Source organism: Pinus tabuliformis, chromosome 6, assembly GCF_031772625.1.
Source record: "Pinus tabuliformis cultivar Carrire ecotype Pingquan chromosome 6, CPIR1, whole genome shotgun sequence".
NCBI lineage: Eukaryota > Viridiplantae > Streptophyta > Pinopsida > Pinales > Pinaceae > Pinus > Pinus tabuliformis.
The window spans coordinates 125,796,795-125,868,883 of NC_142292.1; the positions used below are offsets into that span (position 1 = coordinate 125,796,795).

At 37.3% G+C, this 72,089-nt stretch overlaps 1 non-coding gene across 1 annotated transcript; it reads left to right on the forward strand.

Moving 5' to 3' along the window:
- The first annotated feature begins 35,262 nt into the window (after positions 1–35,262).
- TRNAL-CAA (transfer RNA leucine (anticodon CAA)) lies at positions 35,263–35,346 on the forward strand. The gene has a single exon. It is a non-coding gene; the product is annotated as a tRNA-Leu (tRNA).
- Positions 35,347–72,089: the final 36,743 nt, after the last annotated feature.

The window sequence follows — 72,089 nt, forward strand, 5'->3', positions numbered from 1 at the left end:
GATGCAGTTAGTGACTGGGATGCCTCATCATCAACTAAGAGCTGCTATCAAATTCGAATTTCCCTTATTTGTCACCATAAATCCATAGAAATAGTGCCAAATAGATTCATTAGTTTTGAATGTCCTTTATTTAAGTTCTATTAATGTAAACAGTTGGAGATATTTGTGAAACTAATCTTGATATTTTTTCTAGATATTTCAGTTTACAATTAGTATAAATATTTCTTCATTTGAAGTATTTTGGGCGGATTCAAAGACATTTCTATAGAAATTTTATTCTGGAATTGAAGTGCCATTGTACCAAGATTTGTATGGCTTGCTGGATCAAGGAATAAAGTAAAGATTGTTCATGGGATACTTGTGTCAAACAGAAATCAAATAAGTATTCTATATCTCTTGTTTATTATTGTTTTTCCTCTGTTTATTAATAATCATATGTGGTTTCATGAAATCTGAATGATAAATGAAATAATGATATCTCAGAATTTGCTTAGCTGCAATATGTTTTAAAAGGTTATCTTTCTTAATGCTTTCTTCTAGACTATCATAGTTAGGGAATTCTTGAATGCTCCCTTATTTCGTAGTTTATCCTTTTGGCTCAATTGAACAAAGAATTCTTAATTGCCCTTTGTTGATAGGCCTCTTCTATTCCTCATCTTGACCCCAGTTAAAGGATTCTTCATTGCCCTTTCTCCCTGGTTAAGACCATCTCATCCACCTGAACTTGACATTTGCCTTTTGTTTTACTATCTTGCCCTATGAGTTTTCCTTTAGTAAGTGATCTGATCCAGTTAAGCTAGTATTCGATTGACTCCATAGCTCAATGGCTTGAAGGCCTTGCTCTATCCATTTGTTCCCAGAATTCCACCATCCAACCAAAAATCCCCTACAAGCTTTCATAGCTAGCCTAATATCTCACAAAACAAAGCTAAATCATAAAGAAAGAGCCCTCTCTAAGTACAGATTGGCTAGATTATGTACTTAAAAGGTTGGTTTGTGGTTACCTCGGAGTGTCCCTTCTTTTGATAACTTCTAAGGGAAAATCTGAGTGATAACATGTGGGTTCGCTTTGGTAAAAGCAGGTATACACGCTGGTTCGTCTCATCAAAGTAGCGTATACATTATGAAATATGATATCTGAATTTACAGTTGGTTCTAGTGGTTGTTGTAGAGTTATGGGTTCTGCTCTGTGTTCTGGTGACTGTGTTTTGATGACAGGGCTTCAGTGATTCAGTTGTTGGGTGATTCAGGGATTGATGATAGAGTATTTAATGATTGGTTAATGCAATGGTTGTATTGCAGTGGTGATTGATTTTGAGCTTCAATGTTGTTGATGGGTCCAGTATGAAAATTGGATGAAACGTGGCCTTTAGTTTTTGGTGTTGTGTTGCAAGAGTATCCAGTCTGAAAATTTATGAAACATGGTCCTTGGAGGAAGAGAAAAGGTCATAGCCTTATGTAGGCCGGTGCCTACATACTGGTAAACATATCAGCCAGTACAAGAGCCAGGGGGTTGGAGCTCCCTTCCAGTAGTAGCTAGAAAACGAGTGAAGGTTGGAACCTTCAATAGCTCGACGCCTACGTACTAGTAAACAGATCAGCTAGTACAAGAGCTAGGGGGTTGTAGCTCCCTTCCAATAGAAGCTGGAGAACGAGGGAAGGTTGTAGCCTTCTGCAGGTGGGTGCCTGCATATTGGTATGAGTCTGCACTAGTACAAGATTGTAAACAAGTTTTTCTTATATTAAAAAGAAGACAGCAGCAGGTGGTTTTTGTCCCGCATTGGGTTTCCACCTTAAATATTGGTGTTCATGTGTGTTTCTTATTTGTGATGATCTATTCTGTTTTTACTGCACCTGGTCACTGTTTATATGGTTAATGAAGTTCTGATGCACTGATTAAAGATCAACATATGATGAATAAACTTAATCATAAGTTTTTTGGATATACACTAGTTGCCTTAAAGATAGTTGCGTGTACACGTGAGTTCCTTTAACTGAAGTAGTGTATATAAATATGATTATGGAAATGGAAAAATTATTGACTTGCTAATATTGATTCACCCCCCCTCTCAGTATTATTTCCAACAGACCCAACTAAGATTGAGGTAATTCTTAAACTCCCTACCCCTTGAATGTAGAGAGAGGTACATAGTTTCCTTGATTGTGCTAGTTATTATTGTCATTTTATAGAAAATTTTTCAAAAATTGCAGCACCATTGTATGTATTAACTAGGCATGTGGAATTTGAGTGGACTAATAAATGTGACATTGCTTTTGCAGATATGAAAAAGTTGGTCTCAACAACTCCTGTGTTGCGAGGACCAAATTGGAATCTACCATTCCATATATCCTCAGATGCATCAAATACGATGATAGGAGCAATCCTTGGACAAGAAGAGGATAAAAAGCCTTATGTGATTTATTACATAAGAAAAAACTTTACATTGACTAAGTTAAATTATACTGTGACGAAAAAAGAATTTTTGGTCGTTGTTTATGCCATAAATAAATTTCTCCATTATATAATGGGATATCCAGTTTTTTTATACATTGATCATTTTTCCATTCATTATTTAGCTAAAAAACATGTTACCAATGGTAGAATAACTCATTGGTTATTGTTATTGCAGGAGTTCGACATTACTATAAAGGATCGACTAGGAAAAGAGAACCTTGTTGCAGACTTCTTATCAAGAGTTTTAGCTGCAGTCGATTCATTCCCAGTTGAGGACCAATTCTCATATGAACATTTGTTTGCAGTAACAATCAAAATGACCTGATACACTGTTGTTGTGAATTATCTGGCAGCCAGGAAATTACCATTACACCTGTCATCCTGGGAAAAGAAGCTTATCATTCAGCACAACACACACTTTTCATGGATGGATGATTATATTTTTAATACAGGGGATGATCTTGAAATTCGAATATGTGTGAGAAAAGATGAAATTTATGATATCCTCAGGGCTTTTCATGATGAGCCTTATGGAGGTCATTTCCCTGATCAGAGAACTGGACACAAGGTATTACAGATGGGCTATTTTTTTCCCACAGTATTTAAAGATGAAAGAAAATATGTCCAAAGTTGTGATAGGTGCCAAAGGATTGGTCATCCCATTCAGGCTGACGAAATTCCCCTTCAACCACAAATTGTATTGGAAACGTTTGAAATATGGGAAATGGACTTTGTAGGCCCCTTTAATCCACCTTCAAATCAGAAAACATATATTCTATTTTGTACAAATTATGTGACTAAATGGGTGGAAGGCGTAGCACTCCCAAGGGCCACGGAAGAAGCAAACATCAATTTTCTATTTGATATGCTTGTTTGAAATGGGCTACCTCAGGAGTTTGTAACAAATGGGGGATCACAGTTCACTACTCATAAATTTCAACCACACTATAAAATTACCACATTACACACATAATCATTTCTCCCTACCATCTGCAAGCGAATGGGTAGGTAAAAAGCACCAATAAAGTCTTGCAGGAAATTTTAACTAAAACAATATCTTTAAATCACTGAGATTGGGTTGCCAAGCTTTTGAAAGCCTTATGGGCCTATCAGACAACCTGGCACAATACCATTGTCTATTCACCTTATCAGCTCGTTTTCGGTAAGGAACCCATTTTTCTGATTGAGTTCAAAGTTAAGATTCTCATAATTGCCAAGGAATCCAGATTGGATCTTACAGAAGCACAGAAACCACGCTTACAAAAACTCAATGAACTAGATGAAATGCGTCTTCTTTCTTTACAACATACTTCCATAATTCAACAACAAAGAGCTAAATGGCATGATCGATTGATTAAAAGTAAAATCTTTCAGAAAGGGGATTGGGCATTGTTATATGACTACAGATTCCAAGACTTCCCAAGTAAACTTTAAACAAGGTGGCTTGGCCCTTATGAAATTACCAAGGTTTATGACAATGGAATGGTATGCCTTACCACAATTGATAATTATGGTATTTCGCTCCTTTCTAATGAGCATCGACTCTGTATGTGCCATCAACCACTTACTCAAGAATGTTTCCTTCACGAAATTGATAATGATGCTAATTTACAGGTTGTAGCTGACCAAGGAAATTTCCTCACGGTCACAACTAGGTAATTTTTCTTTGAAATAATTTTTATTTTATTTTGTACAAATGTGATTTTTTTATTTTTTATTTTTTTTTATGATCAATATTGAAAAATTGCTGATATTTCAATCATAGTCATTGTTTTTTAGTCTCGATCATTGTTTCCTTGTAGTTTTTGTTTCCTTAGTCCCAGTCGTTGTTTCCTTATTTACAGTTGTTGTTTCCTTAGTTACAATTTTTTTTTCCTTAGTCTTAGTCGTTGTTTCCTTAGTTACAATTGTTGTTTCCTTAGTCTCAACAGTTGTTTCTGCAATCACAATTGTTGTTTCCTTATTTACAACCTCTATTTCCTTGATCACAGTTGTTATTTCCCTAGTCACAAATGTTATTTCCTATATCACAGTTGATGTTTCCTTCATCTCAGCTGTTGTTTCCTTAGTCACAGTGTTGTTTCCTTAACCACAACCATTATTTCTTCACATGTGATTATCATTTCCACTAGCTTATTAATATGTTTATTTCTTTAGGGTAAGGAACATTTTTTTTCAGCTTTCCTTTCATATGATGGTGGAAACCTAACTTGTTTGGTGGTTATCATTGGAGAATGTCTTATGAGAAATCATTATCAAAATTCTGAAATTTCCATGATTTTTAATCCCTTTTGGTACTGTATAAAATTCATAAAAATACTCATGATGCATTCCTCCCATCACCACTTAAGGAGCATTCTTTCACTCCAATCTCTAAAGATTAAATGATCATAAGTTTTGAGGATAAAATTAGGAAGCTAGAAAAGTAATTATTATAATACTTTTTACACCATCCCTAGCTCTTAAGGAGTTGAAACTCCACCTCATTTACTAAGTAATATACTAAGATCAATAAAAATCACAATTTAGCAGAGGAATATAGGAGGTCTCATCATGAGCTAGCCTACCATGATCATAGGATCTAGTGGAGTCACATTACCACTTCTGGTCACCATGCTAGTGTAATGGCCTTTGGCCTTTAGGTCAAAGGACAAAAGCTCTCATCATGAGCCAGTTTGTTCACCTCATTAGCTCTAGTGAATGGTATTGTTATTAACTAGTTACCACGCCAGAACAATGGCCTTCTATAAATGCTTTATATGTATAACCAAATTTTGAAATTTCCTTAGTAAATAAGACAATGGCATCTCAAAGGGTTAAAAAGGAAACCCTGTTGAGGCTATGGACGCCTGTTGGTAGCAGAGGACATTCCTGTGGTATTGAATTAAAATTGAAAATTACAATATAGCTTGGCTATTTGTTCCTTCAAAATTAATAAGGAAAGATCGTTAAATTTATTATGGGCATCTATAAAATCCTCTTAGAAAGCGCTAATGTTTGGTTGTCCATGAGTTTTTCATTATAATTCTACATACTACGAATACTTTTTTTCAGAAATTCAGCATTCTAAATTAATCTCCTTTATTTTATCTAATGATGTAGTTGATGCAACTATTGTTTCCATCCATCTACTCTTTTTAGAAATATTTGCATGCCTTTATTCTGTCCACACCCGTGGATCATAATAATTTGAGTTATCATTACATGGCACGAGTCATAAAAATCTCAATGCGTTGACAAGGTTAATCCTCTTTGTGGACAGAGACGCTCCCTCTAGTCTAATGAGTGGGTCTAGCAATTGAAGTGACAATCAACTAGACATCTTGCTAGGTTATAGTTGAAAAGTAGAACGAGAGAGATGACCTACCTCGTTTTGATACTATTCTGATTTCCTTTGTTGAAGGCCTTGAACCGCTTGTGTCATGGACTTGTTCCTGCTTCTCTCAGCGCTTATGTACCTGCACAAGTGATCAAAAGACAAAAAAGCATGTCAAAACCAATAGAAAATCCAATAACAACCTACTTAACTGATCAAGGAATGTCAAGCTAAATAAACACATGAACATGTATATTTTGGGAAGATGAACCAACAGTTGTATATTATTATGAAATAAAGGGAAGCTTACAACCAAAGCCTTGATGTTAAAAGGCTCTCCTTGAGTGGTAATCCAAGTCCAAGCCAAGAAACTCTCCAAGCACTCCTTCTCTAAGTCTAATGAATAACCTCTAGGCACAAACTTAGCATAAGGGTACAAATAGACATAGACCAACCATTTGGGAATCGGAGGAGGAATTTATAGGTCGGGAGAGGGAGTTAGGAATCCTATAAATATAGGATTAGGCCCACATCTCAAGGAGGTAGCTCATAGAGATAAGACAAAGAGGTCAAGTTAGGAGGATTTGACCTCATCTATGCGAAACCACCTCCAGCTCGCCGCTCTGGAAGCTTCTAGATCACGAAGCTTCTCATCCTCTTTGGGAAAATTACCTTTTTGGGATCATCGCGGGTATGCAAGGGAACAGATCAATGCCATAGCTGGCCATACATAGTGCAACATATGATCATTGTTGTTTTGAGCTTCATAAGAGCGATGACCCTCATTTTAGGGTTTTAAGAGCTATTTCTTCAGGGAAAGGTGAAGACATTTTCCAAACAAAGTTTAAGGAGGGATCTGAGTTGTATACATGGATGAGTATATAGTGTAATGGTCATGTTTCGGGCACTTTAGGGTATGTCACAGGGAAGTGCAGGAGGTTTGACAAAATACTGTGTAACAGATGGCCCCTAAAGCATGAAGGTAGAACGAGGAGTGATGGTTGAGATGCTTTACGATCTCTTGCAAGGAAGAGGACACGCACTATCAAGAGACCTGCAAATCAAGGACGCATATACATATACATATCTGAGATAAGGGCATGAATCCATGGCATGGACGCAACTATCTGGATGATGAAGACTATACGAAAAGATCCATGGTATGGGTGCATCCATCAGATAACAAGGATCATCATAAATATAAAGTCTCACGGTATGATCACAACCATCCATATAGTAGAAACATGTGTACAATCATGAATGACAAATAACCCCATGCAGCGAATAAATGTGTTGAAGTCGAACATGATAGAAAACCACCTGATTACCGACCAATGATGTGCACCATTAACCGGTACGAGAGAAACCGCCAATAATGACAATGGCTCTCAAGGTACAATAGTACAATCCGTGAATGTGATAATGAAGCTGAAGTCAAACACTCGTGGAATCACCCGATCAAAAGCCAATGATGAAGACTTGTCATCGGATGAGTAGAACTGGCCATTAGGGCATGCCAGCTCTAAGGTATTGAAAGGGATTTTCTAAGTCATCTTCTTAGATAATGAGCCGAAGTCGATAGGAAGCGACTCGTCAAAGGAGGGAAATGATGAATCCCTCATCATCGACACAAAACAAGGAATAGAATGGAATAATTTTCAAGACTGTAACAATGACTCAAACAATGTATAGGTAAATAACTACAGATTGGACTTCTCTTGAACATATTGGTGACGCGACTCTAGAGTGTGGCAGCATTTGACTCGACATAGGACTAAAGGTCATGATGACTGAATGGAATAGTCAAATGAGAGACAAAATGGATCACCCAAACCTGGGAATACAAGTGACTGAGTGAGGATATCCCAAACGCGACACGAGAGCAGAAGAATGTCATGTTCAAGAGAAACATGCTGCCTATACAAAGGATATCTGATATTCATTTTTCCCCCGCTATTTCTAGCTAGTACCCCAATTATTTTTATCACAAGCTTGAAGGGGATAGCATATGCTTGTCATGTAAGTTAATTCTTCGAATGAATCCATCCTAGTAAGTTTTACGAGCCCTAGGAAGGAGAAGCTCGGTCTCATCATGGTGACGAGTTCGACGTAAGAATAACTCGGTATCTTTTTCATATTTAGAGAGTTTGAAAAAGAAACGAAAAAGAAAACTCCATCATGTCCCTTTTCGTAATTTGTCCCTCGAACCCGAAAAGGTAGAAAACAATATCCGAGGGAACCTCTTGACCATGTCAACCAAGGTATACCTTTTTCATAAATAGTCAATCTCAGCCCAAAAAAGGGGTAAACGTATACTGAGGTGACGTTGATTGATTTACTTTAACGAGTTCAAAACAAAAAGTACTCGGCAATCTTTTCGGTTTTTGAGAGTCAGAAAAGAGCTTAAAGATGACTCCAGGGGGGTTCCTTTTTCGTTTATTTAATCTGTTCGAAAAAGAGATAAAATAAAGCTCGTAATAATGATCACTAAAGTAATGTCAATAATGATCACTGTTCACTTTGAAGGTACCTGTAACTGCACAAGAAACACGCCCATCATTGATATGGAGAGAAAATATTAAAATATTATGAAAATATTGACAAAAATGACTTTCAAAACTTATATATAGTCAAAAGTAATTTTATTTTTTACCATTTTATCAAAGTGAGCTCTGAAAGTGAATTTTTGTGCCCTAATTATCTTGATTTTTGAGTTGCTGTTATGGGAAATCTAATGTACTGTTTCATGAACCATTTGCAACAGATAAGAGGCCCATCCTTGATCTTGCATTTTATCACCTTTTTAGGCATTTTAAATGGTAAATATTATCCTATAAAGGATGATTTCAAATTTTTAGGGCACCGACGACCATCGCGGGTATGGTCATCGGACCCACGATGGTCATGCTTGAGCCCAAAGGCTCGCGTGATGCCAACGCACTATTTGTAAAAACATGCGCGATGGTGCCAGGGGCGGATTTTTAGGAAATAAAACTCTCTTTTGAATAAAAAAATTGATGATTTTGATCCATGAAAAAGGCATTATTAAGTGACAAATGATGTTTTGCAGGAGATCATGGTCTTGGAGTGGAAAGAAAGAGGCCATGAGGCTGAAGACTTCCAAGCAGAACAAGATCCTGAATGCATAAATGCTTTGAGGATTTGTGGGCTGTTAAAATTCTCCAGGACCACAGGGCTAAGGGCTCAGATGGAATTGCTGCCCTTTTTGATCAGTCTCTGGGATGTAGATTGAGAGATCTTCATCATAAAAGGCTAGGAACTATAACTATAGGAGATGGATATCTACTTCATCATGGGATTGTCCTGATGAGGGGAAGCGATCCAACTCTTTGGATCTCACCAAGGAGGTGAAAGTACAAGGACTCTAGTCCAAAGGCATTGTCCCGATGCTGAAATGACCAATGGAGGGAAGGTGAAGTTAGCGACAATCACCAACAACCTTGTCTTGAGAACGATTTTGTTCACTATGGCGCGTGTATACGGCACACAAGCCTTGCAAGAGGCTTCAAAGTCCTAGTTCCAATATGCTATCACATGCTTGACTCCCACCGTATTCAATTGGTGTGAAGGTCTTATGGCAAACATGAAACGACAATTGACCAAGGGTAAGCATGCACACCTGAAGAAATTTAGTTTCGGTTTGATATTGGTGACCTTTTTTTAGAGCGAGTACCCTTATTCTGGTATCAGTGGGTAGAGGGACCAGATCTTGTCCCCGAGATCCGAGACTCATGAGATGGAGTCAGCTCATACCTCGAGGAGGCATGAGTCAACATATGCATTATCTACCACAATTATTCGCTTGGATAGAACGCAAAATACTCGTGGTATGTGATTATGCTTATGCTGGCACGGACTTCAGGTGGGATCTATATCTTCTTCTACCACCAAGAGAACAACAGACTGATGCACATAACAACTTGTTTTTTAGATTTTTTCAAGTTTTATGATTTTTTGTAAAAGTGTAAACTGAGACTCAACTTGTGATAAATGTGCAGATGTGGGACTAGAGAGACCACCAGGTATGTCGCCAATAACACGTTGAGTTGCTCATCCAATAGTTGGTGTAGACTACGAAGAAGGGGCTGCCCCCTTAGCTGAGATGGACTGCAATCTGGAAGTGATAAATCGTGCAGTCCCAAAGTATGCCACTATTGATGATGTTCCATTGCGTTGGCAGAGATACACAGTGGGAGTCTCTGTGAGACTGCGTTGACTGTTAGGTTGAGTGATCAGAGCAGTCTCGTGCTATCATGAGCACCATGCAAGCTGATAGTTTATCTATCTATCTCTCTCACACATTTTGTAGGCTTTGAAAGCCAAGTGTCCCATAACACTCTATTTTTTGATATTTTGATGTAAACACTCCGACATACGCGATCGATATATATATATATATATATATATATATATATATATATATATATATATATATATATATATATATATATATATATATATATATATATATATATATATATATATGCTTGTTTTATTTTCTACTTATGCGTCCATAATATGATCAATTTTACAAATGACGCAAATGCCTATCAAGGAAAAAATTGCTAATGCATCTGTTAATGTATTTAAATTACGTGGAATATGTTGATATGTAATGAAATCAAAATTTCTTTCCAGCAACCTAACACGTAGATACATATGCAATATTTGTGGATTTCTCACTAAGTAATGATTGTTTAATTGTAACACAATGAGTTGTGAATCCAATTTGACAACTAAATCCCTAATTCCAAGAGCAACTGCTTCTGACAAGAGTTTAACAACTGTACTATATTCAACAATATTATTGGTTGTAAGTTAACCAGCTCGCCATTAGGGTCATAGTGTACCCATGCTGTGGAAGAAAGATTTTGTGTGCTACGACAAGCACCTCAACAAAACCAATGTAATGGATTGACAACATCTGCAAACCGATTGGAGCATAGGGTAAGCAGAAAAACACATGTCTGCAAAGAAAACAAACACCCCAAAAATAAAAAACGCATACTAATGAATTAACACACTAATGAACAAAAGGTATTACATGAATTTCACGCATAATACTTCTTCAGATAGAGTCCATTTCCGGACTCGGGAAATCAATCAACAAAGAATAAAACCAGAGTTTCACCATTGACATGACATGTAAGCATTGACTTGGCCAAATAATAGAGTAAACCTCATAAAAGGCTATGCCCCCATGCCCCTCAGGCGAGTGAGGGTTACGAGTCATAAGATGAAAACCCTGTTACGATAATGGGAAAACGGTAGAGACTCGGTGAAAAAATCTAGTGAAAGGATGCAAGAAAAACTTGAATTCATGGCGAGGAAAGGGTGACCCAGTTGAAAAATCTTGACCACTTTAGAATGAAACGAAATGTCAATAATCAGGGTTGTAGTGATGTTCCCCATATTACCCTTTGACAGGACTTCATGCACCAGGATAGGTGTTTGAAGTGGAGACATGCGACAATGAGAAAAAACGTTCCAAGACAAGAAGGAATCTCATCGAGGTTGGGAAGAAATGGAGAACGATGATGTAGACCGTTCCATGGAGTTTCGTCCAAAGACATGACCTCAACGATACTCTCGTCGGTGGGCAACGTCTCATTTGTAGGATTTGGAGAATCCCAAGAACCATGCCAAGGATATGGTACATAAGTGTCCAGGTTCATATTGAAAACAGTATGGCTTTCTGAAGCGGCCATCAAAGCCAAAACAATTTTTTGATAATTAAGCTCCAATGGACTTAAAGGCATATCATCACCAAATTAATCAATCTGATACGAGGTAGGGATAATCCAAGGATTTGTAGAGGCCGAGATCATATTGATTGAATGAACATTCGGATGTGGGAGAGTAAAAGTACCCATTAAAGCAGAGTCTTTGAAGAGACCTGCCCCCATGCTCTCGTAAGGAATCTCATTATTTCCCACATAAGGAACATTTCAATGAACCGGAAGAAAATAAGGACAGTTGATCAACAGTGACAATTTTTCCTTCATGAGGAAAGCGAAGCACGTGGAACAAAGAGGACACCACAGAAAACATGGTGTGATTCCAACTTCCCCCGAGAAGAAGGTTGTAGTTGAGATTTACATCTACAACTTCTACTTCAAATTCAACAGTCTTTCCTTCTAATGTAATCGACAAGTTTGTGAGAATTCCATATGGATGTGAACCTCTGCCATCAAAGGCTTCCAGGGTGTTCGGAGACTGGTTAAGAGTAGGAGAGCCAATGACCTTCCACCATGAAACAGACATGATGCAGGTAGAAGAACCTTCATCAATAACCATCCGATGAATCGTCTTTCCTTTTATAAGAACCTGTATCAGAAAAGCAATTTGATGAGGAAGATGAGGCACGTGGTTTTCAAGATCAAAGGTAATTAGACTCGAATTAGAAGGTTGAATAGCACCTATGGAAGACAACAGTGACTTCTACTATGTCGGACAAGATTGGATAACCTCCAAGGTAGACATCGCCAAAGGTGCCTAAGCTAAATCCTCAACAATATTATAGTGTTGTGCAGCTCTAACATTCAGATTAAAATATGACTTCGGAAGAACACCTTTTGGAAGTGTTCGGATAACGGACTCACTGTTAGGGCATTCAATATGGAGTGGACCAGAATTGGGTGGAGTGTTTGTAGAAGGAACATCGATATCTTATTTCTCCACCATCTGCTTAGGCATGGTTTGATATTCCTTAGTTCCAGTAGTGACCGAGATAGGTGAGGAACCTTGCATCATGAACACTTGGGAACCAGAGGAAGCAGAAGACTAAGGTTGGTCTACCAACTGCGTCTACTAAGATGGAAAGGGTTCTTTTAAGACAACCAGAGTCCCTTTCAACAAGCGATTAACTTCAAAATGTCGGGGACAATCCTTGGTGTAATGATCCTCCTCACAGATGAGGCAAGGATATTTCGGCTTTCTTTTAGAAGCATCATCAACAGATGATTTAGGAGGGTCCTGTTTTGGGGCGTCGGCTTTGGTTTTACCTTTTCCCTTCTTCTTACCTTTAGAGGCCTTATCTGCTGTGGTAGACTGAACAACATGTACCTCAGAGGTTTTACCAGGACTGGATGAATTCTTCGAAGGATTATTGGAACCAGTGTTCGAGACAGATTTCTGCTTCGAAGAAGCTTTCGTGGAAGTCTAAGACACAGAACCAATCACACCATCCATAGGTGGTACATCAGGAGACTTTGATGTTGTTAGATACAGTTATGGTCTTGGAGCATCAGACAACATCTCATACAATGTGTTAGATTGAAAATAGACTAAGTCTAGATACTGGATATGGGTGATAGCTTTCTCTTCAGTAACACATCCACCCATAGCGATATCCTTAGCAATCTTACTAACGAATGTTTTGTGAACCATTCTGTCAACAACTAATCAACAATTTCAAATTTGATGAGGCGACACTGCCATCTCCATTCATGGATATGATCAGATATTTGGGTCATGGTGTCTTGCTTAAGTGATGTAAGCAAATGAGTGTCAGTTTCATATCGAACCGACAATTGGAAATGAGTGAGGAAATCCATAGCGAGAGAGTTGAAGTCAGCGTAGGTACCTCGAGGCAACTCGATGTACCATTTAGCAGAAACACCTATGAGAGTTCTATGAAAGAGTCAAAGATGGATATAATCATCAACATACGAATTGGAGGAGCACCATAGGTGATATGTCATCACATGGGCTTGCGGGTCCTCCTTAGCTTTTCCCTCGAATTTGGGGCAATCGCTTAGAATTTTTGTTGGAACTGGAGGTGAGTAAGGTGAATGAAGAATGGGATCATTCATGAGCCTCAAGACATCGAGCAGCTCCAACATAGCCAAGAAAGGCAAATGCATGTTAAACGACACATAGGGCCTTTGAGGAGACCCAAATTGCGGATTCCATCCTTGCTGGTAAGGATTTTAGCCCCATATTGGAGGATTTTGTCCATATGGAACCTGATTTTGTCCCCACTGAGGGTTACCTTGACCATAAGGTGGATTTGGTCCAGGGTAGGCTTGATATTGCCCTACCATAGGCCGCTGATAAGCATTGTACGCGACATACAGGTTATAAGGTTGCTAAACTTGTTGACCCTGGACATAAGGAGATTGGCCCTGCTGTTGCAGGGGTTGACCTTGGACTTGCAAAGGCTGACCTTGTTGATACACATATTGAGCTTGCTGCTACCAAGGTTGACCTTGTTGCTGCAAAGGTTGACTTTTTTGCTGTAAAGGTTGACCTTGCTGCTGCAAAGGTCGGGCTTGCGAAGACAAAGGTTAGGTAGATTGTTGAACAAAATGAGTTTGCAGCTGTAAAGGCTTCTGTGACTACAAAAAATGTTGCCCCTGCTGTTGTAACATTTTCCCTTGCTATTGCAAAGATTTCCCTTGCTGCTACGAAGGTCGCCCTTGCTACTGTGAAGGTTTCCTTTGTTGCTGTAAAGGTTGTCCTTGTTGCTGCAAGGGTAGCTGGAAAATTGCTTGGGTTATGCCCTATGGTTATTGATAATTCCTGAATTGAATCTGACCATGTCCACCTGGAATATCAGATTGAACAAGTTGGACATAAGCTCTTACTTGAGGAATGTAAGACGGATTAACCAAGGCTTGTGAACCATATGGAACATAAGCCTATTGGAGTGGAACCTGAGCCATATAAGGCTACTGATATTGGATGTTACCTGACCTGGATGGACCAACATGATTAGGAATACTACCAAAATAAGGTTGATGAACTCAAACCATGTGAGTTTTTAATCCACTCACATTGGTTTCGCCTGACATAAGAGGAGTATTTGGATCTTGCTCCCCAGGTAGTGGCACATTCTGTCCACTTGATGGAGGGGTAGAAAAATAACCCAAAACTTGTCCTGAAACAGTCAGTTGAAACAATGAGACAGGCCATGAAAGAATCATAAGCTGAACAGGAACTGAAGTGACAACAGTTTGTACAGAAGTGCGAGAGGGTGTGTTTTGAATGAACGAACCTGATGTAGGCATGGAATTAGATGACCAAATAGGATTTGGGTATAATGATGAAGCACTGGGCGTTCCTAAAACCAATTGTGCTAAGGTGGTGTAACGTGGAAGCAAAGGTTCATTGGTTTCAGGGAACATGCGAGATGGGGTTCTTCCCACAAAAAGAAAACCTTCAGGAGGATATTCATATTCTTGCTCCTCATGGACTTGAGGAGTGTGAGTAGCGGAAACTTCCAGATGACCGTGAGGAGAGTTTTCTATCTCACCCTGTGACTCCATAGATTGAAACAACTAGTGACGAGGAATCCGAGATGTGCGAGGAGATAACTCCAAAGGAATGCAAGTTTGATTATATGGAGTGTAAGGATGTTAAGGAGATATCACAATATAATCGAATAATAGATTCGACAGATGAATAACTAGCCTCTGCGGACTCTCAGGAGTCTGTGAACTCTCAGGGGTTTGAATAGGATTATCAGGGGTATCAAGATCAAATTCTTGAGGAGACCAGGAATCTGATGGAGGTGGATGAGAAGACAGAGGTTGGATACTTGGAATAATCCCAAGTTCAAAACCTTGATCTTCTAGTGACTGAGGAAGTTCCGGATGAACTCCTTGGGAGGACCCTTCAGTATCAGACAATGAAGGGGAACTGTGAGATGGACTCCATGGTTCAACCATGATGACTTCCTCTCAAGTGCAGAAAAGGAAAGGAGTTTCATTAAGGGCTTATTAATCTTGAAATTAAAAAGGAATTACTCAATATTGGTCCAAGGAGCAACTGCTTGGGTTAGACATGTTGATCACGGGAAGTTATTTTTAGAAACAAAAACTTTTCCTTTTCATCTTTTAAGAGTCGAGAAAAGGACGAAAATGTGACTCTAGTCACTTTCAATAGTTTTCTGAGCTTGAAAGGAAAAGTTTCTCGATGATCTTTTCAAATTTAAATAGTTTGAAAATATCGAAATGACTACTCAGGTGAATCTAGGTAAAATGAGTACCAAGTAACCATGAACTACAATATACACCTCAACAAATAAATTTACCAAGGACTTGATGTACATGCAGGAAATATCGCTAAATGTTGTGTTCGGAGTATCATGTTTACAGGGCGGCAGACTCGGCTTCCTATGGATAAAGGTTTGCAACCTATGGGGGTCTCCCTTTATATACGTGATGGTACGGGGAGCACAAGTTCGTGCTAGCATTGTCTAATGCCAAAGCGAATGACAACTGCTAAGTTTTAAAGACGCTGGAACACATCTCTAGCCTAGACCACTAAATATGAACGTTAATGTTTCAAATGCTCCTTAGATTGATTGATAGATTTTAAAGTTGATCTTGGAATTATGTTTTGATTTCAAGGCCTTAACGATGTTACCTATTCCTAAAATGCAACTACATGACAAAATGAAATCCTTCAATTCAATGAAAGCTATCTATGTAAGGAAGAATATCACAGAAATCGTGCATCAAAAAAAATGCAAAAGTTCATCCATAACAATTTTCCAATGCTAAATGCTAAACATGAAATCTAATCTTTCATTTCACAACAAATGCAATGCCCAAAAATGATTTTAAAGTAATCTACCTTAAAATGCAATGATGATTTTATTTTTCACTTTAGTGCAATCAATGTAATCTAGTGCAAAAAGTAAAAGAGAATGCAAGCAAGCTGGCAAACATGAAAATCTCTTTCACATTAATGATTTGAATGCAACTCAAAATGCTTCAAAGACTATGAAAAGATAAACACTTTCACTTTCACTTTTCGAAACACGAAACTAAAAGCAAACACATCCTTTCGATTCAAATGAGACAACCAATTTGTAATCTATTGTTTGTCAAAAAGAACTTAAGAAACTTTCATAATATCTACTCAATCCGACATTAATGAAAACAACTTAAGACACAAGAACCAAAAGTGATCTACAAAGGATGTCTAAACACACAAAGACTCTTTAACATAGGTAATTGATCTCTGATCTCTGATGAGAATACCAATGAGTGGACGATGGTTGACCTAGAAGACCTAGAAACCCTAAAGGCTAATCAAACTTCAAGCATACTCAAACCAAGTTAAAAGGTGATTGCAATCAAACAATAAGAGAGTCAACGAAAATCACACTGGTAAATCGCTCGGAGAGGGCCAACAAAACTGAAAATAAGAAGACAAACCCTAAATTTCTTAATCTTCTGCAATCATCACACCTATTAAGAGGAAAGTAGCGGTCATCACAACTGTAATCCAGAAACCCACGACATCATCGCAACTGTCAGGGTCAAAAATGCGATGGTCAAGAAAAACAAAAAAGAAACTAAAAATCTTCAAGAACAACTCAAATCAACAACCTTCAAGCATCTACCAGACACTGATACTGACTACAGACAAGCAATGAAGTCTAAAAATGAATGGTTGATCAAACTCGTCAAAAGACAAGGTGAAGAAAGGGAAGGAAAGGGTCATAGGTTCTCTAGTGGAGTCACCATTTTGTTGAAAGGGTTAATCCTCTCTGCGGATAGAGATGATCTCTCTAGCCCAATGAGTGGGTCTAGAAACTGAAGTGACAATCAACTAGACATCTTCCTAGGTTATAATTGAAAAGTAGAACGAGAGAGATGACCTACCTCATTTTGATGCTATTCTGATTTCCTTTGTTGAAGGCTTCAAACTGCTTGTGTCATAGACATGTTCCTGCTTCTCTCAGCTCTTATGTACCTACACAAGTGATAAAAAGACAAGAAAGCATGCCAAAACCAATAAAAAATCGAATAACAACCTACTTAACTGATCAAGGAATGTTAAGCTAAATAAACACATGAACAAGTATATTTTGGGAAGATGAACCAACAGTTGTATATTATTATGAAATAAAGGGAAGCTTACAACGAAAGCCATGATGGTGAAAGGCTCTCCTTGAGTGGTAATCCAATCCAAGCCAAGAAACTCTCCAAGCAATCCTTCTCCAAGTCTAATGAATAGCCTCTAGGCACAAACTTAGCATAAGGGTGCAAATAGACATAGACCAACCATTTTGGAATGGGAGAAGAGGAGTTTATAGGTTGAGAGAGGGAGTTATGACTCCTCCAAAGATAGTATTAGGCCCACATCTCAAGGAGGTAACTCATAGAGATAAGAAAAATAGGTTAAGTTAGGAGGATTCAACCTCATATATGCAAAACCACCTCAAGCTCGCCGCTTTGGAAGCTTCTAGAGCACGAAGCTTCTCATCCTCTTTGGGAAAATTTCCTTTTTTGGATCATTGCGGGTATGCAAGGGAACATAGAAATGCCATCACTGGCCATACACATTGCAACAGGAAATCATCGTTGTTTTGAGCTTCATAAGAGCGATGACCCTCATTTTAGGGTTTTAAGAGCTATTTCTTCAGGGAAAGCTCAAGACTTTTTCCAAACAAATTTTAAGGAGGGATATGAGTTGTATACATGGATGAGTATACTGTATAATGGTCATGTTTCGGGCACTTCGGGGTATGTCACAAGGAATTGCAAGAGGCATGACAAAATACTGAGTAACACAATGATTTCCTCACATGTCACAGATACACTTTACTTTCAATTTTTTCCTTTTGATGGTTACTCTGTTGCACTGCATTAATACACCCTTATCCTCTAATCGTGCCAAACCTGCCATCCTATTAAAACCTAATTAATGGTCGCAGAAGACCTTTACTTTTATTGGGGGAGTGAGTTGGCACTGACAAATGACTTGTTATCTGAATTTTCAAATACCATTGCATGTCATGATCACTGAGCCTCTATACTCTGTGTAGAATTACTATTATCATATATTTTGAATTATGTTGTTTCCAGTTGCAAACTTGCATCTTGCTGAAAAATAACAATGGGTGGCCATTAGGTTCGATATGAACCTATTCAGTTACAAGATTCAGAGTAGGTGTGCAACATCTTGATTCAAGCTAGATGGATGGAGTATTTTGAACGGTTACAGGGTTTTGACAATGAGGTAGCATTATAATTCACAAATAATTTGGACAATGGCACAACAATAGTGAGAAATATATAGATACAAGTAAGTGAAGGTGTAATAGCGGATGTAACATGTCTTTTTACCGAAGGAGAAAAGTGGTACGAGATACACACTTCTCTCCAGAACACAACCCTCTTATTTCTAAACACTGATGAAGAATTGATTAGAAAAGGAAAGGGGTATAACCCCAATTCATTATCGAAACCATGGAAAGAAGTAGCAAAGATTGTCCAGTGATACATTACATGTGACGAAAGGTACGATGTGGTGAGGGGACATCATCTCAAACTAATGGCATCCCTGAGGTGAAAGGTAACTCTAAACCTTCCCTACTTTCTCAATTCATTGTTGCATGAGACCGCTACTAGGTTAAGAAGGTCCAAGGACCAAGTCTCGGTCGTAAGTCACCATGGACTTATCAAGTTATTAATCATAAGGAGTCTTAATCAAGTTCAACAGACTTGGGAAGGGTTCCTTGGAAACCCTGACCCTGGTCAAGACATTCCTTTAGGGGATGAAACAATCACTGGAACATCTGGGAACGTTTCAGTTAGTGATGAGAAGCTAGAAAAAGCAATGAGGAAGATTTAAACGAAATTATAGTGACAAAATATTTCGTACAGGGAATTGCACAAATAGTAAAACCTCAAAAACTTAGTAGAGTAGAGAAAAGAATTGCATTGGTTCTATCTTCTCTACCTAAGAAAAGGAGCTTAGCTAGACTTGTTAAGCAAGGTCAAAGTTCTTTGAACCCTCTTGAGTAGCTACTAGAAGAAAACTTGACTCAAGGTTTTGTCAATATAGAAGAGATGTACCACGAAACCTTTGGAGAAAAATCAGTTCAAAATTTACCATATTCGGAATAGATAGAGAATGAAACAAAAATAACTCAAGCATTAGAAGGGTTAGAGAGTTTACTAGAAACTGCGAATTTCAGAGAAGCCATGACCACTTCAGTAGAAGAACTGGTAGCTCATTTTGAATATCCTCTTGACCAGGGGACTTCACCTAATTCACTAGTTGCAACCTCTCCTATTAATTTTTCAGCTACTATTATTCTGGAACCAGATAATGACCCTGAATTCTTTCCTTCTCAATAGTATTCTAGAGACTTCGTTGCTACTATAATGGAGCCCTCCTATTTGGAGGGAACACCTCCACAGTATTTTGAAGATTTGATTGATGAAGGATGAGATGACGACACTATATTTTCAGCTAAACCTCAAACTAATTGTTGAAAATGCAACAAGATGATGGAGCTTAGTGAAAAGAAGTCGCCTTCACTAAGTGGGCCCGCAGGCTATTTTTGGCGCAAAGTCTATTTTTAGACATATGGATCATGGTCTGTGAGTTCTAGGATGCTGTTTATGGATGATTGGTCATGTTGGTTAAAATAGATGGACCTCTATTTTTAGACATATGGGCAGAGTCTATTTTTAGACTGCCAGTCTAAAAATAGAACAGTCGAATATTATTAGCTCTTAATAATATTTGGACTATAAACATTATCTTATCCTCTTGCAGCACTTCAGTTCGAGCTACGGATGTGGCACATGCAACTGTCAGAAGGAAATACGCTTTTCTTATGGGTTATTTGAGCTATTGCATGATGGACTTCAGTTAGAACTCAAGTGATTGAGTTTGGTGGAGTTGATTGCGGAGTTGATGGAGTTGTGTTCAGTTTGACTTAGTTGAACTAGTTGTATTTAGTCTAACTACCAAATACACTAGTGATGAGTGATGTGAATTAATTATTAATTACTTCACTAATTATTAACTCATAAATCAACTAAAGAATACATCAGTTAACTTAGTGCATGGACAGTTCAATGGAGACAAGTGTTAGAGGTGGGTGAAAGGGTGAGACTACTATCAGTTGTGACTATAGCTGTGCATGAGATTTGTACAATCATTGATTGAGATTGCCAATGAGGATTGTGCAGTACAAGCCAAGGGAATTCGAACTTGGATTAGATCTATTCTCACTTTGGATTGCGTAGTAGAGGTAGGCAAACAATGGAGGAGATTTGAACCTGTGACTTGATTCAGATCTGAGCTAGTTTGTGTGTAGCAGGTGGAGATAGTACTGAGTACTTGTGAGGAGTATTGTACTATGTATTTTTACATGTTCTCTATCATTATAATATACAGATAGTTGGGGGTTTTCAGCTGTATGCTTTCCCCAGTACATACTGTGTTGATATGTGTGATTGATGTTTCAATGTGCGCATGTGATTGTTTTTGATTCCGCAAATTGATGATCAACGTAGAGGAGGTTATGTATTATGCATGCATTCCGAAAATAGTGTATGATCAGGATAATCTCTGTGAATAAGTGTTATATTATTCAAAATTTCTACATGGTATCAGAGCTAGCCGATTTGTAGAAAAAGTTTCTACATGGTATCAGAGCTAGCTGATTTGTAGAAGAATTTCTACACTAATTTTCCTGACAAGGACTTCTTGAAGTCCGAAACTAATGAGATGACAAGGGAAGTTGATAATTCATTGATTGATCTGTTAACAGTCGAACCTACTCAGGAAATTATTGCCGAAAATCCCTATATAGTAGTCGTTGTTTTTATCCTTTTATTCTAGAAACCTTGGTTAGTAGTTTTGATCAAAAGACCACAAGTACTATAGTTGTGAGAAATAAGGGAAAAGGAAAATTTCATGAGGAGATTGATAAATTGAAGAAAGAAAACAAGAAACTGCAAAGGAAGGTACAACAACTAAAAAATTGGTTGCATGGAAGTAAACAGTTTCATAAAGGTCATGAGAAGAGACCTAGAAGAAAGAAGGAAACTCATGAAATGGAATCCCAAACTAATTTCATATTTGTCTCTAATGAAGCAAGCACCCAGACAAGTTTTTTTCTTGTTTCTACTGAAGTAGGAACTCAGACTAAATTTGAGGTACAGATGATTGATGTTTCTCCTATCCTTGTTGAAGTAGGAACTCAGACTGATTCACCATTTACCTTTAAGGATAGAGGAGTACACACATAGGATGTGCCTCCCTATACTCCCTTGATTGTAAAACAAACCATTAAAGTCTCGCACAAAACTAGAGAGAAACAACAGGAGACCATATCAAGATATCATGGAGAAGTGGTGCCTTGGAGGGAACATCAAGAGTTTCTCCAACGATTTAGAGCACTGAAAACAACAGAAGACAAGACATATGTGCAACTGAGGGAATCTAAGAAGAAAGTACATAATTTAAAGGACTGCCTTAAGTAGGCTGCAGAGAAAGCAAACAAAATCTGCTCCATTTATTCAGTTGCCTTGGCATGCAGGTCTCCAACTCGGAATTATGTTGTGTATTTACTTAAGCGATATTTTTTACTCAAAGTTAAAGCTATGCAATATAGACAACCATATGAATTTAGAAAAGTAATGGATTTCATTTATACTTTCCACAAACAAGATGAGTATAAACAATATCTTTTGTGTGAATTATATATGCATAATTTCTTTTTAGAAGAGCCTGTGGAAGAAAATTTTGTCCCATTTATTGGAGACATTCAATTTCAAGCTTTCATATCATTTTCTAGGCACTAGGTGAAATGGGAAAAATCTTATCACACCTTCCAAAGGAGAGAACATCTTTGGGTCAGAGGGGAGCCTAATAACCCCTTTCACAGACAATTTTGTCATGGTATCTTCATAGAAAAACATGATGTTGCTTTCGCACTTGCACAGATTCATTATGATGTTTTGCATTCAAGGATGGAATATTTGGAAGATATCAAGGATGAGAATCTTAGTGGAGCTAAAGTGAGATGGAAGGCATCACCTAATGAAGTCAAGAATAGAGATCCCTTTGGCTACTGCAATTTTCAGTATGTCATGACTAGAGTAGAGGACTATGTTCACTTGGTATTGGAAAGAGGTATCAATTGGATAGGATGCAGGTACATGTGTCCCATGATTTGATGCCCTCAGTCTTTTTATAAATCTAACTATAAATTATCACAATCAGGTAAGTATGTGGCTTTTGAAGAGCTCTGAAGTAGAAATGGATTTAGGCATAGAGGAGAGGAAGCTTATGAAGATTGCTCCTTTACTACCTTACATGTTAATCATTTGTTTACATGAGGTCATGCAAAAAGGTTAGTTGGGGGTGATGTCGGGCCTCATAATTGTCATAAATTGTTTGCCTTACTTCTTAGTTCTCATATTATTTTCTAAGTCTTTTTTGTAAATAGGCTATGATAACTTATGTAGTATGGATTTTGGTAGTGTTTTATGTTGTGTGTGGAGCATGATTGTTCAGAGGTCTTTGTTTCAGCCGGATGTATACCCCATGAAGTTTGTACACCCCTCCACGCGGGGGGGTGCGGGGGGGACTTGTCCCCCCCGCGGGGTCCGGGAGGGCCGATCCCCCCCGGATGGGGGGTCCGGGGCCAGCGGTCCCTCGGCGGGGGCTCGGGGGCAGCGCCCACGAAGCTAAAAACAAATGTAAAATTGCCTTGTAAAAGTATAGTAATTTCTAGTCAATTTGGGCCATTCATTAGGAAGATGATCTGACGGTAGAACTTATGTTTAGTTAAGGGTTTTTTTGCCCTAGAAGGCAACCCCTCTCTTTGTATGAGGGTATTGTATTTGAGGCTGAGATACATATGTGTATTATGTGAGCGAGAAACTGAGATGTGAGACTGTGAGAGAAAACAGAGGATATTACAACAGATTTGCTGTAGGTTGTGTCTCTTCATTTTACTGGATAATAGAAAGGAAGGACTGGCTGTTCAGAGTGGATGTAGCCCAAACTGGGTGAACCACGTATATCTGTGTCTCTCTTGTTTTATGCGTTTTCTGTGTTTATATTTCTGCAATATTTTATGTGTTCCATTGCTCCATAATATATAATTTCTAACAACTGGTATCATAGATGAAGGTCTATTTGGCTGATAAACTCGCAGGAAAAAAGGGTTCCTGGTTCGAGTGGGAGCAATGGCGGAAGATGGTAAGTTTAGGGTCGAGAAATTTAACGTAAAAAAACTTCTCGCTGTGGAAGATGCAGATGGAAGATTATCTATATCAGAAAGATCTATACCTACCATTGGGCGGAAAATCAAATATGCTGACGGGTATGACAGACGAAGAATGGAACCTTCTTGATAGAAAGGCACTCGGAACAATACGGTTGTGCCTTGCTGCGTCAGTCGCCTTCAACATTTTGAAGGAAACCACGACAAAGGGTTTGATTCAGACGCTGTCGAAACTATATGAAAAACCCTCGGCCTCAAACAAGGTATTTCTTATGAAACGGTTATTTAATATGAACATGTCGGAAGGTGGATCTGTTGCAGACCATTTAAATGATTTTAATACAGTTACAAGTCAGTTAAGTTCTGTAGGGGTAAACTTTGATGATGAAGTTAGAGCTCTGTTATTCTTGTGCTCATTACCAGAAAGTTGGAATGGTTTGGTAATGGCCATTAGTAACTCCGTTTCTAGATCTAGTACTTTAAAGTTTGATGATGTTGTCGGTGATATCCTTAGCGAGGAAATGTGATGGAAAAGCTCCGGTGAGACATCGGGAAATGCTTTGAGTGCATAGTCTAGAGGAAGAAAAATGGAAAGAGGAAAGAGCTCAGGATATCGCAGTAAATCAAGGAAAGGCAGATCCAAGTCCAGATCGGGGATAGTGTGCTGGAAATGTGGAAAGAAAGGACACCTAAAAAAAGACTGTAGATCTCGAAAGGGAAAAGAATGAGATGCACAGCAAGAAAACAATCATGAAGAAAATGTGACAGGTGAGGTGTTACAAGATGCTTTGATTCTTTCTTTCGAAAATATTACTGATTCCTGGGTGGTAGATTCAGGGGCTTCATTCCATGCCACACCTGATAAGAAATACTTTCATGACTATGTTCAAGGAGATTTTGGACAAGTTCGTCTGGGTGATGATAAACCCTGTAAAATCGTTGGAATGGGTAAGGTTCTTGTAAAACAGCAGAATGGAAACCAATGGCTATTAAAGGAGGTAAGGCATGCTCCAGATCTAAAGAAAAATCTGATTTCAACAGGGCAGTTAGGCGGTGAAGGTTGTGTGACAACTTTCACAGATAAAGCTTGGAAGGTCACCAAAGGAGCCCTGGTAATAGCAAAAGGCGAAAAGGTTGGTACATTGTATTTATGCAATGGTATTTCTAACTCTATTAATGCTTTAACTTCCAAAGGAGCAGATGCAACATTATGGCATCATAGGCTCGGACACATGAGTGAAAAGGGGATGAAGATTCTTCACTCAAGGAATTTGTTGCCAGGTTTGAAGAATGTTGATTTGGACTTCTGTGAGAATTGCATTTATGGAAAACAGAAGAGAGTCAAATTTCTCAGAGTTGGGAAAGAAAAGAAGAATGAAAAATTAGAGCTTGTGCATACAGATGTATGGGGACCTGCTCAGGTATCATCTCTCAGTGGCTATCGTTATTATGTTACTTTTATTAATGATGCAACTAGAAAAACTTGGATTTATTGTATTAAGAATAAATCTGATGTATTTGATACTTTCAAGAAATGGAAAGCTTTGGTTGAGATTGAGACGGGAAAGAAATTGAAGTGTCTTAGATTAGACAATGGAGGTGAATATTGCAGCAAAGAGTTTGATAGGTACTATTCAGAGCATGGAGTTTGCAGAGAGAAGACAGTTCCAAGAACACCATAAGAGAATGGTGTGTCAGAAAGGATGAACAGAACAATCATGGAGCGTGCAAGGTGCATGAGATTGCATGTAGGATTGCCTTTACAGTTTTGGGCAGATGCTGTAGATACTGTTGTTTATCTAATAAACAGAGGGCCTTCAAGTTCCTTGGATGGTGGTGTTCCAGAGGAAGCATGGACAGGTAAAAAGGTAAACTACTCTTTTTTAAAGCCCTTTGGTTGTGAGGCCTTTGTCCATATTGATAAAGAAAATAGAACAAAGCTTGAGGCAAAGTCAAAGAAATGTACCTTTATTGGATATGGTGTTAATGATTTTGGTTATCGCTTATATGATTACGAAAATCACAAAATCATTAGGAGCAGAGATGTAATATTCAATGAAAAGGTCTTGTATAAGAATCAGTTGCAGGAAAAGAAACAGGAAAAAGAAAACAAGGAATACGCAGTTCTTGATGAAATCAGTGAAAAGGTAAAGGTGCTTGAAAATAATAATAATCAACAACAACAACCACCACAACAGCAACAGGCACCCCAAACACCTGAAAGTGGTGTTAGAAGATCTACCAGGATAAGTAGACCCCCTGAACGATACTCTCCTTCATTATATTATTTATTGTTGACTGATTCCGGTGAACCCGAATGTTATGAAGAAGCAATGCAGGTTGAAAGCAGGAAGAAGTGGGAGGTAGCCATGGAAGAAGAGATGGACTCCTTAATGCATAACCAGACTTGGGATTTAGTCAGGTTGCCTGTAGGAAAAACTACATTGAAGAATAAATGGGTTTATAGGCTGAAGGAAGAAGATGGAGGAAAACAGAGGTATAAAGCTAGACTTGTGGTGAAGGGGTTTGCACAGAAGAAAGGTATTGATTTTGATGAAATATTTTCTCTTGTTGTTAAAATGACTTCAATCAGAACTATTTTAAGTCTTGTAGTAGCTGAAGATTTGCATCTTGAGCAGTTAGATGTAAAGACATCCTTTCTCCATGGGGATTTGGAGGAAGAGATATATATGCAGCAGCCACAAGGATATGAGGTGAAAGGGAAGGAGAAACTAGTGTGCGGGTTGAAGAAGAGCTTGTATGGCTTAAAACAGGCTCCAAGGCAGTGGTATCTAAAATTTGACAAGTTTATATCTGAACAAGGTTATACTAGATGTCACTCTGATCATTGTGTTTATTTGAAAAAGCAAAATGATGGCAGCTATATTATATTGTTATTGTATGTAGATGACATGCTTGTTGCAGGATCTAACATGTAGGAAATAATGTGCTCAAAAGAAAATTGGCAAATTCATTTTCAATGAAGGATTTGGGAGCTGCAAAACAAATCCTTGGTATGAGAATAACTAGAGACAGGAAAAATCGTAAATTAACATTGTCTCAGAATGAGTACATACAAAAGGTGTTGAAAAGATTTAACATGCACAATGCAAAACCAGTTAGTACACCTTTTGCTAGCCATTTCAAACTTAGCAAGGAAATGTGCCCAAAGACCCAAGAAGACATGGATTATATGTCTAAAGTTCCATATGCATCCGCAGTTGGAAGCTTAATGTATGCAATGGTCTGCACAAGGCCTGATATTGCACATGAAGTGGGAGTTGTAAGCAGGTACATGAACAATCCAGGAAAGGAACATTGGATGGCAGTGAAATGGATTCTCAGATATTTGAAAGGTACCACAAATCAAGCATTATGCTTTGGTGGTGCAAACATTTCTCTACAGGGATACGTTGATGCAGATATGGCAGGTGACAAAGATAACATGAGGAGCACTACAGGATATGTATTTACTGTTGGAGGAACAACTGTCAGTTGGGTTTCAAAAATCCAAAGTGTTGTTGCACTTTCAACCACAGAAGCAGAGTATGTTGTTGCTATAGAGGCTAGTAAAGAAATGAATTGGTTACAAAGGTTTATGGGTGAATTGGGTAAGGAGCATGGTAAGGGCACGTTATACAGTGATAGACAAAGTGCCATTCATCTTGCAAAGAACTCAGCATTTCATTCTAGGACTAAACACATACAACTCAAGTACCATTTCATACGATCAATGTTGGAAGATGGAGAGTTGAAGTTGGAAAAGATACACACTAGCCAGAATCCTGCAGATATGCTAACAAAAGTTGTAACCAGGGAGAAACTGGGAATATGCTCAGTTTCAATTGGTCTTCAAGGATGACGATGAAGGTGAGAAACAGCTAGGTCCAAAGAGGAGTCATTGTCCAGAAAATGAAGCAACGGTGGAGTTTCTACAATCATTCTCCAAGTGGGAGATTGTTGTGTGTGGAGCATGATTGTTTAGAGGTCTTTATTTCAGCCGGATGTATACCCCAGGAAGTTTGTACACCCCTCCATGCGGGGGGGACTTGTCCCCCCCATGGGGGTCCGGGGGGGCCTATCCCCCCCGGCTGGGGGGTCCGGGGGCTAGCGGTCCCCCGGCGGGGGCTCTGGGGCAGCGCCCCTGAAGCTAAAAACAAATGTAAAATTGCCTTGTAAAAGTATAGTAATTTCTAGTCAATCTGGGCCATTCATTAGGCAGATGATCTGACGGTAGAACTTATGTTTAGTTAAGGGTTCTTTTGCCCTAGAAGGCAACCCCTCTCTTTGCATGAGGGTATTGTATTTGAGGCTAAGATACAGATGTGTATTCTGTGAGCGAGAAACTCAGATGTGAGACTGTGAGAGAAAACAGAGGATATTACAGTAGATTTGCTGTAGGTTGTCTCTCTTCATTTTGCTGGATAATAGAAAGGAAGGACTGGCTGTTCGGGGTGGACGTAGCCCAAACTGGGTGAACCCCGTATATCTGTGTCTCTCTTGTTTTATGCGTTTTCTGTGTTTATATTTCTGCAATATTTTATGTGTTCCATTGCTCCGTAATATATAATTTCTAACATTTTATATGCATTTATTATTTTATTATATTTATGAACGGATTTGACCATTAAAGTGTTGTTTACTTATGAATAGATCCTTATTTTGGACAAGAATCTATTGATGCATTGGCAATTGATGTTTCTTCTTGGAAAGATCATAGGAGATGGATAACCTCAAGCTGTTATACTCTGTTAGGAGAAAATTAGTTAAAGACGAGCTTCTAACCTGGTCCTCCGGATGCATTAAGATATTTGTAGCTTAAATGAGCATCTAGAGAATATTTAGATTCTCAAGATCACTCGTTATTAGAAATAGATTCTCTGTCCTTATCTTTTATTGACATGATATAAAAACTCACATTAAGCCTCGAAAGGGGTTATTCAAGTTGTAATATTGTTTTGACACAAGCTTAGACTTGCGAAGACATTGATTGTAATTGGTTCCTTGTAATTGAATGGAAATGCTTATTACTCAAAGTTAATTTGTTCTTCTGATTCTTTTCATAAGGTAGTTTGATTCCAATGATTTGGGCCTGTTCCCAGTAGAAACATTGTCTTCACTTGTATCATTAAATTAGTGTTTTATTTGCATGTTTCAACCATTTCTCTTTGTGCAATTGTTTTTAATTTCTCATTGTTTGTTTATTAAATCAAATGCTCTGTTTTGAATCAAATTTGTCGAGACTGTTACATAATAGATTTGTTGTATTTAAGCTCTTAAAATTCTTGTCATTTCTTGTTATTTCCTGTAGATTATCATAGATTGTTATCTTCCTTACTTAATCGCTTTTGATGTTACGATTTTGTAGTTATTGTTCCCTAAGAAACAACTTGATGTTTAGTAGGTTTTCTTTTGTTGTTTCCTTAAGTAACATTTAGATGTTAATGTTTTGAATGGTTTTCTCTAACTAGAAATTGCATTCCGAGTTGATTTCTTTGATATCGTAGCTTTGTTTATCAATAGGATAACAATAACTAGCCATACCAACATTTGTCTTGCATAAACTGTGCCAATAACCTTGAAATAGAAAAATGAAACCTCGGGTTGATAAATTAATGTGTAGTAGTTAGTTGGTCCTTTTAGGAACAATTAATTGGCTCAACACTCCTAATCTAGACCTGTTAGAACCAGATCCTATTTTCATAGAGTCTCCTCCCTTCGTCTCGATCATGGGCAAGAAATACATACTTTCTCTAACATCTGATCATCCTCTCTCCCCTCCCATCAGATTTGGGTCTTTCATGAGAAACCCATCTTCTCTAGTGTCATAAGACCCTGAAATGTGTTTCCTGTCCCATAACGAATCTACCAGCCTTGAGCCACTAACTATCAAAAAATATTTCTTTGTGGAGGATGATGTTATCATTAGCCCCAATTCTAGGAAGAATGTAACTATTAGTAAGAAGAGAGGTACTAAATTCAAGATATTTTCTAAATTTTTAGCGGTTTCCTCTGACCTTCAAACATCCTTTCAAGATATTGTGGATTTGTCTCCTTTCCCTCCACTTAAAGAGCGTTGTCCTTCATCTACAACGGAGTAATATGATGTCAAATCCTCTGGGGTCCTTAGAGGGACTATATCTAGCGAATTACATTCGACATGATCTTTATGTCTTTCAATGTTAGAGGGTTGGGATCTGCCCTAAAAAGAGGATATCTTCATAGTATTATACATTTGAAGAAGCCTGCATTAGTCCTATTTCAAGAGACTATGGTTAATAAAGAGAGTGCATGGGAATTATTATTGAAAATATGTCCCGAATGGAATGTTTCTGCAACTAATGCAACATGAAATTCGAGTGGATTGGCAACTATCTGGGACCCAAGAATCCTTAATCTTTGAGCTTATAATTCTTTTGAAAGGATTATCCTATCAGGATTCTCGAGAGGGTCTAGTATTCGCCTGCATGTCATCAATATTTATGTTCCTTATATAGACAAAAAGATGTTCTGGAATAAAACTTGATAGTACTGGTTTATTGGACTCAAGCTCTTTAATAGTGGCAGGTGACCTTAATATGATGATGGGATCCAATGAAGTTTGGGGATCCCAAGGTAAAGGGGATAAGTTGGGAGGATATTTTAAGGATATATTAGCACAAAATTTGTTACAAGATATTATCCCTAGCTCGAATAGGCCCACATGGTGGAATGGCCGGTTAGAGAGGAGGGGGTTTCCAAGAGATTGGACATATTTTTTGTCAACTTAGACCTCATCTGTAAACTAGATAATTTGCATTCATGGATATATAATTCCTCTATCTTTGACCATGATATGATTTTCCTTGAGTGATCTAGGGTTAATGAGTGAATATCATATCCTTTTAAGTTTAACCATTCATGGTTAACAGAAAAGGAATTTTATGCTCTGGTTAGGGCCTCTTGGAGAAAACAAATCACACCCACGATGCTATCTAGCATGGAGGTTATGTGTTATAAATTGAAATTATTGAGGCAATATGTCAAGCTTTGTAAAAGAAAAAGAAGAAGGATATTGTTAGGGAGTTGCTTTGTTTAAATAACATGATCGGTGCTTTAAATGACCCATCAGATCCAGAATATTTCTTAGAAGCCATAAAAAAGAGGCTTTTGTTTCTTGAAGTGAAAAAGGGCTAGATTTTGAAGCTTCAAGACGAGGAGTGGCGGTTAAAAAGTCAAGGAATTTGGATATTAGAAGGAGAAAAAAACACAGTTTTTCCACAAACATGCATCTGAAAGGAAAAAGGAAAATGCAATTTGGAACATAAGAGATGATGCGGGGACTATTTACACAACATAAAAGGATATCCAGTGGGAAGAGGTGAGATTTTTTCGTCGAAAGTTCAGAGAGAAAGAAGGAGATAATTTTGAAAATCAAATGAATTTCATAAATCTGTTTCCTAGAATGGTAGATTCATAAGAAAGTGAACAGCTGGGAAGGCCCATCACCAAGGAAGAATTGATTGGGGTGTTGAAAGAACTAGCTCGAGAGAAGAACTCTAGTCCAAATGGATGGTCTATAGAACTTTATCTACACTTTTTGGACATCATGGATAATGAGTTGTTGGCAGTGGTAGAAGAATCGAGGTGCACCTGTTCGATTTCGAGGTCCAACAACGCTACCTTTATAGCTCTCATCCCCAAAGTGTCTAATATATCTACTTTTTTTGATTTTACGATAATATCGTTATGCAACATGGTGCATAAATTGACTTCAAAAATCATTTCCAACTAGATCAAAGCTTCACTATCTAAGCATATAACTCCAAAACAATTTTGTTTCTTAGACAATAAACAAATCCAATATGTCGTGGCATTATCTCAAGAGCACTTACATTCTATTAAATCCTGCAAGTTGGAGTTGTGTCTAATGAAGATTGACCTGGTAAGAGCTTGTGATAGTGTGGATTAGGAGTTCTTAAGGTTGATTCCCCATAAGATTGGTTTTGGAGTCATGGTTGTTGACTGGATTTTGACTTACATTTCATCTATGAACTATGTTGTTATCATTAATGGGATCCTGACAATGTTCTTTAAGGCTTCTAGAGGTCTTATATAGGGATGTGCTTTGTCACCATTTATGTTTCTTTTGGTCATTGATGGCTTAAGTAGAGGTATCAATGAAGCACAATCCAGGGGTATCACAATTGGGTGTAGGATCACCAAGAATATTAATATATCACATAATATGTTTGCAGTTGATGTGCTTTTCATTGGGTAGGTTTCTATCTCGAAATGGGAAGGATTTCATCAAATTCTAACCATTTTCAGAGAATCCTCAGGTCTTTATATGAACAAAGTAAAATGTGCACTAATCTCGGCAAACAAGGAGGAGGCAATGATTAAAGAGATAGCTTGAATCTTTGAGGTGGCCTCGATCTCTATGGAGGGAGGTTTCAAATATTTTGGTTTCTATTTGAAACCTAATAAATATGAAATACAAGATTGAGAATGGTCGATATGAATATTTGAGCATAAGATGTCTCAATAGTCGAGCAAGTGGCTAACACTGGGAGGGAGGTTGGTTATTATCAAATCGGCCCTTTAGATTATTTCTATATATTGGATGCATATTTTCAATTTGCCTAAAGATATATTAAAAATAATTGATGATATTATTACCAGTTTCCTTTGGGTTGGGCCTGGATCCTCAAAGAAGATCCATTTAATTCATTTTGATGTGCTTTCGCGACATGAGAAGGAAGGAGGATGGGGTATAAATGACACATAATGCTTCAATAAGGAATTAATTATCAAGAACTTATGGAGAGGGCAAATGTATTTGGCAACAGGTTATAAAGGAAAAATATTTGAAAAGTAGACAACTTGAGGAATGGATTAAAGAGGGGGCTCCAGAGAAGAAGGTGGCATCATATATATGGAGAAGCATGATGAGGAACAAACACGGGCTTCTAGGCAATTTGAGATGGGACGTTAGAAGAGGGAATGGGATCAAAATAGGACTAGATGCCATTAAAGTAGTTGAGGGAGTACATATTGTTTTTGTTCCTCTCCTTGAGCATTTACATAACAAAGGGTTTAACTTTTTGTACGAACTCTTTGTTGATCAAGGCCCTTCTTCTGTTACATATTATTGGCTTAATGCAGTTAAACTTGATTTTCCAGAGGATATATCATTGAATGGGTCTAGTTCACAACACAATTATGTCTAGTAGTTTTAGAATTGCACGAGAAATAAGACAAGCTGACATGGGAAGGTAGTATGTATAAAGAGTAGATCTTGATTAAAGAGATTTGCAAATTTATGTCTCAAGGTTGTAGTCCAGTCGATAAAGCTTTTTCGTTTTATAATACGTGGCAATGGGATATACCTCTCAAATTAAAATGTTTTATGTGGTTAGTGGTACATAACAAGATTTTAACATGGGATAATCTCCACAAAAGGGGTTTTTAGGGTCCTAGAAAATGTGCTATATGCAAAGAAGATTTAGAAGACATGGAACATATTTTTTTATCATGTACTTTTGCGGTCTCAGTATGGAGTGGGATCCTACAATCACTTAAAATTCATGCAGTTTGGAATATGGCTTCCATAGAGAGGTGTCTAACAAAGTGGTTTGAGGGTTTCAATACATATTGTTCCTTACCTTTTTATATTTTGTGGGAATTTGGAGAAGAAGGAATGAGAAGATTTTTGACCAAACAAACCCAGTTATAAGAGGTGCTTGTTTAAATATCTCTACATACTTTTTGGAGATTGGGCCTAAGAAGGAGTTTCCAAGGAGGCATATCCAACAAAGGAGGTTTGGTCACATTTTCTAGTTGTCTTTTTTGATGGGGCATCTTCAAATAGGTTTTGCGGTAGTGGGGCATGTTTAGTTTTGAAGTCGAACAATTCTTTTCATTTTAGCTAGTATAATTGTACAGGGACAAATAACAAAGTTGAGCTTATTGCACTTTCAGGGGCTCTTCTACGAGCAAATTGGATAACAATTGAGGATTTAGTTGTGTTCGGTGATTCTAAGGTGATCGATGATTGGGTTCAACTGAGGTCAAAATTTGAGCCGCCATCCCTCATTTTTTGGATGCAACGTATTAGATCTTTAATGAGGAATTTTTAGAGGTTGAATTTTAAATCACATCTATAGAGAGCATAATCAAGTGGTAAATCTCCTATCAAAGTAGGGTTGCAATATATTGTTGGGAAAGATCTTTTAGATAGCTCTTGACAAAAGATCCCATTCCAGTTTAGGGAATATAAACATGTAATGGGTTGTCCGTAATAGCACTTAATAAGTTTTTTGTTTTGTTTGAATCAATTTTGTTATATCTTTCATCAAAAAGTTTTTTAAGATCATACACATTTTATGTTGAGAAAATAATTTTACAACTGAAAGTTTTACTAATAAATCATAGAATTTTAGAATAATATGTAAAATCTAAAAGATTTAGATTTTAAAAACTTCTTATGAGAACAATTTATGTGGTTCATAAATGCAAGGCATGAAAAATAAATAACGAGAAAATCTAGCTTATTTTTCTATTAACGAAAGTATGATGGTAAAATGTGAAAATTGCTGGGTATTTCATATTTGTATTGCAAGGGAAGTGTTTTCTTGGTAAACTCTAGATTATTTATAAGAAGTTAAAAAAATTGAAAGATAAGAAACAGATGGTTAATTTGCTGGACACGAGACTCCATGTAACGAGTGGACACAATTTTGATCGGGTATTGTATGGAGGTGTGTTCCACTTTGATTACGCTCACGACGTTATTTGATTTCTTATTAGAGTTTTATTTCGTATTTGAAGCAGCCTGTTTTGTTGCGAGTGGTATAACTGTTATTAATTAAACGCTCGGCACTAAAACTACTGGTTTTCTGTTTCTTTATCTTCTGAGCTGAATTGCCATTTGATTTGATTTTTCCAGCATCTCTTTATTATGGAGGAACAAGGCGGTGTGGAAGGATAGAGGTGCAGAAATATTGAGCGGGAGCAGATCGAAATTTATTATTATTATTATTGATGGTTTTGAAGAACCATTTACTTTGTTCGGGCACACAGAGTTGGTCCAAGGGGCCAGATTTAAAATTTAAGTTGGGAAAGGGTGGTTTCAAATTTTAGTTTATCCTGTGATGTTGTTAGAAGCAATATTGCATAATAGAAAAGTTTAAGGAGGTCATAATTTTGTCAAGAAGATAGTGGAAATTTTGATATGATTTTGTAAAGTCTGATAGAAAATTTAGGAAATCTGAATTACAACCATTAAGCTTCTAAATTTTGAGTGCTCAAAAGTTTTTAATCATGCTGAATTTATTTGTATTATTAAAAACGACTCAAAAACTCTTATGATAAGATTTTTAAAAAGGAAGAAAAAAAAAAACTGATTCTAGCCAAAATGATTTTCCTCTTTATCAATATTTTTGAATTATAAATATCTATTTTATGTAGAAATCCTTAATTAAAATCCATACGGTCAGGATGGCCGAGTGGTCTAAGGCGCCAGACTCAAGTTCTGGTCCTCAATTGAGGGCGTGGGTTCAAATCCCACTTCTGACACAAAATTGAATCCATGGTAATTTTTACTTTTAATGTTGCCACGGCTTCGAAAAGTAAAGTTCAGGCAACCTGTAGCACGGAAGAAACGAAGTAGGCATGGATCGGACATGTTTTACCAGCACGACAACGTGGAAGAGGGCCGGTATTTCTTCAAAATTTCCCGATAAATGAATTACAGTGTTCTCTACCACCATTACTCTTTATTCTCAAGGCTTACCTAACTTAAAGGGCCATGGTTAAAACTTATTTCTTACGATTCAAATAATTGAAGAAATTGAAGTAGCAAGAACCATACCACGGGACCAAATGCACTTCTGAGAATAGTTGGGTTTGAGTGATATAATCTCATATCCAACATATACTTCTAAAAATATTGGACTCTCCTATCTCAGATGCCAAATGAATTTGATGCTTGCAGCATTTCCTGAAATGGTAACATGAATAGGCCATAGAGAAAAAATGGGGCATTTCGAAAATCGAACTCGTGACCTCTCGCAACCAAAACGAGAATCATATTACTAGACCAAATGCCCAATCACATTAGTAAAATTGTAAATATATATATAGGTAGATTGCCAAAGCCCTTTGTAAGCACAAAATCTTATAATCATCGTGGCCAAGCTTTTTAGCCTAATTCTGCAAACACAAACCTTACATATGAACTACCATAAGTGCATTCTCTGTCATCAGATCAACGAGACCCAATCTAACGGTCATTCCTTATCCATGGGAACATGGCTGTTGCTATTTCCACCTCTATAGCTCCATAAATGCCCGTCTTTTACAGCCCAGAGACCCATCCTCCTTACGTCACGGCATGTTCCCGACCATGCATCCATCGAATGTTGACGTAAGGAGGGTGTAAGGACGGGCATTTATGGAGCTACAGAGGTGGAAATAGCAACAGTCGGGATCTAGGATCCAGGACACGTCACCCTACCAACTCATTAGTTGTCGCGCCTCCTGATTGGTCCACGTAGGTGATTACATATCCTCCTTACCACCTATTCTCGAAGTTATTTTCTCGGTAGTTTTGGTTAGGCGCCCCTTTCTTTCTTCTGAGGTCCAGGCTTCCAGGACACCTCACCCTCCGTGTCATCATTCCCATGGCTCTGCACCTTGTTTCCATTTTTCCATATCACACCTCCATGACTTCCTATATATAGAGAGAGAGGTGGCTTTGGCTTTGATTATATTTTAGGTTATTTAGTTCATAAAAGCAATATATTAGTATTATGTTGCGTTAGAAATGAATGTGATGAGAAATATAAATCAGTGATTATATATAGAATTTATTAATAAGCAACTTTGAGTTCATAATAAGTTTATTGAATATGATTGATGTAGATTATATTATCTTCATCCTTCTACTAAGTACATTATACTATCATCGCTCACAACTAAATGAAACCAAGAGAGGGTGGAAGAGGTGACATTGCGCTTCATAAATTGTTGAATGTGGCTCAAGATCATGTTGAAAACCAAGAGGGGGTGGAAGAGGTGACATTGTGCTTCATATATTCTTGAATGTGGCTCAAGATCATGTTCATATATTGTTGAATATGGTTCATGATCTTACTTAGTTTGTATATTTATTTGACTCTCATGATAGATGAACTAGGTATGTCCATAGATGTGGTGCTTGTATCATTAATATGTGTATATTTAAAAGAAAAAGACTTAAGAGCCTTTTCTTTATCACTGGCTCAACGAAAAACAAGTGTCATAGGTCAATAACTTGAAAATTTTCTTAGTCTCATGTAAATGTGTTTTAAGTTTCCAACTCAAATGCGTGTAGTCTTGAAGAACAAATTTGAACTCACCTTCCATTGTGAGAGAATATTTCATCATATCATTATTCTCCCTATAGTTACAAAGCATAAAAGTGAAGGCTAAAAGTATCAGTAACTGTATTCTTAGAAAAGTTTGTTTACAACCTACAACAAATCCTAGAAATGAGAAAGCTTATCTAGCATGTTGTACCATTTCAAGGCATTTCCCTAAAAGGAATTTTTTCACTAAGCCCATTTTTGTGGAGCATATATGGTTGTGCACTTTATATTTGAACAAATGGTTAATAGAGTTTGTGGTTCCATAGCGGTTTGGTCCTTTTGAAGGGTTGAAAACAAATTGTGTGATGCATGTGTGCCCTTGTCATCTATATCAGGACTATGAATCCATCTTGGTTCATCATCATATGCCAATTGTCTTTTTTATTGCTAAGGGATATCCACTAATGGTTATTTCCCATTCCTCCCTTGCGAGGATTGACATTTCAAGAAGAAGGTTGTGAAACTATTGCCTTGCTTTCAAAAACTATTTGCATCATTGATGAGAAAAAAATTCCTTCCTCAAGCTTCAATTTATTGAGTCATTATTTTATTAAGGAGATGAAATTTCTTTCATATTGTCACATGCTAGAATAACTACATTGAAAGTACAACAAATGAACCACATACCCAAGGTTGACACTCCTTTGATTGAAAATATAACAAATCAAATACTACCCAAGGTTGACATTAGCTAATTATTGATAACTACCTATTGTACAAAGAGTATAATAATTATGAGAAATTATTTTGTAGGTATTTCGAGGTGTGGTGGCCTTCACTATGGCTTCCCAAGAATGGACTTGACCATTAATTAGAAGTATTGAAAAGGCACATGGATTATGTTGTCTCGTCCAAAGACAACCTCAGTTTGATTACAAGACCAGTGCCTGGAACATCTAGATTTTCGTGTGTCTCATACGATTCTTAGGAAACTGGAGACATCACATATATTTTTTTGTGTATATATATATATATATATACACACACACACACACACAATAAACAACATGGGTTGGTTCATTCATCCAAGGACATAAGCCATGTATGTTTGGTACTCTTTCACATATACAACTCACAAAAATATATGTATAAACTAGTGGAGGCTGAGTAATTCGAGGACCTACAATTTAATCAACTTTGGAAAAGCAATGAAAGAAGAGAAGGAGATAGAATAACTCATCATATAGAGCTTGAAACGTCAAGAATTCTACACTTATCTGAGTTAAAGATAGACATAATGGATGAAAGAGGATTAGGTGCGATGATTCATGGAGCACAATTTTAAAGATATAATCTCAAAGACCCATACAAACATGTGCATTAATGAGTCAATACAAATGAATTTGTAAGAACATATGAAACATTTATAGCAGCTACAATTACATGAAATCATAGAGGAAACATGAACATAATGGAATTTAAACAGAGAGGTAACATACTATAGTACTCAAAGGTAGGAATCACCACCATTTCATTAATATTATGAAAGATGCAAATATTGAAGTCACACAGTCTAAAAAATAATATGTAGTTAATCTTTAGGATTTAGAACCTTTTCTAAGTGTTTCTCCCTCCCTTTTATAAGGAGAGGGAGAACATGGAAATTAGTTACAAAATATATCAGGCTAGAGCTTCCAGTGGTCTGCATGACTAGCTGTCTTGGCGTGTAGGCCCTGTCACCTCCAATTATTACAATAGAAAGGTAATTTTTTTTGAAATAAAACAAAATAACAATAGCAATCAAAATCAACAAAACGGAATTAACAAGTGAACTGAAATGATGGTCCTGTAAAAATATCTCCATACCACTCTCTTTACTGGCCTCTGGTCCAATCACGTTTCTGCTACATTATGCCTCATTCTCTCTCGGCTGGTTCCCTGTCGCTTTCGGTCTTAACAGTTTCACATTTTCACTTACAGGAACTCGAAAGTGGTTCTGCATAGTGGCCATGACATATCCTAAACACTGCTGCCAACTCATCTGTCCCTCTAGACTTCCTGTATTAGAAATGAGAGATCAGAGAGAGCGATTATACACAACAACAAAACACATTCTTGTTTTATTGATCACATAAGACATTTACATATATAAGAATTTGATCACTGACTCCAACAAATTATGATGCAGACATGACTCGACTCCAAATCATAACATAGGAATCAACATACTCCAACTCATAACATAGGAATCAACAATTTCTAGACTAACACCTAGGGACTCACAGTGACAACTACACATGACATGGAAGCATTACTTCCAATGCACTCTCTTAATGCTTACATGGAAAACACTGAAAACACATATTACAACAACAAATAAATCTTTTTCTAACTGGTCTTCATCAGCACCCACATCCACTCTGGAATCTCGCAAACACTGCTCTTTCACCACCACATCTTCGAGCTGTTACTTGACCTCCATTTAAAATGTAGCCACCTCTGACCATCATTGATGAACTTTGAAAGATCAACAATATTGACACTTCGACTCATCGGGGCTGCCGCGATAAGAGTTGTCAAGTAATGAACCATCCTATGGACCAACCACCATCTATCGGATATTTCGCTTTCAACTATCCATTAGTTGATAGGACGGAGGTCTGGATACTGAATGTGTTCAAGAGATGATAAAACAACTTGACCTTACACAATAATTGATGTTTCGGACACCGAGGCTTCCAGTTTAAGAACCACCAACCCTTTTTATAACCAAAATTACTAACACGGAAGAATTGATGTTTCGTACACTGGGGCTTCCAGTTTAAGAACCATCAATCCTTTTTATAACCAATAAAAAACACAAACACCAAAACCATCTCTCACATTTTTTTTTAATAATAATAACTTTCTTTATTTATATACAAATATATCCTCTCACTACAATCTTTCACACACGAACAAACACACAACCCAAAAGAAAACCTACAATGCTCTTGATAGCAAAACCAGTTAACCATTCTCCACTAAACTCAAACTCTTCCCACAATTGTTGGAAATTTTCAAGAACCTAAAAAATTCACAATCAAATAATTCATTAAGTGACATCCATCCTCCATCCTCTACTATTGTACCGATGGCTTCCATCCAATAGTGATCGAACTTATTGATGAAATACCCATCACCTCGTGTACTTATAATGAGACCGAGATAAGAGGAAGCATTGCTACTTAAACGTGGAAAATTGTGGTTGTAATAAGTGCCACAGAATGAAAACGTTTTGGCAACATACGAAGGGGAAGAGGCTGGTGGAGATGTTGCGGGAGATTTAATCTCTGTTGGCTTGGGTGTTGCAGCAATAATAAAATATTCTTCCCATGAGTGAGACTCTTCCATTGAAGCTGAGCACATGGATTTTCCCATGATGTTGTAAATAGGTTGACTCTTACTACAATTTAGCTTGCAACACATGAATATTTCCCTCAGTTGATCTGATCTGATGAATGTGAGCTCTTCCACCCATGGAGCTTCACCTTAACACCTCCAACAAGTACGCCACCCCTCAACACAACATATCACTATACTTGCAATAGCAACAACGACCAGCAAAGCACAACAATGTTTAACAACTTTCAACTGCATCACAATGTTCAACAACGTTCAATTGCATTGTCCCACATCGAAGTTTGATCCTCAAAGTCTGACAGCGATGGCATTCTATCTCTTCGGCTGTCTCTTATGCCTTCATGTTGTCTCTAATCTGCTACTCCTCAAACACCGATTGCATGGTACAAAAATTAAATCCTCATGCGGCGCAAATCACAGCGGGGAGACCCAAAATCAAACGTGCCATTGTGAGGATCTATGACTTTGCCGACCATGGAACCCTTGGATCTTGAATCTTGTGTAGATCTTGATCATTTTTATGTTAGGATGATGACAATAAGCAGATCTGGTTGACGACTATAAGAAGATCTGCGGCTTTTAACAGGAACAACTTTGCACCATTGTGTCAGCTCCTCATAACACTCAGATTCAACGTTCCACCAATAAATGATTTCTCCAAAAATCGTTCCAAAAATAGATCTCAGCACAATGAACCATGCACAGGATGTTTAATTGATCACTCTACACAAATCCAAGTTCTCAATCCTCATTGGCTTCGATACCATCTTAGAAATCAGAGATCAGAGAGAGTGATTGCACAAAACACCAAAACACATTCTAATTTTATTGATCACATAAGACATTTACATATATAAGAATTTTATCACCGATCCAACAAATTATGGCTCAGACATGATTCGACTCCAACTCATAACATAGGAATCAAAAACTTCCAGACTAACGTCTAGGGACTCACAGGGACAATTACACATGACATGGAAGCATTACTTCCAACATCCTGCGGAACAGTATCAGAGCCATACATGCCCTGTGAAACAATATATAGTTGTATCGGGGCTCAGGTTGTTCGGGAACTTTAAACTCAACAGGATTTGTAAAATTGTGAACATCGATCTCTTTAAGCCCCTTTTGCTTTGATCCCTTTCAGTATTTCATCATCATATGACCGCAGGCTATGACCGGATGCTTGGCCAAATATCGTAGGTCAGTAAATCAACGATTTCCTATCAATGTCCTTTGTGCATCCTCCTGAAACTTGCGATCACCGATCATCCTTTGTGCTTAGCTCTTGGTTCCTCGGCTCTTTATGTGACCACGGGCCAACCCATGTATTAGAGACCCTTTATTGGTGGATCACAATCGGGGTTTTAACTTTGATGTAACAACATGACTTATCCTGCGAACGCCGATCTCTGATTAGTGACATCATCACTCTACCACATGTCGCTTCCTAAATGGTGACATGTGTCGCCTGGATATGCCCCCTTTGGACCCTTGAAAATGCCATATTTGCATGCCACATGTCCTTTGTACTTCCACGTCATGATGACGTCAAACGCCACGTGGATTTATTGGGATCTATAGTATTCTGCCACGTGGCCTTCTAAAGGAGAGAGAAAAGACCCGTCTGCCCTTGGTTTTTCACTGAAATCCTTTGTAAATCATTTTCGACCTTTCTCGACATTTTAACACTAATAACACATTTCCTGATGATTTAACACTAAAAGAATTATTTGTATATTGCACATCTCAATTTCCTTAAAGTTGAAAATTTTGAAAACATCGATCACCGATATGCGATACGACTTGGTCATCGACTGTCGATTACACTGTGTACAGGACCCCACTGATTGTAGATTTGTGACGTGCCCAACGTTGTTGTGATTGCCGATTTCACTCTGTTAGGGTCCTATAATAATAGGATTCATAATTTTGAATTGGCTATGGTTAGTCTTGTAATATTGTACATACTTTTGCTTTCTGCAAAATGTTTTGCATATTAAAAATTAAAAAATGTAAAGAGGGTATGTCCTAAAAGAATAATCAAAGGAAAAAAAGAAAGAAAAAGGAAAGATAAAAAAAGTAAAAAATATGAAAACCAAAAGGAGATAAAAATAGATCATGAAAGTGTGTAAATTCAGATGCCACTCCTTTTACTTTAATTTGCAAAATAAGATTGTGTGCAGCTTGTCAAAAATGCCATAATCCATGATGGTCAAATAGCTTAATCTTGACTCATTCATGCTTTAAATTTCATGTCGATAGATAGAGAATAAAGATCTAGCCAAATTGTTTGATCTTGGAAGATCAGCAGTTAGGTAGAGAATAATAGTGAGCTCATTAGTTTAATCTGAGCCATTGGAAGTTATAAGGTTAGAATTAGATAACTTTCCTGTCAAAATAAAAGGAAATAAAGGGTTAGCAAGCTCAAATGCACCCATTGAAATGAAAAAGAAATGCTAGGGTAAATAAAGGGTAGGTAAAAGAAGTTTTGCAAAGTGCACAAGGTTGCTAAGTCAAAAGCACATTTATCATGCTTAATCCTATGTTTCATGTGCAGGAGGAGTTCAGAAAAAGAAAGGATATTCACCAAAGTTTGTTTACTAAATTTCCCCTCATTTCGCTACACCCCCACATACTTATTTGCTAATTTCCCCTATTATCCCTTTATTTCTTATAAATACCCTTCCCCCTCTTTTTGACCTTTACCCCTTGGTTTCTCACATTCCCCTAGAAATTACCCTTAAAAAATCATCGCCCCTTCCCAAAACCCCTTTTCCCTAGTGTCAAACCCATTCCCCATTACAAATATCACTTTCCCCCCTTATTAATTTCCCTTTTCCCCTTAAAAACCCACAAAAACCCTTTATCCTAAGTTTTTCCTATGCCCCTGCATTATGTAATTAATGTCCCCCACTTTATATTTCCCTGATACCCTTTTTAACCCACCAACCCTGGTGCAGTTAAAAAACCCCCGCCACATAACCCATGGTCCCACCTTTATTAGCTCGTTGCTTATATTAAATCCCGACATTATTCATTAATTAATTACAATTCTTTGTAATTAAACCTCGGGCCTCGCCAACCACTTTCCCGACTTCATCCGTGCAACTCAATTGTGTGATATCCCTCCAATCTCCCACCCCCAGATCCAACGGTGTAAAGCCATATTGCACGGATTCATTGTCCGGCAATTAACGGTCCAAGAGCATGTGAGATTCGCGGTTTTGGCCGAGCACTATTTGGTTACGTGGCAACACCACATTATATCACATGCTTGAGAAAAGTACCGCCTGCCATACAAAAGCGGTGCGATGTCACAGGAAAACACCTCCTCGCCTAAAGGCAAAACTGCCCACTGTTCATTCAATAATATTCATGCCAAAATGTGACCGTTATCGGCTAAAAGTTTGAAAAAGTCCCAATTCACTCTTTTTGTTCATTTTCACTGTAAACCTCTGCTAAGCCATTTATGAAACCCAGAACCTCTGGGTGAAAATTTAGCCACCAATTTCCACCAGAAGATGCTGCGGACACAAAATTAAAGCAGTAAATATCCAGTTCAAGCCAAAGTACCTTCTGCAGCTACCATATAACCCTATCTATACATCAAATCACTAATTTCCAAGTATTATTGGAAAAACCAGAATGACCCTGTGAATTTGAAAAATGCACAGTAGTTATTGAATGGGTAATTAATTAAATTAACTTAAAAACCTTCCTGAAGTTGAAGAGAAGCCTACTGTCCACCCAAAACCCTTTTTCACAAACTATAATTACCCTCCCACTGTTCCAGAGCTTCTAAACCTCACTCCTGAAGTCACAAAAAGCATAATTTAGTTGAATTAACCCAATTATGGCTTCCCAAACTTCTCTGGATGTAAGACCTCTGCAAACCCCTCACCTGGATATTGACCACCTTGCATTAGTCGATAGAGACTTTCAAATTAAAGATACAACTTCCCCTGCCTACCTACTGAAACTCCACTGCTAGAGTAAAGACAAGTTTTTAAACCAGAATGATGACATTCACCTTTGGGAGTCAAATTTTCCCAAGTACTGTTTCCCACAGGTACACCCATTCCCAGAAATCATCCACTTCTACCAAGCTTGCTACATTCCCACTCAAAGATCCATAGTCACCCCTGACCAGCAATTTTTATTCACCATTACTGCAAAATCCATTAATCAAAGGTTGCAAATCCAGTCAAGTCAAAATGAGACCCCACTTTCAATTGAAGGTTTGCTTGACCTCTACGCCAAGCTAGATATTCCAAAGAAAGCTTAGATTATTCAAACTTTCATCATTAAAGAGTCTCACACTCCAACAAATAGTCCTCCTTATGCTGCCACCATTTTTTCTGAGAGAGGCAGACAAATTATTACCATGCTCTCTTGCATTTTAGGGTACACCACAGATGAACATGTGGATGAGGTTGTCCTGGCTTTCCTTTCTATCTTTTTCCCAGGCAAGCCTCCTACTATAATGTATAACTATGCTCAGTTCATAGCAGACAGAATGCATGAACAATTCATCAGACTACCAAATGAGAGAGTTTTCAAGTACTCTTCAGTTTTGTTTCACATGTTCCTGTACTATCAGTCAGATAAGTTTCCAATCAACATTCAAAAGTTAGACACCAAAGGCAATCCAAGATCAGTCATCTATTGGACACCATTGATCCAAGAATACTCAACTATTTTTTCCTATAAAGACTTCATTGATTCATTTGTGCATCCTGTTGTAAACATGCTAACCAGTAGCTATCAACCCAGGATCAATCAGGAAATTAAAAGGGTTTTACAGTTGGCAAAGAACAGTAAAGTGGGAGACTGGTATTTATACTAGCACCACATAGAGATAAGGATATATGGATGCCAACTAGCTCCCTACAAACTTCCCAAATACCTCCCCATGAGGTTATTTGCATTAGAGTACTTTAGGCAGATTATAAACTCTGATGAAGTTAACTTCCTGGCAGCCAAGAAGAAGACTCAATTCAAAATGAAAAACCAATTGGGCCCCTTTATTTGTAATAATAGGGAAGCTGGACCATAGGCTGATAAGATTTTACAGTAGATGGACTTCAAGAATAGTTTTATGTGGAAATATGACCCTCATGGTGTCATAAATAAACTAAGGCTCAAAGTCAAATTGGGTCCTTTCATACATCATCTGAGACCAGACATTGAGAGATTTGCCAACTAGTTTGAATAGTTGGAAAACACTTTGATAGACATGGACAATATTGTAGTAGATGTGGAAAATACATTGATAGATGTGGAAAAGTAGATTGATACTAGTTCCTTTCTGCAGGTTCCAACCCTGGGAGAACAGATGAATATTACTCCCATCCTACAAACTCCAGGAAATGAAGACAAGAATGTGAAAAGAACCAGGGCAGAAGGTTATCGTTCGACAATGGACACTACAGAGGAGCAATTTGAGATCAGTTACAAGAGGAGGCCCAAGCTCAATCCTGTAACTGAATAGGAAGACACTATTGGAACAGTGGAAGTCACTGACACTGAAGCAATGGTGGGAAGGAGAAAAGGCCCATCAGCTCAGAAGAAACACACCATCCCTCTACATCAAACACTCAACTTATTGAGAAACAACTCAACATTGAGGTCTCTTCATCCACCAGGCTTATGGATAAAGAGAAAGATATTAAAGAAAGGTACAAGGAAATTAAGTTGAGGAATGAGACATTGAAGGCTGAGACTTATGCCTAGTACTTCAAGCAGACACCTACAAATCAAAATAGGTTAATGTCAGCCTTTGACATTAAGACTGGGAAGATGCAAATGACATTCATGCAACCCACAGTCCAGCAACCAAGATCATCAACAGACTATAAGAAAACAGATTTTGAAGTTTTGGCCAGGGATGTTCACCCCATTGACCAAATTGAGTTTCACAAACAGGCAGGTGAGATGATCTATTCCACCATGACAAATAAAGCTATGACTGTGCACAAACTCCAAGGCTCACTAGATAATATCACTACATAGTACAAACTAGAAAAGGCCTCCTCACAGGCCAAGGACAACAGAATCAAGTCACTGGAAGACTTGGTGATTGAGCTTGGACATGATCCCAATGATGTCAAGGCTGTTGAGAAATTGATAAAGAAAAAGAATGAGGATATTGCTGCTTTGAAGAAGCAACTGAAACTACCTCATTCAGAGCATCCACAGACAAAAGAGGTCTTAGAAAGCCAAACATAGCAGGAGGAGATGATGGATCTAGTTCTACAACTTAATGACCAATTGAAAGAAATGGAGAAGGAGTTGGACAACTTAATACAGTTGAAACAGGCCAGCCTTGAGACTGCCACTACCACTATCATTCCAGTAGTCACTACAACAGTACCATCCACCTTGGCAGCTTCATTGGCTCCTACAGCTCCACTGGCTACAACATTTCCAGCTGCAACATCATCTACATCAGCAACAGGTTCAACAACAACAGCAACTCATCAAGGTGATGAGGCAAGAAAATTGGTCAAAGCAATGGAAGACATGTCCATTTAGACCACAAAGATAAATAAGCTTAAAGAAAAGATAAAAAGTTTCGAGAACAAGAATAAGCTTGCACAGATTATGCACAAGGAGGAAGTTCAGAAGTCAACCAGGTTGACTGAAAGAATGAAGAGCTTAGAGAAAGAACTAACATTGAAGGAGCCACTTAGCCAAGCTAAAGAATAGTTATGGGCCAATATCATTGACTCTGTCAATGATATTTGGTCATCCATACAAGTAATCTTTGAGCAAAATGACTTAGTCAAAGAAGCTACAGAAGCAATACAAAGAGTTAAGGCTAAACTGGGAGACATGCCAGAAGAAGCCACTAGAATAATCCATTTCCTTAACTCTAAAAATAAATATGAATTGCAAGAACTGGACATAGATGATAGGACAGACACCATACTGGAGGTTAGAAAGGTGCTCACCGAGAGGAATTTGATGATAAACCTTGAGGACAAATGCCAAACCATGCAGCTAGCTATAGACAGGTTCATGGTAAAGTTTTATATTTTGAGGCAGAAAGTTTTTCCAAATCCATTGGTGATAAATGACAAGTTGATGCCACATGAAGACTGCAATAGGAGAATCAGAGAGGTGGCAAAGGATCAGCCAAATAATTCTTCTATGAAGGGAATGCCTACTGGAAAGGTTCTATATCAGACATTTGAGAACCTGTTTTACCTCCAGCATGAGGTAATGCACCTTTTTGTGAATAGGCCAACCTTTGCTAAGTACAAAGAAGCAAATGAAATTTATAGGAAAATGGTAAATATCAAATTACCAGATGCAGATATTTGGGAGAAGTTAAGTGACCTACTATAAAAATGCACAGTAATAGTGAGAAAAAAATGACAGATCAGCCAGATGAAAGGGTATCAGGTGAAAGTGTATTAGTTGAAAGGGTAAAGTAAAAAGAACAACCAACGTGAAAACCAATAGCAAGGGAGAGAATAAACATCAAAAGATCAAAAACATAAAGACAACACAACCAAATAAATAGGGACATCATACAATAGTTGAACATCTATCTCTATCTTCTTGCATGAAGATATTTATTTTTCCTAGATTAATTCCCAAGACAGTTTAGGATATTTTGTAAACTATTTTTGTATAAATACTTCATAATTTGAAGTATTGAGTTGTGGATTATTAGACATTTGTAGAGTTGTATTGATCTGAAACCTAAGGGTTCACTATATCATTTTTTCAAGTCAGCAGATTGGACTGAGTAATAAACAGATTGCATTACATGATTCATGTGTTGAGCTACTTCAATGAAGTATTTTCTTTGTCAAATTTTTATTTTCTTATGTGTTTCACATACTTGCATGTTATCTAAAATTGAATGAATTAACTGTAAATTTATTTCAGAATTTGTTTAAGTACACTCTGTCTTGAACAATTAATCATTTTAATGTTTTCTTCTGATATTCGGATATGAGAATCCTTAATTTCTCTCCCATCCCAATTGACCTCTTTCACTGCCTTCGTAATCCGGTTTAAGGAATCCTTAATTGCTCCTTGGATCCGATTGAAAACCACTTCACCATCCAGCATTAAGATCTGAAATTACTCAGCTACCTTGCCCTATAAACGCTATCTTTAGACCTTGATCCAGTCCTTTTTGCTTGACATTTGACCCCATAGCCCAATGGTAAAAGACATCCCTCTATCCATCTAAGTAAGTGATCCCACCACCAGATCAATACCAAAACCCAAGTACAATCATAACTAGCATAAAATCACTTAACTAAAGAAAGTTAAATCATAAAGAGAGAGCCCTCTCTGAGCATTAGGAAGGCTAGATCCTAATCTCCAAAGTAGGTTTGTGGTTACCTCTATCATTTCTTTCCTAACAACTCTAGAGAAATTTTGGAGTGATAACATATTGGCGACCATATTGAGACCAGTCCTCAGTGTAATAAAACTTTAAGGAAATCTTAAATCTTACCTTTTGCACCTTAAGGTCATTTTTTAGTTGTTAAAGAGTTTCATAATACAAATCAAAAAATTAAAATTCTGGCTTCCAGGAGAACACACTATACTAGCTTGATTAATCCAGATCCAAACCCTGCAACAATAGCTGATGACCCTGACATAATTCTAAGTAAATAAAAAAAGGTAGAAACTCAAGGAAGTAGCAGTCAATTAGTTAAAGCAAATTCACTCCCCAAAGAATTATCAAGTTTAGAGGATATTCAGTTTGATCTGTCATGTGAGCTTTCATTGTTTAGAACCAAATCAGAAAATTCAATTCATGAAACTGTAATAGACCCTAGTTTTATTCAATTCATTGAGTCAAAAAAGGTACCTATACATCCAGATTTAGATCAACTTGTTTTGGATACTTTTGATACACTAGAATATTTAACTTCAACCTTGATAAACCATATACACGATTCCTACCTTCAATAATTAGTTGAATTAGTTGCCCTCACTGCTGCTGCCTCTAAACTTTCTACAAAGTCTTAAAAAATTGTAAATACAACTTCATTTACTACCACCCCACCTATAATATCCACCACAGCTCATTCCCCTAAACCAGTTATTCCTCAAATTCCCCTTCAACCAAACAACTCAAGTTCATCTAGTTCATCTACACCCATCTCAAATCCTTCTTCTACCACCACTACTTTGCCCCATAGTCAAACCAAAATCTCAGCCATGGCAGAACTATATGCACCTTTGGTTTTACCAGCTCAAATACATGGCATGCCCCAAGATTACCAAAGCAAAATATTTTTGTTTGATGCTACTGGTCAGTATAATGCCTAACAACATGTCAATAAAATGACTGATTACTTTGAATTGCATAAGATTGATGAGTCTGATGTCCAAATGAGGTTATTTGCGCAAACATTGACAGGGGATGTTAAAAAATGGTTCAAAGGTTTACCTACTAATCATATTGCAAATTTCGCTGCTTCCATAAATTGTTTATTGATAGATGGGAAAGAAAGAAAAACCCTCTGCAAATACTATCTGAATATGATAACATTAGAAGAGCTCCTAATGAATCAGTTCAGGATTATTGTACTAGGTTCAATAGTATCTACAATGCAATCCCTGCTAATATTAAACCTCCACCAGACCTAGCATTAATCAAATTTCTTGATAGTTTTGACACTGATGTGTCCTACCAGTTGAGGGAAAGAAACCCTAAAACATTAGAACAGATGCAAAGTAATGATGTTAGTGTAGAAGCCAATTTATTATCTAAGAAAGCTAGGATGAGAAATGAGAAAATAGTTGTCATTAAAGAGGAAACCTCCACTTCAGATGGTAAAATAGATAGTCTAGCCAAAAGTGTAGAAGGGATAATGGATAGATTAGAAAACATGGAAATAAAAACTCAGTGGGAAAATCAACAGCCACCCCCAATAAGAAACCCCAACTTTAGGAAAAACACTAACACTGGAAAAAATGCTATACCAGATCAGCAGATTAGACCTCCTTTCCAGGAAAACTATATCGAGGGTTCACAAAACCATAAAGAAGAGGAGGATACCCAGATAAATCTATTAGGAATTAAAAATGAAGATTTTTTTTTTCTTACTCGGGAAGAACATGAATTGTACATGCTACAACAATTACAATTAGAATCTAGAGAATCCTTTGACTTCAAACAAGGTTATGAATCTGCTATATATGAAGTTCACAAACATTACAACCTTAGAAGCAACAAGAGTACCGAAATTCCCACTGAGAAATCAATCCAAACCCAAACTAAAAAGATGACAGAAGCTCTTGTGAACAAAGTGCTACAAATTCTCCCTAGAGGAACTTAGGAGACTTCCAACCCTAAAATTGTAGATATAACTCCAGTTGAAACTGAAACTGAAACTGTTAGTCAAACTATCCCAAATAAGAGAATTCAAAACAAACCACCTGGTACACAAACTGAATTGCCAACTGCTGATAAAGAAGATAAAACTACATAGACCACAATTCCTCATGAATATCTCACACAATCAAGAAAAACTCAATTTCCATTCAACATTAAGACTGGGATAACCAAATTGAAAATATCAGTTCCTTTGACAGAGTTAGTGAAAAATGAATCATATAAAGCACAAATCATTCAAACACTAAACATAGGTGAAGGAGAAGATGTTGTAAACCTTAGTGATGATCAACCTGAGTTATTGTTTGGCCCAGAAGTAAATGGCACACATCAGCAAGGGGGTATCCCTCCATTCTACATTAGCTTGAATGTTCATGATAAAATCTTACATAATGCTATGCTAGATTCAGGGGCATCCCATAACTTAATGCCAAAAGAAATCATGGAGAGATTAAACTTAGATATCACCAGACCATACAAGGACCTCTTTTCCTTTGATTCTAGCCAAGTCAAATGCCTTGGCCTGATTAAATATTTGTGTGTGACTCTAGTCTAGTGCCTAGCAAAGAGCATTTTCATGGACATAGTAGTTGTTGATATCCCACCCAAGTATGGAATGTTGTTATCTCACTCATGGGGAGCAAAATTGCAGGGATCTCTACAGTTAGACATGTCATATGCCACCATCTCTATGTTTGGTCAGCCAAGAAAACTTTACAGAGAGACCTTGATGAAATACATGGTGAGTAGTGCAGAAAAACCACAGAATTTCCCCATATACTCCATGCATTTTGATATGGACTCTTTTATCTTTTACAATTCAGACAATGGAAAAAATGAAATCACAGTTGTAGAAGAAAAACACAAATCGCTTGATAGTGAAAACATATTTCATGAGTCTCTATGGAATTTGGATTTTGAGCAGGTGCAGGTGCAGGAGTTTGGATTCACAACATGGAAAATAATCATTCTGAAGGTCATGCCTTTAGATTAAACTTTAAATGCACAAACAATATGGTAGAATATGAAGCTTTAATCTTAGGACTACAAATTGTTTGAAAAATTTGAGCTAAGAGAGTTTCTATCATGGGAGATTCAGAATTGATTATAAAACAAATTAAAGGAGAATACTCTATGAATAATCCCGAACTTAGCCAATACAGAGAGACTGTCCTAGATTTGATTAAGGACCTCCTTGAAACTAATTTTGCTGCCATTCCTAGGAAACAGAACATGTAAGCTCATAGTCTGGCCACTTTTGCTAGTACCTGCAAATTACCTTTTCAGCCTAACCACAAGTACACTATAGAAGTGAGACATAGGCCTATTATACTTGACAATTTGAAATATTGGCAGATTTTTTCACAAGATTCTCAAATTTATGATTTCATGAATGTTGAAGGAGAGTTTCAAAACTGTAACATAGATACTGATTGTACAATAGATAATAACATAGATAGTGAGATAGATATAAATGCTTTAGATTTAAATAAACCCACTAATTTCACTAAAGTAGAAATAGATAACTTAGAAAAGGTAGAAATAGAAGAAATAATGAATGATGATCCTGGAATTTTAAACCTTAAAGATAGCTTTTTTCCCAAGGGATTAGTCCCATTAGAAGATTTGTTTGATTCAAATGATGTAGCTAGAAAACCAAAAATGGATCCTTTAAGAGTAGACATAGAAGAATGTAACATAGGAATAAAAGAAAAACCCAAGATTATCAAACTATAAAAAGCATTACCTCCAGATGAAAATCTTAAATACATAAGTCTGTTCAAAGAGTTTCAAGATGTCTTTGCCTGCAGTTATGAATACCTTAAGTCTTATGATACCATCATAATTCAACATAAGATACCTATCGAAGAAGAACATAAACCCTTTAAACAGAAGCTTAGGAGAATTAATCCAGTTCTTATGCCATTGATTGAAAAGAAAGTAAAGAGGATGTATGATACACAAATCATAACACCAATTAGATATTCAGACTAGGTCTCTAATTTGGTCACTACTAGAAAGAAAACAGGAGAAATCAGACTTTGTGTTGATTTCAGGAACTTGAACAAAGTGTCATTACAAGATAACTACCCTCTCCCTAAAATGAACCACATTCTCCAAAGGGTAGTAGGCTCATCCAAAATTTCATTACTTGATGGATTCTCTAGATACAACCAAATCTTAGTTCAACCAAAGGATCAAGCAAAGACTATATTTACCACTCCCTGGGGTACTTTTATGTATTTAAAGATGCCTTTTGGACTAATGAATGCAGGAGCAACATTCTAAAGAGCTATGGACATATCTTTTGCAAAAGAAATCCATGAATTTCTAGTTGTTTACCAAGATGACATCATAGCGTTTTCAAAATTAGATAATGAACATCTAGATCACCTAAGAAGAGTTTTCATTAAATGTAGAAAATTTGGTATTTTCTTAAATCCCAAAAAGACACTATTTGGTCTAGAAGAAGGTAAACTCTTGGGACACATAATATCCAACGATGGAATTAGAATAGATCCAGCTAGAATAGAGGCAATCTTGAACATCACTCATCCTAGAAACATCAAATAATTGCAGTCATTCTTACGAAAAATAAATTTCCTTAGGAGATTCATTTCTAACTTAGCAGAATTAATCAGAGAATTAAATAACATGTTAAAGAAAGATTCAGCACTTAAGTGGACAGTAGAGGCTAAAAAATATTTTGAGGCCATCAAAGAAGCCCTTACTAAAACACAAGTCCTCATAAGTCCCGATTTCCAAAAATATTTTATAATTTTTTCTTTTGCTTCAGAACATACTATTGCAACAGTCTTGTTGCAAAAGAATGATCAAGGTTATGAGCAACCTATTGCATTTTTCAGCAAATCTTTGAGAGATGCTACACTGAAATACAACATAATGGAAAAACAAGCACTAGCTTTAGTGAAAGCTATTAAAGATTTCAGAGTATACATCTTGTATTCACACATCATTGCTTAAGTTCCAAATTCAGTAGTGAAGGAAATTTTGACATAGAATGGGCCTGAAGGAAAGAGAGGAAAATGGATTGCCACTATTTTGGAATATGACATAGAAATAAAGCCTAAAAAACTTATCAAAGCCCAAGGTTTAGCTAAAATAATGGTTGAATCGAACTGTCAGGCCTTAGATATAAATTTCATTGGTGCCCTAGATGATCAACAAGAGATGGCAGCTCCACAGATCAATGAACCTTTTACAGATTCACCTTGGTATGCAGATATCATATTTGTTTTACTAAACTTACAAGCTCCTCCTGGTTTATCTAGAACTAAAGCTATATTTTTGAAAATGAAATCAATAAAATATTGTATCATAGATAATGCTTTATTTTGGAAAGATAATGGAGGTATTCGATTAATTTTTTTATTAAAAGATGAAGCTAACAAAGTTATGCAAGAATTTCATGTAGGAGATTGTGAAGGACACCTATATTGGAAAAGTAATGCTGATAAGATTTTAAGAGCAGGTTTTTACTAGCCCACCCTTTTTGCAGATGTCAAGAAACATGTGACCTCCTTTCATAAGTGCCAAATATTGGAGGGCAAAAGGAAGCTCTTACCTTTACCTCTCAAACCCATATCCACAGAAGTGCCATTTTAATAATGGGGTTTAGACTTCATTGGGGAAATTCACCCATCCTCCTCAGCCCAACATAAATGGATCTTGATAGCCACTGATTACTTTACTAAATGGATAGAAGTCATCCTTTCTAGACAAGCCACATACTCTGTCATTATCTCATTCCTTGAAAATAATATCCTTTCAAGATTTGGATGCCCCCAAAAGCTCATTACTGATAATGCAGCTGCTTTTAAATCAAAGAAAATGATAGACTTTTGTAATAGATATCACTTTACCCTTGGCCATTCCACTGCCTATTACCCTCAAGGTAATAGACTTGTAGAATCCTCAAACAAAAGCCTTGTCAATATCATCAAGAAACTGCTAGAAGACAACAAGAAGACCTGGAATAAAAAGTTGGTTAATGCCTTATGGGCAGACAAATTAACTACCAAAAATTCCATTGGTACATCTCCTTACTAGCTAGTATATGGAATGGATGCTATTTTTCCGTCCTCCTTAGGAGTACCAGTGATGAATATCAATCAAGAGTTGCAAGTAGAACTGAATGATATCCAAAGGAGGATAAATCAAACAATACACTTGCAGCAAACTAGAGAAGAAGTCTATGTCAAATCACAAGTGATCCAGGATAAAATCAAAAAGATTTTTGACAAGAAAACTAAAGCTGATGATTTTTACATAGGTGAAAAAGTACTTAAATGGGATTCTAGAAGAGAAGAGAAAGGTAAACATGTCAAATTTGATTTCCTATGGCAAGGCCCTGATATCATTTATGGTTACAGTGGTAACAATGCATTTTTCTTGAGACAGTTAGATGTAACAAATCTACCAGAAGGACCAGTCAATGGTAGAATGCTGAATCATTACTTATCCATAGATTAACAATAGTTCATTTTACTTTGCTCATTGTATATAACATTGCAGAGTTTAGATTGGATTGGATGGTAATCTTTTGAAGTTGAAACCCAGAAAGAAGGCCCTGAGATTTGAAAGGTTTACCATCATAAATATGAATAAAGCAGATTACAGAGAAACAGTTACAAGTAAAAAATTTCAAAGGCTACCAATCTTAAAGTTCTTGACATTTCACTAGGAAATGCCATCCCCATGTGGAGCCACTGTTAGGATCCTATAATAATAGGATTCATAATTTTGAATTGGCTATGGTTAGTCTTGTAATATTGTACATACTTTTGTTTTCTACAAAATGTTTTCCATATTAAAAATTAAAAAATGTAAAGAGGGTATGTCCTAAAAGAATAATCAAAGGACCAAAAGAAAGAAAAAGGAAAGATCAAAAGAGTAAAAAATATGAACCCCAAAAAGAGATAAAAATAGATCATGAAAGTGTGCAAATTCATATGCCACTCCTTTTACTTTAATTTTCCAAATAAGATTGTATGCATCTTGTCAAAAATGCCACAATACATGATGGTCAAATAGCTTAATCTTGACTCATTCATGCTTTAAATTTCATGTTGATAGATAGACAATAAAGATCTAGCCAAACTGTTTAATCTTGACAGGTCAGTAGTTAGGTAGAGAATAATAATGAGCTCATCAGTTTAATATGAGCCATTGGAAGTTATAAGGTTAGAATTAGATAGTTTTCTTATCAAAAGAAAAGGAAATAAAGGGTTAGCAAGCTCAAATTCACCCATTGAAATGAAGAAAAAATGTTAGGGTAAATAAAGGGTAGGTAGAAGAAGTTTTGCAAAGTGCACAAGGTTGCTAAGTCAAAAGCACATTTATCATGCTTAATCCTATGTTTCATGTGCAGGAGGAGTTTAGAAAAAGAAAGGATATTCACCAAAGTTTGTTTACTAAATTTCCCCTCATTTCACTACACCCCCACATACTTATTTGCTAATTTCCCCCATTATCCCTTTATTACTTATAAATACCCTTCCCCCTCATTTTGACCTTTACCCCTTGGTTGCACACATTCCCCTAGAAATTACCCTTCAAAAATAATCCCCCCTTCCCAAAACCCCTTTTCCCTAGTGTCAAACCCATTCCCCATTACAAATATCACTTTCCCCTCGTATTAATTTCCCTTTTGCCCTTAAAAACCCACAAAACCCCTTTATCCTAAGTTTTTCCTATGCCCTCGCATTATGCAATTAACGTTCCCCACTTTATATTTCCCCGATACCCTTTTTAACCCACCAACCCTGGTGCAGTTAAAAAATGCCCACCACATAACCCATGGTCCCACCTTTATTAGCCCGCTGCATATATTAAATCCCAACATTATTCATTAATTAATTACGATTCTTTGTAATTAAACCTCAGGCCCCTCCAACCACTTTCTCGACTTCATCTGTGAAATTCAACTGTGCGATATGCCTCCGATCTCCCACCCCCGATCCAACGACGTAAAGCCATATCGCACAAATTCATTGTCCATGAGTTAATGGCTCGAGAGCACGCGAGATTCACGGTTTTGGACGAGCGCGATTTGGCTACATGGCAGCACCATGTTATATCGCATGCTTGCGAAAAATACCACCCGCCATCCAAAAGCAGTACAATGTCACACAAAACCACCCCCCCGCCTAAAGGCAAAACTGCCCATTATTCATTCAATAATATTCATGCCAAAATGTGACCATTATTGGCTAAAAGGCCGAAAAGTCCCACTGCACTCTTTTAGTTCATTTCCACTGTAAACCTCTGCTAAACCATTTGTGATACCCAGAACCTATGAGCGACCAATTTAGCCACCACTTTCCACCAGAAGACATTACAGACACCAAATTAAAGCAACAAATATCCCATTCAAGCCAAAGTACCTTCTCTAGTTACCACAGAACCCCATCTACACACCAAATTGCTAATTTCTAGGTATTCTTGGAAAAACCAGAACGACCCTGTGAATTTGAAAAACACACAGTAATTATTGAATGGTTAATTAAATAAATTAACTTAAAAACCTTTCTGAAGTTGAAGAGAAGTCTACTGTCCACCCAAAACCATTTTTCACAAACTGTAGTTACCCTCCCACAGTTCCAGAGCTTCTAAGCCTCACTCCTAAAGTCACATAAAGCATAGTTTAGTTGAATTAAACCAATTATGGCTTCCCAAACTTCTCTGGATGTAAGACCTCTGCAAACCCCTCACCTAGATATTGACCACCTTGCATTAGCTGATAGAGACTTTCAAATTAAAGATACAACTTCCCCTGCCTACCTAATGAAACTCCACTGCTGGAGTAAAGACAAGTTTTTAAACCAGAATGATGTCATTCACCTTTGGGAGTCAAATTTGCCCAAGTACTGTTTCCCACAGGTACACCCATTCCTAGAAATCATCCACTTCTGCCAAGCTTGCTACATTCCTAGTCAAAGAACCATAGTCACCCATGACCAACAAGTTTTATTCACCATTACTGCAGAATCCATTAATCAAATGTTGCAAATCCAGTCAAGTCAAAATGAGACCCCACTTTCAATTGAAGTATTTCTTGACCTCTACACCAAGCTAGATATTCCCAAGAAAGCTCAAATTATTCAAACTTTCATCATTAAAGAGTCTCACACTCCAATAGATAGTCCTCCTTATGCTGCCACCATTTTTTCTGAGAGAGGAAGACAAATTATTACCATGCTCTCTTGCATTTTAGGGTACACCACAAATGAACATGTGGATGAGGTTGTCTTGGCTTTCCTTTGTTCTTTTTCCCATGCAAGCCTCACGCTATAATGTATAACTATACTCAGTTCATAGCAGACAGAATGCATGAAAAATTCATCAGACTACCAAATGAGAGAGTTTTCAAGTACTCTTCAGTTTTGTTTCACATGTTCCTGTACTATCAGTCAGACAAGTTTCCAATCAACATTCAAAAGTTAGACACCAAAGGAAATCCAAGATCAGTCATCTATTGGACACCATTGATCCAAGAATACTCAACTGTTTTTTCCTATAAATACTTCATTGATTCATTTGTGCATCCTGTTGTAAACATGCTAACCAGTAGCTATCAACCCAGGATCAATCAGGAAATTAAAAGGGTTTTACAGTTGGAAAAGAATAATAAAGGGGGAGATTGGTATTTATACCAACACCACATAGAGATAAGGATATATGGATGCCAACTAGCTCCCTAAAAACTACCCAAATACCTCCCCATGAGGGTATTTGCATTAGAGTAATTTAGGCAGATTATAAACTCTGATGAAGTTAACTTCCTGGCAGCCAAGAAGAAGACTCAATTCAAAATGAAAAACCAATTGGGCCCCTTTATTTGTAATAATAGGGAAGCTGGACCAGAGGCTGATAAGATTTTACAACATATGAACTTCAAGAATAGTTTTATGTAGCAATATGATCCTCATGGAGTCATAAATAAACTAAGGCTCAAAGTCAATTTGGTTCCTTTCCTACATCATCCCAGGCTAGACATTGAGAGATTTTCCAACCAGTCTGAATGGTTGGAAAACACTTTGATAGACATGGATAGTACTGTAGTAGATGTGGAAAATACATTAATAGATGTAGAAAATTAGATTGATACTAGTTGCTTTCTGTAGGTTCTAGCCCTAGGAGAACATATGAATATTACTCCCATCCTACAAACTCCAGCAAATGAAGACATGAATGTGAAAAGAACCAGGGAAGAAGGTTCTAGTTCAGAAATGGACACTTCAGAGGAGAAATTTGAGATCAGTTATAGGAAGAGGCCCAAGCTTAATCCCATAACTGAACAGGAAGACACCATTGGAATAGTGGAAATCGCTGACACTGACACAATGGTTGGAAGGAGCAAAGGCCCATCAGCTTAAGAAGAAACACACTAGCCCTCTACATCAAACACTCAACTTATTGAGAAACAACTCAGCATTGAGGTCTCTTCATCCACCAAGCCTGTGGATAAAGAGAAAGATATGAAATAAAGGTTTAAGGAAATTAAGTTGAGGAATGAGACATTGAAGGATGAGACTTATGCCTTCAAGTAGACACCTGGAAATCAAAACAGGTTAATTTCAGCCTTTGACATTAAGACTGCGAAGATGCAAATGACATTCATGCAACCCACAATCCAGCAACCAAGATCATTAACAAACTATAAGAAAACAGATTTTGAAGTTTTTGTCAGGGATGTTCACCCCATTGACCAAATTGAGTTTCACAAACAAGTAGGTGAGATGATCTATTCCACCATGACAAATAAAGCTATGACTGTGCACAAACTCCAAGGCTCACTAGATAATATCACTACATAGTACAAACTAGAAAAGGCCTTCTCACAAGCCAAGGACAATAGAATCAAGTCACTAGAAGACTTGGTGATTGAGCTTGGACATGATCCCAATGATGTCAAGGCTGCTGAGAAATTGATAAAGAAAAGGAATGAGGGTATTGTTGCTTTGAAGAAGCAACTGAAATTGCCTCATTCAGAGCATCTCCAGACAAAAGAGGTCTTAGAAAGCCAAACACAGTAGGATGAGATGATGGATCTAGTTCTACAACTTAAGGACCAATTGAAAGAAATGGAGAAGGAGTTGGACAACTTAATACAGCTGAAACAGGCCAGCCTTGAGACTGCCACTGCCACTGTCATTCCAACAGTCACTACACCAGTACCATCCACCCTCCACTGGCTCCTACAGCTCCACTGGCTACAACATTTCCAGCTGCAACAGCATCAACATCAGTAACAAGTTAAACAAAAACAGCAACTCAGCGAGGTGATGAGGTAAGCAAATTGGTCAAATCAATGGAATACATGCCCATTCAGACCACAGAGATAAATAAGCTTAAAGAAAAGATAACAAGTTCACAGAATGAGAATAAGCTTGCATAGATTATGCACAAGGAGGAAGTCCAGAAGTTATTGACCAGGTTGACCGAAAGAATGAAGAGCTTAGAGAAAGAACTAACATTGAAGGAGCCACTTAGCCAAGATAAAGAACAGTTATGGGCCAATATCATTGGCTCTGTCAATGATATTTGGCCATCTATACAAGTCATCATTGAGAAAAATGACGTAGTCAAAGAAGCTACAGAAGCAATACAAAGAGTTAAGGCTGACCTGGGAGACATGCCAGAAGAAGCCACTAGAATAATCCATTTCCTTAACTCTAAAAATAAATATGAATTGCAGGAACTGGACATAACTGACAGGACAGGCACCATAATGGAGGTTAAAAAGGTTCTCATCAAGAGGAATTTGATGATAAACCTTGAGGACAAATTCCAAACCATGCAACTGGCTATAGACAGGTTCATGGTAAAGTTTGATGTTTTGAGGCAGAAAGGTTTGCCGAATCCCTTGGTGATAAATGACAAGTTGATGCCACATGAAGACTACAATAGGAGAATTAGAGAGGTGGCAAAGGATCAAGCAAATAATTATTCTATGAAGGGAATGCCTACTGGAAAGGTTCTATATCAGACATTTGAGAACCCGTTTTACCTCTAGCATGAGGTAAAGCACCTTTTTATGAACATTCCAACCTTTGCTAAGTACACAGAAGTAGATGAAATTTAGAGGAAAATGGTAAATATCAAATTACCAGATGCAGATATTTGGGAGAAGTTAAATGACCTACTGTAAAAATGCACAGTAACAACGAAAACAACACAGTGAAAGAAAAATGACAGATCAACCAGATGAAAGAGTATCAAGTGAAAGTGTATCAGTTGAAAGGGCAAAGTAACTATAACAACCAACGTGAAAACCAACAACAAGGCAGAGAATAAACAAAAAAAGATCAAAAGCATAAAGACAACACAACCAAATAAATAGGGACAACATACAACATTTGAACATTTTTCTCTATCTTCTTGCATGAATATATTTCTTTTTCCTAGATTAATTCCCAAGACATTTTGGGATATTTTGTAAACTATTTTTGTATAAATACTTCATAATTCAAAGTATTGAGGTGTGGATTACTAAACATTTGTAGAGTTGTATTAATCTGAAACCTAAGGGTTCACTGTATCATTTTTTCAAGTCAGCAGACTGGACTAAGCAATAAAGAGATTGCATTATAGGATTCATCTGTTGAGCTACTTCAGAGAATTATTTTCTTTGTCAAATTGTTATTTTCTTTTGTGTTTCACATACTTGCATGTTATCTAAAATTGAATGAATTAACTGGAAATTTATTTCAGAATTTTTTTAAGTACACTCTGTCTTGAACAATTAATCATTTTAATGTTTTCTTCTAATATCTGGATCTGAGAATCCTTAATTGCTCTCCCATCCCAGTTGACCTCTTTCACTGCCTTCATAATCCAGTTTAAGGAATCCTTAATTGCTCCTTGGATCTGATTGAAAACCACTTCACCATCCAGCCTTAAGATCTGAAATTACTCAGCTACCTTGCCCTGTAAACACTATCTTTAGACCTTGATCCAGTCTTGTTTTCTTGAAATTTGACCCCATAGCCCAATGGTAAATGACATCCCTCTATCCATCTAATTAAGTGATCCCACCACCATATCAAAACCAAAACCCAAATACAATCATAACTAGCCTAAAATCACTTAACTAAAGTCAAATCATAAAGAGAGAGTCCTCTCTGAGCATTAGGAAGGCTAGCTCCTAATCTCCAAAGTAGGTTTATGGTTACCTCTATCATTTCTTTCCTAACAACTCTAGAGAAATTTTGGAGTGATAACACACTGCGCTGATATGCCTGATCGGTAATCGCTAATCGGCGAAATGCTTCTGCTATTGTACTGTACTTTGAAACCCCCAATCATTTATTATTGATAGCGGTGATCGTTGATCGTTGATTTCACCTGAAACCTCCGATGTGTGAGTCCGTTGACATAGGACCTCTGATATATCAAACATCTGACATGCGATGCACCGATATGCCATACAAGACCTTTGATAATCGATATACATTGTACCTTAGACCTCTGATATGTGATCGTTGATATCAGTGGTCGCTGATCGCAATTTTGCTCTAACCTCGCTGATATCAGTGATCATTGATCGCAAGTTTACTCTGACCTCCCCTACTTATTCTTTTAGAAAACTTTGATATGCGGGATCTAGGATTATACTTAAACATTTTCCTTTATTTTCTGGTTTTCAAGGGTGACCTTCAATTTGTTGTAACTTTTGATTCTGGAGTCCATATATAGAGTTCTATATACCGTTGGAAAATTTCTTCAGAGCACTTTCCAATGGAGAGGGTCTGATTTAGTTTTGAGTGCTTCTATGGCATGGGAGGCTAGATCCAAACGTCTTCGTTATTTTTCCCTCTTTGTACATCTGGAACTCTTTTTGCAGAAGGTGACAATGTTAACTCCACTTGGGGACAGGGCATTGGATTGCAATGCGTCGAGAACTTGAAGTCTGTGAACTTCTCTTTTTTGTTCATGGAGTCTTTTTAAACAAGTGAAAATTTTGTGAAAGTGAAATCTTAAATAGGAAATTGGAAATTTCATATGATAATTACAATGTACACACCGGTATTTATAATGAGTGCAAGATAGGTTCCTTTAACTCTGAAAATAGAGTTTGAGGAACTGACCATTTACTGGAAGCTCCAACGATTCACCTTCCAGATTTTCAAGTAGGTACGTACTATTTCCTTTTTCCTCTGAAATTTTGAAAGGGTCAAACTAAAGTGAATCGAATTTTCCGTGTTTACCTTTTTTTCCTGTCAGATGTCCCATCGGAGAAATAAATCTCTTGGTTGAAGAGGTTGATCCTTGGCTTTTTTGTCAAACATGGATTTCATATTCTGTTGGTAATTTTCCAATTTAGCCCCCACCTGTTCCCTACTTTCATGAAGCTCAACCAAACGGTTTATCCTTTGTGTCAAAGCACTTGGCTCCTCCTCAACTTCTTGTAGTAACTTCACCACTGGCATTGCTAATTGGATTGGGAAGACTATAGCCTTACCATACACTAGCTCGAAAGGTGATTTTCTAGTGGAACATTTAAGAGTCACTCAGTTAGCCCAGAGTGAAAACTTCAATTGGGTGTCCCAATTCCTCTGATTTTTGATGATGGTATTCTTCAACACTCTCACCACAGTTTTGTTTGAGGATTCAACTAAACCGTTTCCTTGAGGATAGTAGGCAGTGGAGTGCTTGATGATGATATTGAATTTTTGACAGAAGCTGATGAATTGTGCAGACTTGAAGACTTGAGCATTGTGAGTGATTATTTTGGTAGGGCAACCAAAACGTGATAATATGTTTTCCTCCATAAACTTAATTACCACTGAGTCTGTAGCATTTTTGGTTGGGATGGCCTCTACCCACTTGGTGAAATAATCCATTGCCGTTAATATCCACTTATGTTGGCCACTGGAAGGTAGGTTTATCTCTCCTATGAAGTCTAGTCCCCACTATCTGAAGGGTTCTTCCACATGCACTGGGATTAGGGGAAGAGGATAAAGTTTTTGTCTCTCAGCAAAGACTTGGCACTTCTGACATGACCTGACTTCTAAATGCAAATTTCTAAATAGTGTAGGCTAGTAGAATCCTACCTTGAGGATTTTGTGAGTTGTGGTCTTCTAGTTGTAATGACCTCCACAAACTCATCCTTGAAATTCCTCAATCACTTTATGAGTTTCACCCTCTACCAAAAATAACAACAAAACTCCCATTGGGTCTTTCCAGTAGAGTTAACCATTGGATATGATAGACTTTTGAGCTTGCAGTCTCAACGTCGTGCATTTGGATTTATCCAGCTGTAGTGGGCACCTCAGGAATAAGATATAATGGATAATATTCTTATACCAGGTTGATCCCCCATATTTAACACAAATCTTTTTCTCTGTTGTTTTAATCCCATTCTGTTGAACTTTTGTTTTGCCTTCCTCTATTATCCAGTTTATTCCCAAAGCTTGGGAGTTAGATTTTGATAAAATCTTGGACAACCCTTGCCTTTTTATGAGCTTAGTAGGCTTTGTGTCTAACTCATATTCCTGTATCTTTTCTATCCACCTACTCCTTTTTCCTTCACTTTCTCCTTGCACAAGGATGTCCTTGACCGCTGTCGTTGGGACAAATGTTGTGATTTCTGACTATAGCACATATACTTGAAATTCCTTCAAAGCTTTAACTAGACCATAGGCTTATTTCTCCAAGATGTTATATTTCAGCTCAACATCCGTCAAGACTTGGTCGAAGAAGGCGATGGGTTATTCATAACCATATTTATTCTTCTGTAGTAGGACTGCAACAATAGTATGCAAAGAAGCAAAAGAAAAGATATAGAAAGGTGTTGAGTAGTCAGGGCTGACTAGTACCGATGCTTCAACAAAGTCTTCTTTAATTATAGTAAAATAATCTCAAGAGGTAGGGCTCCATTTGACTTAATTTTCATTTTTTAGCATATTTGTAATACCCTTCACTATTTCTACATAGTTGGGTATGAACCTTCCCAAGAAATTGATTCTCCAAAAAAAGACTTAGATCTCTTTCTTATTTCTGGGTAGAGGAATGTGACTAATAGCTTCAACTCACTTAGGATCAATTTTCACTCCTTGCTCTACTATGTGTCCTAGTAGCTTCCCCTCACTCAAGGCAAACTAAGACTTCTTGGGATTTAAAGATAACCCATACCTCTTGCATTTCTCAAAGGTGAGCTTCAAGTGGAGGATGTGTTCTTCATCAGTCTTAGCTGAGAAGTGAATTTTGAGGAGATCTGAAATTGCTTGCTTCTATAGCAAGGGAATCAACCATTATATTTCCTTCTCTGGGAAGAAATTGGATATTAAAGGTCAGGAAGAAGTTATCAATTAAATCCCATACTTCATTCCGATAAGTCCTCAATTTGGGGTGTTTACCCTGGCACTGATTTCGGATTTGCTTTACAATTCACTCAGAGTCTCCACGCATAGTTAAGCATTTAATATTCTTATACCTCATTGTTTGTAGCCCAAGGAGCAATGCTTCATACTCTTCCATTGATCCAAATTTGGGGGGGGGGGGGGGGTCCCCCAAGATCTAAAATATTGAAATGGATCTTGGGGGGAGGCCCCCAAGATCTGAAAAATTGGAATGAAAAAAAGAAAATGAGAGAACACACAGTAAATAAAATCACAAAGAAACTTTTTATTAAAATGGAGAATAACTATAAAAGCTACATTGTGGTGGACAATCATACATTTTACAAAATGCGACTTGTTACTTATAGTCCTTTTCGGTTACAATACCACAGGTAAATTCCATGGGTGAATTAATACCATGGGTGGATGTCACAATACCATGGGAAAATACCATGGGTGAATGAATACCATGGGTGGATGCCACTTACAATACCATGGGTAAATTCCATGGGTGGATGAATACCATGGGTTGATGCCATTTTCCATTTAGATCATTCCTCCCTCCTTAAGAAGCAATGGTCCCTATTGCGTGAAGTTCCCTCCTATGAAGCCTTTGTGGTTAACCCATAACCATGATGAACGAAGATCTGAGGATAGAGATACCCTGTAATGCTTGTGACCAACTGTGATACTGACAGTGTGTGGCCTAGCAAATGGAATTCGATGAAGTGCAGGTTTTTGGATGACCCATAACCATGACAAATGAATATCAGAGGATAGAGATACCCTGTAATGCTTGCGAATGACTGTGATACTAACAGTGTGTGGCATAGCAAATAGACTTCGATGACAAGGATTTTGTGCAGTTGACCCATAATCGTGATGTTGATTGTTGGTGAAGTAACATGTGCCTACATAGCCTGGGGTGGGAGAGCATGTCTAAAAAAATCCCAAGCTTGATGTTGTTATGCTGAAACTGATGAATGTGAAGCAAGTTCCTACTAAAGTGGGGTGGGAGGTCACGTCTCCAAAGGGAACCTGCTTTGAATGTTGCTCCAGAATTAAAATGGACATAACTCAGTCAATATAACTCAGAATCTTTATTATAACATGTTTTTGGAAATAGAATGATCATTATGCATCTTCCCATGTAATTGAAATCCCTATATGGACAATATAGAAACTCAGGTTCGCTCTCCAAACTGTCTTGCGGTAAAAAAACAGATCTGAAAAAATAGTTGATTTTAAATCAATGATATCTCCCTCATCTGAACTCCATTTCGGCTGAATGCTTTTTGAATTTGGGTATTTTTCTGCAAGGAATCCAGATATGTTATTTGTTTTTATAAAATTTTCACCAAAAATTTCATATATGATCTGCAAATTCACTGCCCAAAAACATTCCTGCAAAAAAAAATAAAAAAGAAAAAAAAATTCCGCTTGGCCCAAGAAAATGATACATGGAAGACATAGCATGTGCCTGAAGTTTTATGAATATTACTGCAAAAATTTGAAACTGAAATATGCATCAAACCCTCATCCCATGAATCATAACCTGGCTCTGATACCACTGATCCAGATGTTGGGGGGAATCCCCCAAGATCTAAAAAAATGAAATGGATCTTGGGGGGAGGCCCCCAAGATCTGAAAAATTGCAATGCCAGAAAGAAAATGAGAGAACACACCGTAAATGAAATCACAAATCAACTTTTTATTAAAATGGAGAATAATTGTAAAAGCTACATTGTGGTGGACAAACTGTCATTTTACAAAATGTGACTTGTTACTTATCGTCTTTTTCGGTTACAATACCACAGGTAAATTCCATGGGTGAATAAATACCATGGGTGGATGTCACAATACCATGGGAAAATACCATGGGTGAATGAATGCCATGGGTGGATGCCACTTACAATACCATGGGTGGATGCCGCTTACAATGCCATGGGTAAATTCCATGGGTAGATGAATACCATGGGTTGATGCCATTTTCCATTCGTATCAGCCACGTTGTTGGTTGCCTCAAACTCCAGCTTGAATGAGAGGGGTATCAAGCTGCCCTCGGGAGATACCAACAATAATCCTACTCCATTTCCCTCTTTGGAATTCGCTCCATCAAAGTATAATTTCCATAATTTGTTTTTATATGTGTGATGGTCATCTAACTGAATCGTTAGATGTACTTTTGTTTATTCTAAGATGGTCTCATCTTCTTCTAGCAACAGGCAGGAGAGGTCACTTTCTTTTCCATACACAGGAGAATTCTTAGAACCTTTAGTTGGGGTCACAATTTTTACAAATATGGACTCTTTGTACAACCTCCTTTCTTCACCTCCAAAAGTGGGAATAGAAGCATAACTTAGATCTAATTCGATAGAGCCCCCCACCTTCGAACCCCAAGACCTAGATAAGAGCATGCCGAATCGAGGGGGAACATCTGCCACTACTATGTCCATCACTATGCTCTTCATAGGGATTTGAGCCAGGTTTACCACTAGATCTTTTATCATTCCCAACCATTTGACCCTCTTAGAGTCAAAGGAGTATAGCTCCTTGTAGGTTTTGGTGATATGTGTTGTAGCATTCATTGTCACTTGAGGCTACCTGATAATATTTAAAAATAAAAATAAAAAATAAATAAAAAACACAAAATCAAATATTATGTATGTAATTATTAAAAAAAATAAATCAAAAGACAATGGGCCCGACCCATTGTCTAAAGGTCATGCAGGTTCAAGAGGCGTGATCAAGCGATAGCTTGATAATTGCATTGAGGTGTGCTGCGGGGAAGCAATGAGCACGAATATTAATTAAAGTTCAACCCCCGTAGTTGACCGTGATGTTAGCATGGTTGACAGCAATGTGTGGCCTGAAATTATTGCGGGGGTTCAACCTCGTTGAAGCTCTCGTACATTCTTTACCCCTGCGAATGTGAGAAACCCACGAGAAGATCTGGGCCATTTTATCAACAGGCCACGATGATGTATGAAATACAGTCTAATTTGCTGAAGTCTAGGCCAATCACAACTGCCCATCGAAAGAGATGAGATCTGACGGATATCGGGTCGAAAAGTAATCGGGTTTTATCTTTAAAGTCGGACCTGATAAATCATTAACTGGCAGTTTTATTTCCTATCGGGTCCATATGGGAGTCAAAGGGGCGTTGAAAAAGCGGACGCGATAGGTTTATGAACAAGAGTTTTAATTCTTTTGAGTTCCGTGGTAATCGAAGGTTTGTCATATTCTGTGTAAATTAGTCAATTTCGTTGTTTTAGCAGAATAACCAAAGTTAGAAGCGGATGACTAAAACTCCAAAGGAAAGGTGATTGGTTGGGTTTCTTAGTGTTTCCGCCAATCAAAACACTCCTGATTCATACGTGGGACCAAGTCCATGCACAAGGTTTTGTCAAATACAGGTTGTTTTAAAACAATTTAACCATTATCAAAGCATCTACAGAGAAAATTTATGAGCAACCAAGCAACAGATCTGAGAAGCGAACAATCATCATCATTTTTATAAATTTTGTTACTTATTGTTATTTTATTTTCTTGAGAATGAGGTGTCTTTTACCCTCTATGTAATATTCTGTAATAACTTTTACTTTAGACAGTTAGGAGAATATTTAAGTAGTTTAACAATTTTGGTGATTACCAACTATCTCATAATGTATAAAAAGAGAAAAATTTATAGAGAAGGGGTTCAAACTTTGGAGAACCTAGAGACTAGGCCACTGTATTCCTGATACAACTGTTGATTAATGAAAGAATCGGAAGTTTTCCACACATTGTTGGGTATGATTTTGTGACTTCTCTATTATGTGTCATCAAATGTTTTCTCCCTTTAAGTATGGTAATGAAGTTGCAGGTCTTTATTTTCTTATGTAAATGAAGTTAAAATCCCTTAAAAGAGCGCTCCTATACTTGAAGTTCCTACCTTTGAAATTCTTCTAAGTTACAGATAATAGTTTTTGTGTAAGACAACATATTATCTTTAACTTCTCCAAGTGTCAAAGATAGTAGATTCTGTGTAAAATAGCATATTGTCTATGACTTCTTCAAGATTTCTTCATTCATCATTTATATTCAACAATCAAATGGCATTCTGAGATTTTCATGTCACCTAAGTATTGAGGGTTTAAAACCAAGTCTTTCAGGTCCTTCATTTGAGAATACAACATACAATTAAGTGACAAATGAGTGGCAATAATTATGAACATTAATGTCTTAAGCACAATTTCTACACAGCGAGGAAATTGGTTTCTTAAGGGACAACATTTATTGGCATCGTTGCCAGGGAACAGAGACATGAAGTTATTTTTTTTCCCTAGGTTTATTAAGTTTAAAGCCAATTCTTGAGGGTGACAAGTTTCAGGAGTTGGTTGTACATTCACACCTGTGATCTTCACTTTGGAGTTTTATTTTCTGGGATTTAATGGCTATCCTTGCATTCTTAGCCAATAAATTTGACCCACTAGATTTTACTGGGATCACCGGCTATCCTCATCATATGCCTACATTTCATGAGTGGAATGAGTATCTTCCAAGATTCAGTGGAAATGAATATGAAGATCCGGTTCAGCACCTCCAAGAGTTTCATGAATGCATGGAGCAGTAGAGTATCATTCATGAAGATGTGAAGATAAATTTGTTTATGTTTTCTTTGGACCAAGAAGCTAGGGTTTGGTACAGGTCTCCACCTCATTTAAGCATTTCATCTTTGAAAGATTTCCATTCAGTGTTCAATTCTTTTTGTAGAACTTCTTATGCACACAAGTTTCTTCTTGAAGGTTGTGAATATTGTGATTCTAAAGAAACTTTAAAATCTCATGATAATCCTGCTGAAGAAACTAATGATCATGTTGATAATATATCAAGCATTCAGAGAGGTTATAGCCAAATTAATTATGAGCAAGTCTTTGAAAGCAAAGAACTATCATTTTCTCAAAATGATGCGGAAAAGTTAAAAAAAAAACTCTTCTTCAATAATCTCACAAGTAGAGAATTTGTTGACCCTGTTCCAAGCAAATCAAGAGAGCATTAAAATGGAGAAAAGTTCAAACATGCATCAAGAATTTCTGCCCAGCAGTCGAGAAGAGGGAGAAATAATTAAGTTGCAAATAAATCCCCAGAGATCTTATTTTGTTAAATTTGATGGTCCTCCTATTTATAACAAAAATGGTTCAGATGAGGAACATGATGAAGGTCTTCAAGTTCATCAGTTGGGTGTTGGACATAGAGAAGAAAACTAGCAAGTGGGAAATGTTGGACAACAATATGTTGAGCCATTTATCATAGCAAAAGAGGCTATCTTATGTAAAAATAAAGCCAATAAAGAGATTATTTATCATTGCATTGAATAACACGATGATGCCCATGGATCAGAGGTAAACAATCTATTTGATGTTGGCCATATGTCATATAGTGATGTGAAAAATTTTCTTTTATTTCTTGAGGTCATAATTACAAATTATTTTCAATCAAAGCTAAAAGATGAAAAGTGGAGACATAAAAGTGACATAGATCATTTTCTTAAAGATGATGCTAATTGTTCTATTGAGCATATTATCCCAATAGAAGGTTTATTCGAGCAAGAACCTTCATACATAGAGATTTTTTTTTTTGGAGCTGATCAGGACCATATTTTTTCTTATACTTTTGAAGATCCTGTGGCAGATTACATGGAGAAATTTATTAGCAGCCTACACATACCATTTTGTGGATATATTCCTAATTTTTGTTGTGAGCTTCCCTTATGCATAGTTTATTTTCTGTTCAGGATGAATTGTATTTTCAAAATTCATTGGCAGAATGGTTCTAGATCAGGCACTCAAATGCTAACCTGGTACCATTGGAAGATTGACTTCACCTAATTGAGATCAATCATGTACATAGGTAGGAACCTGTACATAAATAAGCTCAGGTGTTGAGCATTTGGTTTCCAGTTGCAGTTCTTCAGTTTAATTTTAGCTGATAAATAAGGGTGACTGTCCTAGTTGGAAACTGGTTTGCAGAGGTTTCAGATTTCAAGAATGTCAGGTTTTAGTCTTTCAAATTTCAGGGTTTTCAGAATTTTGGACTCCATGCCCAACTAAGGCTACTGATCTACAATTCTCAACACTGTGCTATCAAAGCTCTGCCCCCAGTAGGCTCTGTTTCCAAGTCAACTTGTGAAGCCTGTGATTGCAATGATTCAGGAGGCGAAAGAAGAACCCAATGCTTTGATAAGAAGAATGAATAAAGTAGTGGAGCTAAGTGAGAATAGGGACAAGGTAAGAGACAACTTGATTATGTATCAATCAAAGATGAAAAGTATTTTTGACAGAAAATCCAAGGAGATTGACTTTAAAGTTGCAGACCTAGTATTAAGATGGGATACCAGAAGAGAAGATAAGGGTAAGCATGGGAAGTTTGATCCTCTCTAGTATGGCCCTTTTAGAATTGTTGAAGCAAGGTCTAATAACACTTTTCTTCTTGAGAATATTGATGGTGAAACCTTACAACTTCTTGTTAATGGGCAGTACCTCAAGCATTACTTCTAGTTCTGATAGCACAAGCGTCCTGTCACTGTAGATATTGGAGTGGATTCATTGTACAAATTTCCACACAGTTGAGTTTGGCAAAGAAATATATGACTCCATACCCGAGGAGAAGGCACTAATCTGCGGTTCTTAGTGCTCCTGAGGTAGAAGCACTATCCCCAGGTGGAGCCAGATGTTGTAGCATTCATTGTCACTTGAGGTTACTTGATAATATTTAAAAAAAAGAAGAAAAAACACAAAATCAAATATTATGTATGTAATTATTTAAAAAAATAAATCAAAAGAC